Source organism: Phyllobates terribilis, unplaced genomic scaffold, assembly GCF_046119375.1.
Source record: "Phyllobates terribilis strain yellow unplaced genomic scaffold, ASM4611937v1 Scaffold_126__1_contigs__length_5098115, whole genome shotgun sequence".
NCBI classification, from domain to species: domain Eukaryota; kingdom Metazoa; phylum Chordata; class Amphibia; order Anura; family Dendrobatidae; genus Phyllobates; species Phyllobates terribilis.
This window is the reverse complement of record NW_027362886.1, coordinates 1,377,449-1,449,537: the sequence shown is the minus strand read 5'-3', so window position 1 is coordinate 1,449,537 and position 72,089 is coordinate 1,377,449.

Sequence of the window (72,089 nt, the reverse complement as noted above, 5' to 3'; positions counted from 1 at the left end):
ACCCATACACACTCGCACACACTCAAACGCACACACATTTGCACTCACACACTCGCACACACTCACGCGCACACACTCGCACACACACTCGCACACAAACTCACACACACTCGCACACCCTCACTCACACACACTCGCACACAAACTCGCACACACACACACTCACTCATACACACTCACACACACTTACTCGCACACACTCACACACACTCGCACACACTCTCACCCATTCACTCGAGCACACTCGCACACACTCGAACACACACACTTACATGCACACACTCGTGCACACTCGCGCACACTCGCACGCTCACACTCGCACACATTTGGACACACTCGCACTCACACACTCGCACACACTCGTACACAGTCGCACACACTCGCACGCACACACTCGCACACACTCACACACACTTGCACACACTCGCACACACACTCATACACACTCGCACACACTCGCACACACACACATGCACACACACTCGCAGATACACTCACACACACTCACACACGTTCGCACACACTCACATGCACACAGTCACACACACTCGCACACACTCGCACCCACTCACTCGTGCACACTCACGCACATTCGGGCACATTTGCACACACTCGCACACACTCGTACACTCTCGCACACACACTCGCACACACACTCACACACACTCACACACACTCGCACACAATCGCACGCACACACTCGCACGCACACACTCGTACGCACACACTTGCACACACACTCGCACAGACACACTCGCACACATTCGCACACACTCACTCGCACACAAACTCGCACACACGCACACACTCACACACACTCGCTCATGCACACTCGCACACACTCGCACCCACTCACTCGTGCACACTCCCGCACACTCAGGCACATTTGCACACACTTGCACACACACGCACACTCTCGCACACACACTCGCACACAGACTCGCACACACTCAGTCACACTTGCACACACTCGAACGCACACACTCGCACGCACTCGCACACACACTCACACACACTCGCACACACTCACACACATTCGCACACACTCACTCGCACACAAACTCACACACACGCACACACTCACACATACACACTCGCACACACTCGCACACACTCACTCGAGCACACTCGCACACACTCGCACGCACACACTCGCACACACTCACACGAACACACTCATGCACACTCGCACACACTTGTACGCACTCGCACACACACTTGCACACACTCGAACACACACACTCGCACACAATCGCACACACACTCGCACATACACTCATACACACTCGCACACACGCGCACACACTCGCACACAAAGTCGCACACACTCACACGCACACTCGCAAACACTCGCACACACTCACACACACACTCACTTACTCACACGCACACACTCGCACACACTCGCGCACACTAGCAAACACTCACAAGCACACACTCGCACAGACTCACACACACACTCACTCACACGCTCACACTCGCACACACTCACACACACTCTCACACACTCGCACACACTCACACACATTTGCACACACTCGCACTCACTCACACGCAAAAACCCAAACACACTCGCACGCACAAACTCGCACACACACTCGCACACACTCACTCGCACACACTCGCACACACTCACACACACACTCGCACACACTCACACACACTTGCACACACACTCGCACACACTCGCACACACTCGTACACACTCACTCACACTCACACACACACTCGCACACAATTGAACACACTCGCACACACACTCGCACACACACTCACACACACTCGCACACACTCGCACACACTCGCACACACTCACACACACTTTCACACACTCGCACACACACTCGCACACACTCGCACACACTCGCACACACACATGCACACACACTCGCACACACTCACACACACTCACACACACTCGCACACACTCGCACACACTCACATGCACACACTCACACACACTCGCACCCACTAACTCGTGCACACTCGCGCACACTCGGGCACATTTGCACACACTCGCACACACTCACACACTCTCGCACACACACTCGCACGCACACACTCGCACACACACTCGCACACACACTCGCACAGACACACTCGCACACACTCGCACACATTCGCACACACTCACTCGCACACAAACTCGCACACACTCACACGCACACACTCGCACATACACTCGCACACACTTGCACGCACTCACTCGTGCACACTCGCGCACACTCGGGCACATTTGCACACTCTCGCACACTCTCGCACACACACTTGCACACACACTCGCAAACACTCACTCACACTTGCACACACTCGCACGCACTCGCTGGCACACACTCGCACGCACATACTCACACACACACTCACACACACACTCACACACACTCGCACAAATTCGCACACACTCACTCGCACACAAACTCGCACACACGCACACACTCACACACACTCACTCATACACACTCGCACACACTCGCACGCACACACTCACACGCACACACTCATGCACACTCGCACACACACTCGCACATACACTCATACACACTCGCACATACACTCATACACACTCGCACACACGCGCACACACTGGCACACACAGTCGCACACATTCACACACAAACTCACAAACACTCGCACACACTCACACACACACTCACTTACTCACACGCACACACTAGCGCACACTCGCACACACTCACACACTCACGCACAACAGCAAACACTCGCAAGCACACACTCGCACAGATTTACACACACATTCACTCACACTTGCACACTCGTGCACAGTCACACACACTCGCACACACTCGCACACGCTTGTACACACTCGCACTCACTCGCACGCACACACCCGCACACACTCACACACACTCGCACACACTCACACACACACTCGTACACACTTTCACACACACTCGCACACACTCACACACTAAAACACTCACTCGTACACAATCGCACACACACACTCGCACACACTCGCACACACTCAATCACACTCACTCGCACACACTCACACACACTCACACACACACTCGCAAGCACACACTTGCACACATGCACACACTCGTACGCACTCGTACACCCACTCGCACACATTTGCACACACTCAAACACACACACTCGCACCCACACTCGCACACACTCGCACACACACTCGCACATACACTCATACACACTCGCACACACACGTGCACACACAGTCGCACACACTCACACACACACTCGCACACACACACTTGCACACACTCACACACACTCACACACTCGCACACACACACACTCGAACACACTCGCACACACTCGCACTTACAGTCCTACACACTCACACACACAATCGCACACACTCACACACACTCCTACACACACTCGCACACACTCACACACACTCGCACACACACTCGCACATACACTCATACACATTCGCACACACTCGCACACACTCGCACACACTTGCACACACACACTCGCACACAATCACACACACTTTCACACACTCGCACACACACTCATACACAATCGCACACACTCGCACACACACATGCACACACTCACACACACTCACACACACTCGCACACACTCACATGCCCACACTCACACACACTCGCACCCACTCACTCGTGCACACTCGCGCACACTCGGGCACATTTGCACACACTCGCACACACTCGCACACTCTCGCGCACACACTCGCACGCACACACTTGCACACACTCACAAACACACTTGCACACACTTGCACACACTCACACACACACTCACACGCACACACTCGCGCACACTCGCACAAACTCACACACTCGCGCACACTAGCACACACTCACTCGCACACACTCGCACTCACTCACTCGAGCACACTCGCACACAATCGCAAGCACACACTCGCACACATGCACACACTCGTACGCACTCGTACACCCACTCGCACACATTTGCACACACTCAAACACACACACTCGCACCCACACTCGCACACACTCGCACACACACTCGCACATACACTCATACACACTCGCACACACACGTGCACACACAGTCGCACACACTCACACACACACTTGCACACACACACTTGCACACACTCACACACACTCACACACTCGCACACACACACACTCGAACACACTCGCACACACTCGCACATACAGTCCTACACACTCACACACACAATCGCACACACTCACACACACTCCTACACACACTCGCACACACTCACACACACTCGCACACACACTCGCACATACACTCATACACATTCGCACACACTCGCACACACTCGCACACACTTGCACACACACACTCGCACACAATCACACACACTTTCACACACTCGCACACACACTCATACACAATCGCACACACTCGCACACACACATGCACACACTCACACACACTCACACACACTCGCACACACTCACATGCCCACACTCACACACACTCGCACCCACTCACTCGTGCACACTCGCGCACACTCGGGCACATTTGCACACACTCGCACACACTCGCACACTCTCGCGCACACACTCGCACGCACACACTCGCACACACACTCGCACACACACTCGAACAGACACACTCGCACACATTCGCACACACTCACTCGCACACAAACTCGTACACACGCACACACTCACACGCACACACTCGCACATACACTCGCACACACTCGCACACACTCGCACACACACTCGCAAACACACACTCGCACACACTCACTCATACGCACTCACACACACACTCGCACACAATTGCACACACTCGAACACACTCGTACTCACACACTCACACAAACACTCACACACACAGTCCTACACACTCACACACACACTCGGAAACACTCGCACGCACTTACACACACACTTACTCACGCACACTCGCACACACTCACACACTCGCGCACACTAGCACACACTCGCACGCCCACACTCGCACACTCTCGCACACATTTGCGCGTGCTCGCACGCATTCACACACACACGCACACACTTGCACAAACTCACACACACTCATACACAATCGCACACACACTCGCATACACACACCCGCATTCACTCGCACGCACTCGCACGAACACACGCACACACTTGCACAAACTCACACACACTCGCACACACTCGTACACAATTGCACACACACTCACACACACACACTCGCACACACTCGCACACTCTCGCACACACTCGCACACACTCGCACACACACACTCGCACACACTGGCACACACTCGCACATACACTCATACACACTCGCACACACTCACACGCACACACATTCGCACTCACACACTCGCGCGCACACACTCGAACACACACATTCGCACGCACACACTCGCACACACACTCGCACACAAACTCGCACACACTCGCACACACTCACTCGCACACAAACTCGCACACACACTCACACACACTCACTCATACACACACATTTACTCGCACACACTCACACACACTCGCACACACTCGCACACACTCGCACACACTCGCACACACTTGCACACACACACTCACACACACTCACACACACTTTCACACACTCGCACACACACTCGCACACACTCGCACACACTCAAACGCACACACATTCGCACTCACACACTCACGCGCACACACTCGAACACACACACTCGCATGCACAAACTCGCACACACACTCGCACACAAACTCGCACACACTCGCACACCCTCACTCGCATACACTCGCACACAAACTCGAACACACACACACTCACTCATACACAATTACACATACTTACTCGCACACACTCACACACACTCGCACACACTCTCACCCGTTCACTCGAGCATACTCGCACACACTCGCACGCACACACTTACATGCACACACTCGTGCACACTCGCACACACTCGCACGCTCACACTCGCACACATTTGGACACACTCGCACTCACACACTCGTACACAGTCGCACACACTCGCACGCACACACTCGCACACACTCACACACACTTGCACACACTCGCACACACACTCATACACACTCGCACACACTCGTACACACACACATGCACACACACTCGCACACACAATCACAGACATTCACACACGTTCGCACACACTCATATGCACACACTCACACACACTCGCACACACTCGCACACACACTCGCACACACACTCACACACACTCACACACACTCGCACACAATCGCACACACTCGCACGCACACACTCGCACGCACACACTTGCACACACACTCGCACAGACACACTCGCACACATTCGCACACACTCACTCGCACACAAACTCGCACACACGCACACAATCACACACACTCGCTCATGCACACTCGCACACACTCGCACCCACTCACTCGTGCACACTCCCGCACACTCAGGCACATTTGCACACACTCGCACACACTCGCACACACTCGCACACACAATCGCACACACAATCGCACACATTCACTCACACTTGCACAAACTCGAACGCACACACTCGCACGCACTCGCACACACACTCACACACACTCGCACACACTCACACGCACACACATTAGCACTCACACACTCGCACACACTCGCGCGCACACACTCAAACACACACACTCGCACGCACACACTCGCACACACACTCGCACACACACTCGCACACAAACTCGCACACTCTCACACACACTCACTCGCACACACTCGCACACACGCTCGCACACACACTCGCACACACTCACTCACACTTGCACACACTCGAACACACACACTCGCACGCACTCGCACACACACTCACACACACTCGCACACACTCACACGCACACACATTCGCACTCACACACTCGCACACACTCGCGCGCACACACTCGAACACACACTCGCACGCACACACTCACACACACACTCGCACACAAACTCGCACACACTCACACATACTCACTCGCACACACTCGCACACAAACTCGCACACACACTCACACACACTCACTCATACACACACACTTACTTGCACACACTCACACACACTCGCACACACTCGCACCCATTCACTCGAGCACACTCGCACACACTCGCACGCACACACTTACACGCACACACTCGTGCACACTTGTGCACACTCGCACGCACACACTCGCACACACTCGCACACTCTCGCACATACTCGCACACACTGGCACACACTCGCACATACACTCATACACACTCGCACACACTCAAACGCACACACATTCGCACTCACACACTCGCGCGCACACACTCGAACACACACACTCGCACGCACACACTCGCACACACACTCGCACACAAACTCGCACACACTCGCACACACTCGCACACACTCGCACACAAACTCGCACACACACACACTCACTCATACACACTTACACATACTTACTCGCACACACTCGCACACACACTCACCCGTTCACTCGAGCACACTCGCACAGACTCGCACGCACACACTTACATGCACACACTCGTGCACACTCGCGCACACTCACACGCACACACTCGCACACATTCGGACACACTCGCACTCACACACTCGCACACACTCGCACACAGTCGCACACACTCGCATGCACACACTCACACACACTCACACACTTGCACACACTCGCACACACACTCATACACACTCGCACACACTCGCACACACACAAATGCACACACACTCGCACACACACTCACACACACTCACACACGTTCGCACACACTCACATGCACACACTCACACACACTCGCACACACTCGCACCCACTCACTCGTGCACACTCACACACACTCGGGCACATTTGCACACACTCGCACACACTCGCACACTCTTGCACACACACTCGCACACACACTCACACACACTCGCACACAAACGCACGCACACACTCGCACGCACACACTCGCACGCACACACTTGCACACACACTCGCACAGACACACTCGCACACATTCGCACACACTCACTCGCACACAAACTCGCACACACGCACACAATCACACACACTCGCTCATGCACACTCGCACACACTCGCACCCACTCACTCGTGCACACTCCTGCACACTCAGGCACATTTGCACACACTCGCACACACTCGCACACACTCGCACACACACTCGCACACACACTCGCACACACTCACTCACACTTGCACACACTCGAATGCACACACTCGCACGCACTCGCACACACACTCACACACACTCGCACACACTCACACACATTCGCACACACTCACTCGCACACAAACTCGCACACACGCACACACTCGCTCATACACACTCACACACACTTGCACGCACACACTCGCACACACTCACACGCACACACTCATGCACACTCGCACACACTTGTACGCACTCGCACACACACTTGCACACACTTGCACACACTCGGACACACACACTCGCACACACATGCGCACACACTTGCACACACTCGAACACACACACTCGCACACACACGCGCACACACTCGCACACACACTCGCACACACTCACACACACACTCACTTACTCACACAAAAACACTCACACAAACTCACACACACTCGCACAGACTCACACACACACTCACTCACACGCACACACTCGCACACACTCACAAACACTCGCACACACTCGCACACGCTCACACACATTTGCACACACTCGCACTCACTCACACACAAAAACCCAAACACACTCGCACACACTCGCACACACACTCGCACACACTCACTCGCACACACTTGCACACACTCGCACACACTCACACACACACTCATACACACTCGCACATACAGTCCTACACACTCACACACACAATCGCACACACTCGCACACACTCACACACACACTCGCACACACACTCGCACACATACTCGCACACACTCGTACACACTCACTCACACTCGCACACACACTCGCACACACACTTGCACACACTCGCACACACTCGCACACACTCGCACACACTCGCACACACACTCGCACATACACTCATACACACTCGCACACACACGTGCACACACAGTCGCACACACTCACACACACACTCGCACACACACACTTGCACACACTCACACACACTCACACACTCGCACACACACACACTCAGGCACATTTGCACACACTCGCAAACACTCGCACACTCTCGCACACACACTCCTACACACACTCGCACACACTCACACACACTCGCACACACTCGCACATACACTCATACACATTCGCACACACTCGCACACACTCGCACACACTTGCACACACACACTCGCACACAATCACACACACTTTCACACACTCGCACACACACTCATACACAATCGCACACACTCGCACACACACATGCACACACTCACACACACTCGCACACACTCACATGCCCACACTCACACACACTCGCACCCACTCACTCGTGCACACTCGCGCACACTCGGGCACATTTGCACACACTCGCACACACTCGCACACTCTCGCGCACACACTCGCACGCACACACTCGCACACACACTCGCACACACACTCGAACAGACACACTCGCACACATTCGCACACACTCACTCGCACACAAACTCGTACACACGCACACACTCACACGCACACACTCGCACATACACTCGCACACACTCGCACACACTCGCACACACTCGCACACACACTCGCAAACACACACTCGCACACACTCACTCATACGCACTCACACACACACTCGCACACAATTGCACACACTCGAACACACTCGTACTCACACACTCACACAAACACTCGCACACACAGTCCTACACACTCACACACACACTCGGAAACACTCGCACGCACTTACACACACACTTACTCACGCACACTCGCACACACTCACACACTCGCGCACACTAGCACACACTCGCACGCCCACACTCGCACACTCTCGCACACATTTGCGCGTGCTCGCACGCATTCACACACACACGCACACACTTGCACAAACTCACACACACTCATACACAATCGCACACACACTCGCATACACACACCCGCATTCACTCGCACGCACTCGCACGAACACACGCACACACTTGCACAAACTCACACACACTCGCACACACTCGTACACAATTGCACACACACTCACACACACACACTCGCACACACTCGCACACTCTCGCACACACTCGCACACACTCGCACACACACACTCGCACACACTGGCACACACTCGCACATACACTCATACACACTCGCACACACTCACACGCACACACATTCGCACTCACACACTCGCGCGCACACACTCGAACACACACATTCGCACGCACACACTCGCACACACACTCGCACACAAACTCGCACACACTCGCACACACTCACTCGCACACAAACTCGCACACACACTCACACACACTCACTCATACACACACACTTACTCGCACACACTCACACACACTCGCACACACTCGCACACACTCGCACACACTTGCACACACACACTCACACACACTCACACACACTTTCACACACTCGCACACACACTCGCACACACTCGCACACACTCAAACGCACACACATTCGCACTCACACACTCACGCGCACACACTCGAACACACACACTCGCATGCACAAACTCGCACACACACTCGCACACAAACTCGCACACACTCGCACACCCTCACTCGCACACACTCGCACACAAACTCGCACACACACACTCACTCATACACAATTACACATACTTACTCGCACACACTCACACACACTCGCACACACTCTCACCCGTTCACTCGAGCATACTCGCACACACTCGCACGCACACACTTACATGCACACACTCGTGCACACTCGCGCACACTCGCACGCTCACACTCGCACACATTTGGACACACTCGCACTCACACACTCGTACACAGTCGCACACACTCGCACGCACACACTCGCACACACTCACACACACTTGCACACACTCGCACACACACTCATACACACTCGCACACACTCGTACACACACACATGCACACACACTCGCACACACAATCACAGACATTCACACACGTTCGCACACACTCATATGCACACACTCACACACACTCGCACACACTCGCACACACACTCGCACACACACTCACACACACTCACACACACTCGCACACAATCGCACACACTCGCACGCACACACTCGCACGCACACACTTGCACACACACTCGCACAGACACACTCGCACACATTCGCACACACTCACTCGCACACAAACTCGCACACACGCACACAATCACACACACTCGCTCATGCACACTCGCACACACTCGCACCCACTCACTCGTGCACACTCCCGCACACTCAGGCACATTTGCACACACTCGCACACACTCGCACACACTCGCACACACAATCGCACACACAATCGCACACACTCACTCACACTTGCACAAACTCGAACGCACACACTCGCACACACACTCACACACACTCGCACACACTCACACGCACACACATTAGCACTCACACACTCGCACACACTCGCGCGCACACACTCGAACACACACACTCGCACGCACACACTCGCACACACACTCGCACACACACTCGCACACAAACTCGCACACTCTCACACACACTCACTCGCACACACTCGCACACACGCTCGCACACACACTCGCACACACTCACTCACACTTGCACACACTCGAACACACACACTCGCACGCACTCGCACACACACTCACACACACTCGCACACACTCACACGCACACACATTCGCACTCACACACTCGCACACACTCGCGCGCACACACTCGAACACACACTCGCACGCACACACTCACACACACACTCGCACACAAACTCGCACACACTCACACATACTCACTCGCACACACTCGCACACAAACTCGCACACACACTCACACACACTCACTCATACACACACACTTACTCGCACACACTCACACACACTCGCACACACTCGCACACACACTCGCAAACACACACTCGCACAAACTCACTCATACGCACTCACACACACACTCGCACACAATTGCACACACTCGAACACACTCGTACTCACACACTCACACAAACACTCGCACACACAGTCCTACACACTCACACACACACTCGGAAACACTCGCACGCACTTACACACACACTTACTCACGCACACTCGCACACACTCACACACTCGCGCACACTAGCACACACTCGCACGCCCACACTCGCACACTCTCGCACACATTTGCGCGTGCTCGCACGCATTCACACACACACGCACACACTTGCACAAACTCACACACACTCATACACAATCGCACACACACTCGCATACATACACCCGCATTCACTCGCACGCACTCGCACGAACACACGCACACACTTGCACAAACTCACACACACTCGCACACACTCGTACACAATTGCACACACACTCACACACACACACTCGCACACACTCGCACACTCTCGCACACACTCGCACACACTCGCACACACACACTCGCACACACTGGCACACACTCGCACATACACTCATACACACTCGCACACACTCACACGCACACACATTCGCACTCACACACTCGCGCGCACACACTCGAACACACACATTCGCACGCACACACTCGCACACACACTCGCACACAAACTCACACACACTCGCACACACTCACTCGCACACAAACTCACACACACACTCACACACACTCACTCATACACACACACTTACTCGCACACACTCACACACACTCGCACACACTCGCACACACTCGCACACACTCGCACACACTTGCACACACACACTCACACACACTCACACACACTTTCACACACTCGCACACACACTCGCACACACTCGCACACACTCAAACGCACACACATTCGCACTCACACACTCACGCGCACACACTCGAACACACACACTCGCATGCACAAACTCGCACACACACTCGCACACAAACTCGCACACACTCGCACACCCTCACTCGCACACACTCGCACACAAACTCGCACACACACACACTCACTCATACACAATTACACATACTTACTCGCACACACTCACACACACTCGCACACACTCTCACCCGTTCACTCGAGCATACTCGCACACACTCGCACGCACACACTTACATGCACACACTCGTGCACACTCGCGCACACTCGCACGCTCACACTCGCACACATTTGGACACACTCGCACTCACACACTCGTACACACTCGCACACACTCGTACACACACACATGCACACACACTCGCACACACAATCACAGACATTCACACACGTTCGCACACACTCATATGCACACACTCACACACACTCGCACACACTCGCACACACACTCGCACACACACTCACACACACTCACACACACTCGCACACAATCGCACACACTCGCACGCACACACTCGCACGCACACACTTGCACACACACTCGCACAGACACACTCGCACACATTCGCACACACTCACTCGCACACAAACTCGCACACACGCACACAATCACACACACTCGCTCATGCACACTCGCACACACTCGCACCCACTCACTCGTGCACACTCCCGCACACTCAGGCACATTTGCACACACTCGCACACACTCGCACACACTCGCACACACAATCGCACACACAATCGCACACACTCACTCACACTTGCACAAACTCGAACGCACACACTCGCACGCACTCGCACACACACTCACACACACTCGCACACACTCACACGCACACACATTAGCACTCACACACTCGCACACACTCGCGCGCACACACTCGAACACACACACTCGCACGCACACACTCGCACACAAACTCGCACACTCTCACACACACTCACTCGCACACACTCGCACACACGCTCGCACACACACTCGCACACACTCACTCACACTTGCACACACTCGAACACACACACTCGCACGCACTCGCACACACACTCACACACACTCGCACACACTCACACGCACACACATTCGCACTCACACACTCGCACACACTCGCGCGCACACACTCGAACACACACTCGCACGCACACACTCACACACACACTCGCACACAAACTCGCACACACTCACACATACTCACTCACACACACTCGCACACAAACTCGCACACACACTCACACACACTCACTCATACACACACACTTACTCGCACACACTCACACACACTCGCACACACTCGCACCCATTCACTCGAGCACACTCGCACACACTCGCACGCACACACTTACACGCACACACTCGTGCACACTTGTGCACAATCGCACGCACACACTCACACACACTCGCACACTCTCGCACATACTCGCACACACTTGCACACACTCGCACACACACACTCGCACACACTGGCACACACTCGCACATACACTCATACACACTCGCACACACTCAAACGCACACACATTCGCACTCACACACTCGCGCGCACACACTCGAACACACACACTCGCACGCACACACTCGCACACACACTCGCACACAAACTCGCACACACTCGCACACCCTCACTCGCACACACTCGCACACAAACTCGCACACACACACACTCACTCATACACACTTACACATACTTACTCGCACACACTCGCACACACACTCACCCGTTCACTCGAGCACACTCGCACAGACTCGCACGCACACACTTACATGCACACACTCGTGCACACTCGCGCACACTCGCACGCACACACTCGCACACATTCGGACACACTCGCACTCACACACTCGCACACACTCGCACACAGTCGCACACACTCGCATGCACACACTCACACACACTCACACACTTGCACACACTCGCACACACACTCATACACACTCGCACACACTCGCACACACACAAATGCACACACACTCGCACACACACTCACACACACTCACACACGTTCGCACACACTCACATGCACACACTCACACACACTCGCACACACTCGCACCCACTCACTCGTGCACACTCACACACACACTCGGGCACATTTGCACACACTCGCACACACTCGCACACTCTTGCACACACACTCGCACACACACTCACACACACTCGCACACAAACGCACGCACACACTCGCACGCACACACTCGCACGCACACACTTGCACACACACTCGCACAGACACACTCGCACACATTCGCACACACTCACTCGCACACAAACTCGCACACACGCACACAATCACACACACTCACTCATGCACACTCGCACACACTCGCACCCACTCACTCGTGCACACTCCCGCACACTCAGGCACATTTGCACACACTCGCACACACTCGCACACACTCGCACACACACTCGCACACACACTCGCACACACTCACTCACACTTGCACACACTCGAATGCACACACTCGCACGCACTCGCACACACACTCACACACACTCGCACACACTCACACACATTCGCACACACTCACTCGCACACAAACTCGCACACACGCACACACTCGCTCATACACACTCACACACACTCGCACGCACACACTCGCACACACTCACACGCACACACTCATGCACACTCGCACACACTTGTACGCACTCGCACACACACTTGCACACACTTGCACACACTCGAACACACACACTCGCACACACACGCGCACACACTTGCACACACTCGAACACACACACTCGCACACACACGCGCACACACTCGCACACACACTCGCACACACTCACACACACACTCACTTACTCACACAAAAACACTCGCACAAACTCACACACACTCGCACAGACTCACACACACACTCACTCACACGCACACATTCGCACACACTCACAAACACTCGCACACACTCGCACACGCTCACACACATTTGCACACACTCGCACTCACTCACACACAAAAACCCAAACACACTCGCACACACTCGCACACACACTCGCACACACACTCGCACACACTTGCACACACTCGCACACACTCACACACACACTCATACACACTGGCACATACAGTCCTACACACTCACACACACAATCGCACACACTCGCACACACTCACACACACACTCGCACACACACTCGCACACATACTCGCACACACTCGCACACACTCGTACACACTCACTCACACTCGCACACACACTCGCACACACACTTGCACACACTCGCACACACTCGCACACACACACTCGCACACACTCACACACACTTTCACACACTCGCACACACACTCGCACACACACTCGCACACACTCGCACACACACATGCACACACACTCGCACACACACGCACACACTCGCACAAACTCACTCACACTCGCACACACTCATACACAATCGCACACACACTCGCATACACACACTCGCACACACTCGCACTCACTCGCACGCACTCGCACGCACACATGCACACACTTGCACAAACTCACACACACTCGCACACACTCATACACAATTGCACACACACTCGTACACACACACTTGCACACACACACTCGCACACACACTCGCACACTCTCGCACACACTCATACTCAATCGCACACACACTCGCACACACACACGCACACACTTGCACAAACTCACACACACTCGCACACACTCATACATAATTGCACACACACTCGCACACACACACTCGCACACACACACTCGCACACACACTCGCACACTCTCGCACACACTTGCACACACTCACACACACACTCGCACACACTCACACACACACATTCGCACACACAATCACACACTCGCACACACTCGCGCGCACACACACACTCGCACACACTCACACGCACACACTCGTGCACACTCACACACACTCGTACGGACTCGCACACACACTCGCACACACGCGAACACACACACTCGCACACACACTCGCACACACTCGCACACACACTCGCACATACACTCATACACACTCGCACACACTCGCACGCACACACTCGCACACACTCGTACACACACTCGCACACACACACTGGAACACACTCGCACACATTCACACACTCACTCATATGGACTCGTACTCGCACACACACAATTGCACACCCTCAAACACACTCGCACTCACACACTCGCACACACACACGCACACACTTGCACAAACTCACACACACTCGCACACACTCATACATAATTGCACACACACTCGCACACACACACTCGCACACACACACTCGCACACACACTCGCACACTCTCGCACACACTTGCACACACTCACACACACACTCGCACACACTCACACACACACATTCGCACACACAATCACACACTCGCACACACTCGCGCGCACACACACACTCACACACACTCACACGCACACACTCGTGCACACTCACACACACTCGTACGGACTCGCACACACACTCGCACACACGCGAACACACACACTCGCACACACACTCGCACACACTCGCACACACACTCGCACATACACTCATACACACTCGCACACACTCGCACGCACACACTCGCACACACTCGTACACACACTCGCACACACACACTGGAACACACTCGCACACATTCACACACTCACTCATATGGACTCGCACTTGCACACACACACTTGCACACAATTGCACACCCTCAAACACACTCGCACACACATGCTCGCACACACACTCGCAAACACTCGCACACACAGTCCTACTCACTCACACACACACTCGGAAACACTCGCACACAATCACACACACACATACTCAGGCACACTCGCACACACTCAAACACTCATGCGCACTAGCACACACTCGCACACATACACACGCAAACTCGCACAAACTCACACACACTCGCACACACTCATACACAATCGCACACACACTCGCATACACACACTCGCACACACTCGCACACACTCGCACTCACTCACACGCACACACTGGCACACACTCGCACACACTTGCACACACTCACCCACTCGCACACACTCGCACGCAGTCGCACACACTCGCACGCACACACTCGTACACACTTGCACACACACACTCGCACACACTCACACACACTTTCACACACTTGCACACACACTCGCACACACTCGCACACACTCGCACACACATGCACACACACTCGCACACACTCGCACACACTCGCACACACTCACACACACTCGCACACACACACACTCACACACACTTGCACACACTCACATGCACACACTCACACACACTCGCACCCACTCACTCGTGCACACTCGCGCACACTCGGTCACATTTGCACACACTCGCCCAAACTCGCACACTCTCGCACACACACTCGCACGCACACACTCGCACACACACTCGCACACACACTCGCACAGACACACTCGCACACACTCGTACACATTCGCACACACTCACTCGCACACAAACTCGCACACACGCCCACACTCACACGCACACACTCACACATACACTCGCACACACTCGCACGCACTCAATCGTGCACACTCGCGCACACTCGGGCACATTTGCACACACTCGCACACTCTCGCACACACACTTGTACACACACTCACAAACACTCACTCATACTTGCACACACTCGCACGCACTCGCACGCACAAAATCGCACGCACATACTCACACACACACACTCACACACACACTCACACACACTCGCACAATTCGCACACACTCACTCGCACACAAACTCGCACACACGCACACACTCACACACACTCACTCATACACACTCGCACACACACACTCACACGCACACACTCATGCACACTCGCACACACGCTCGCACATACACTCATACACACTCGCACACACGCGCACACACTCGCACACACAGTCACACACATTCACACACAAACTCACAAACACTCGCACACACTCACACACACACTCACTTACTCACACGCACACACTTGCGCACACTCGCACACACTCACACACTCACGCACACTAGCAAACACTCGCAAGCACACACTCGCACAGACTCACACACACATTCACTCACACTTGCACACTCGTGCACAGTCACACTCGCAAGCACACACTCGCACAGACTCACACACACATTCACTCACACTTGCACACTCGTGCACAGTCACACACACTCGCACACACTCGCACACACTCACACACGCTTGCACACACTCGCACTCACTCGCACGCACACACCCGCACACACTCACACACACTCGCACACACTCACACACACACTCGCACGCACTTTCACACACACTCGCACACACTCACACACTCACTCACACACAATCGCACATACACACTCGCACACACTCGCACACACTCAATCACAATCACTCGCACACACTCAAACACACTCTCGCACACACTTGCACACACACACTCACACACACTGGCACACACTCGCACATACACCCATACACACTCGCACACACTCAAACGCACACACATTTGCACTCACACACTCGCACACACTCACGCGCACACACTCGCACACACACTCGCACACAAACTCACACACACTCGCACACCCTCACTCGCACACACTCGCACACAAACTCGCACACACACACACTCACTCATACACACTCACACACACTTACTCGCACACACCAACACACACTCGCACACACTCTCACCCATTCACTCGAGCACACTCGCACACACTCGAACGCACACACTTACACGCACACACTCGTGCACACTCGCGCACACTCGCACGCACACACTCGCACACATTCGGACACACTCGCACTCACACACTCGCACACACTCGCACACAGTCGCACACACTCGCATGCACACACTCACACACACTCACACACTTGCACACACTCGCACACACACTCATACACACTCGCACACACTCGCACACACACAAATGCACACACACTCGCACACACACTCACACACACTCACACACGTTCGCACACACTCACATGCACACACTCACACACACTCGCACACACTCGCACCCACTCACTCGTGCACACTCACACACACACTCGGGCACATTTGCACACACTCGCACACACTCGCACACTCTTGCACACACACTCGCACACACACTCACACACACTCGCACACAAACGCACGCACACACTCGCACGCACACACTCGCACGCACACACTTGCACACACACTCGCACAGACACACTCGCACACATTCGCACACACTCACTCGCACACAAACTCGCACACACGCACACAATCACACACACTCACTCATGCACACTCGCACACACTCGCACCCACTCACTCGTGCACACTCCCGCACACTCAGGCACATTTGCACACACTCGCACACACTCGCACACACTCGCACACACACTCGCACACACACTCGCACACACTCACTCACACTTGCACACACTCGAATGCACACACTCGCACGCACTCGCACACACACTCACACACACTCGCACACACTCACACACATTCGCACACACTCACTCGCACACAAACTCGCACACACGCACACACTCGCTCATACACACTCACACACACTCGCACGCACACACTCGCACACACTCACACGCACACACTCATGCACACTCGCACACACTTGTACGCACTCGCACACACACTTGCACACACTTGCACACACTCGAACACACACACTCGCACACACACGCGCACACACTTGCACACACTCGAACACACACACTCGCACACACACGCGCACACACTCGCACACACACTCGCACACACTCACACACACACTCACTTACTCACACAAAAACACTCGCACAAACTCACACACACTCGCACAGACTCACACACACACTCACTCACACGCACACACTCGCACACACTCACAAACACTCGCACACACTCGCACACGCTCACACACATTTGCACACACTCGCACTCACTCACACACAAAAACCCAAACACACTCGCACACACTCGCACACACACTCGCACACACACTCGCACACACTTGCACACACTCGCACACACTCACACACACACTCATACACACTCGCACATACAGTCCTACACACTCACACACACAATCGCACACACTCGCACACACTCACACACACACTCGCACACACACTCGCACACATACTCGCACACACTCGCACACACTCGTACACACTCACTCACACTCGCACACACACTCGCACACACACTCGCACACACTCGCACACACTCGCACACACACACTCGCACACACTCACACACACTTTCACACACTCGCACACACACTCGCACACACACTCGCACACACTCGCACACACACATGCACACACACTCGCACACACACGCACACACTCGCACAAACTCACTCACACTCGCACACACTCATACACAATCGCACACACACTCGCATACACACACTCGCACACACTCGCACTCACTCGCACGCACTCGCACGCACACATGCACACACTTGCACAAACTCACACACACTCGCACACACTCATACACAATTGCACACACACTCGTACACACACACTTGCACACACACACTCGCACACACACTCGCACACTCTCGCACACACTCATACTCAATCGCACACACACTCGCACACACACACGCACACACTTGCACAAACTCACACACACTCGCACACACTCATACATAATTGCACACACACTCGCACACACACACTCGCACACACACACTCGCACACACACTCGCACACTCTCGCACACACTTGCACACACTCACACACACACTCGCACACACTCACACACACACATTCGCACACACAATCACACACTCGCACACACTCGCGCGCACACACACACTCGCACACACTCACACGCACACACTCGTGCACACTCACACACACTCGTACGGACTCGCACACACACTCGCACACACGCGAACACACACACTCGCACACACACTCGCACACACTCGCACACACACTCGCACATACACTCATACACACTCGCACACACTCGCACGCACACACTCGCACACACTCGTACACACACTCGCACACACACACTGGAACACACTCGCACACATTCACACACTCACTCATATGGACTCGTACTCGCACACACACAATTGCACACCCTCAAACACACTCGCACTCACACACTCGCACACACACACGCACACACTTGCACAAACTCACACACACTCGCACACACTCATACATAATTGCACACACACTCGCACACACACACTCGCACACACACACTCGCACACACACTCGCACACTCTCGCACACACTTGCACACACTCACACACACACTCGCACACACTCACACACACACATTCGCACACACAATCACACACTCGCACACACTCGCGCGCACACACACACTCACACACACTCACACGCACACACTCGTGCACACTCACACACACTCGTACGGACTCGCACACACACTCGCACACACGCGAACACACACACTCGCACACACACTCGCACACACTCGCACACACACTCGCACATACACTCATACACACTCGCACACACTCGCACGCACACACTCGCACACACTCGTACACACACTCGCACACACACACTGGAACACACTCGCACACATTCACACACTCACTCATATGGACTCGCACTTGCACACACACACTTGCACTCAATTGCACACCCTCAAACACACTCGCACACACATGCTCGCACACACACTCGCAAACACTCGCACACACAGTCCTACTCACTCACACACACACTCGGAAACACTCGCACACAATCACACACACACATACTCAGGCACACTCGCACACACTCAAACACTCATGCGCACTAGCACACACTCGCACACATACACACGCAAACTCGCACAAACTCACACACACTCGCACACACTCATACACAATCGCACACACACTCGCATACACACACTCGCACACACTCGCACACACTCGCACTCACTCACACGCACACACTGGCACACACTCGCACACACTTGCACACACTCACCCACTCGCACACACTCGCACGCAGTCGCACACACTCGCACGCACACACTCGTACACACTTGCACACACACACTCGCACACACTCACACACACTTTCACACACTTGCACACACACTCGCACACACTCGCACACACTCGCACACACATGCACACACACTCGCACACACTCGCACACACTCGCACACACTCACACACACTCGCACACACACACACTCACACACACTTGCACACACTCACATGCACACACTCACACACACTCGCACCCACTCACTCGTGCACACTCGCGCACACTCGGTCACATTTGCACACACTCGCCCAAACTCGCACACTCTCGCACACACACTCGCACGCACACACTCGCACACACACTCGCACACACACTCGCACAGACACACTCGCACACACTCGTACACATTCGCACACACTCACTCGCACACAAACTCGCACACACGCCCACACTCACACGCACACACTCACACATACACTCGCACACACTCGCACGCACTCAATCGTGCACACTCGCGCACACTCGGGCACATTTGCACACACTCGCACACTCTCGCACACACACTTGTACACACACTCGCAAACACTCACTCATACTTGCACACACTCGCACGCACTCGCACGCACAAAATCGCACGCACATACTCACACACACACACTCACACACACACTCACACACACTCGCACAATTCGCACACACTCACTCGCACACAAACTCGCACACACGCACACACTCACACACACTCACTCATACACACTCGCACACACACACTCACACGCACACACTCATGCACACTCGCACACACGCTCGCACATACACTCATACACACTCGCACACACGCGCACACACTCGCACACACAGTCACACACATTCACACACAAACTCACAAACACTCGCACACACTCACACACACACTCACTTACTCACACGCACACACTTGCGCACACTCGCACACACTCACACACTCACGCACACTAGCAAACACTCGCAAGCACACACTCGCACAGACTCACACACACATTCACTCACACTTGCACACTCGTGCACAGTCACACTCGCAAGCACACACTCGCACAGACTCACACACACATTCACTCACACTTGCACACTCGTGCACAGTCACACACACTCGCACACACTCGCACACACTCACACACGCTTGCACACACTCGCACTCACTCGCACGCACACACTCGCACACACTCACACACACACTCGCACGCACTTTCACACACACTCGCACACACTCACACACTCACTCACACACAATCGCACATACACACTCGCACACACTCGCACACACTCAATCACAATCACTGGCACACACTCAAACACACTCTCGCACACACTTGCACACACACACTCACACACACTGGCACACACTCGCACATACACCCATACACACTCGCACACACTCAAACGCACACACATTTGCACTCACACACTCGCACACACTCACGCGCACACACTCGCACACACACTCGCACACAAACTCACACACACTCGCACACCCTCACTCGCACACACTCGCACACAAACTCGCACACACACACACTCACTCATACACACTCACACACACTTACTCGCACACACCAACACACACTCGCACACACTCTCACCCATTCACTCGAGCACACTCGCACACACTCGAACGCACACACTTACACGCACACACTCGTGCACACTTGTGCACAATCGCACGCACACACTCGCACACACTCGCACACTCTCGCACATACTCGCACACACTTGCACACACTCGCACACACACACTCGCACACACTGGCACACACTCGCACATACACTCATACACACTCGCACACACTCAAACGCACACACATTCGCACTCACACACTCGCGCGCACACACTCGAACACACACACTCGCACGCACACACTCGCACACACACTCGCACACAAACTCGCACACACTCGCACACCCTCACTCGCACACACTCGCACACAAACTCGCACACACACACACTCACTCATACACACTTACACATACTTACTCGCACACACTCGCACACACACTCACCCGTTCACTCGAGCACACTCGCACAGACTCGCACGCACACACTTACATGCACACACTCGTGCACACTCGCGCACACTCGCACGCACACACTCGCACACATTCGGACACACTCGCACTCACACACTCGCACACACTCGCACACAGTCGCACACACTCGCATGCACACACTCACACACACTCACACACTTGCACACACTCGCACACACACTCATACACACTCGCACACACTCGCACACACACAAATGCACACACACTCGCACACACACTCACACACACTCACACACGTTCGCACACACTCACATGCACACACTCACACACACTCGCACACACTCGCACCCACTCACTCGTGCACACTCACACACACTCGGGCACATTTGCACACACTCGCACACACTCGCACACTCTTGCACACACACTCGCACACACACTCACACACACTCGCACACAAACGCACGCACACACTCGCACGCACACACTCGCACGCACACACTTGCACACACACTCGCACAGACACACTCGCACACATTCGCACACACTCACTCGCACACAAACTCGCACACACGCACACAATCACACACACTCACTCATGCACACTCGCACACACTCGCACCCACTCACTCGTGCACACTCCCGCACACTCAGGCACATTTGCACACACTCGCACACACTTGCACACACTCGCACACACACTCGCACACACACTCGCACACACTCACTCACACTTGCACACACTCGAATGCACACACTCTCACGCACTCGCACACACACTCACACACACTCGCACACACTCACACACATTCGCACACACTCACTCGCACACAAACTCGCACACACGCACACACTCGCTCATACACACTCACACACACTCGCACGCACACACTCGCACACACTCACACGCACACACTCATACACACTCGCACACACGCGCACACACTCGCACACACAGTCACACACATTCACACACAAACTCACAAACACTCGCACACACTCACACACACACTCACTTACTCACACGCACACACTTGCGCACACTCGCACACACTCACACACTCACGCACACTAGCAAACACTCGCAAGCACACACTCGCACAGACTCACACACACATTCACTCACACTTGCACACTCGTGCACAGTCACACTCGCAAGCACACACTCGCACAGACTCACACACACATTCACTCACACTTGCACACTCGTGCACAGTCACACACACTCGCACACACTCGCACACACTCACACACGCTTGCACACACTCGCACTCACTCGCACGCACACACCCGCACACACTCACACACACTCGCACACACTCACACACACACTCGCACGCACTTTCACACACACTCGCACACACTCACACACTCACTCACACACAATCGCACATACACACTCGCACACACTCGCACACACTCAATCACAATCACTGGCACACACTCAAACACACTCTCGCACACACTTGCACACACACACTCACACACACTGGCACACACTCGCACATACACCCATACACACTCGCACACACTCAAACGCACACACATTTGCACTCACACACTCGCACACACTCACGCGCACACACTCGCACACACACTCGCACACAAACTCACACACACTCGCACACCCTCACTCGCACACACTCGCACACAAACTCGCACACACACACACTCACTCATACACACTCACACACACTTACTCGCACACACCAACACACACTCGCACACACTCTCACCCATTCACTCGAGCACACTCGCACACACTCGAACGCACACACTTACACGCACACACTCGTGCACACTTGTGCACAATCGCACGCACACACTCGCACACACTCGCACACTCTCGCACATACTCGCACACACTTGCACACACTCGCACACACACACTCGCACACACTGGCACACACTCGCACATACACTCATACACACTCGCACACACTCAAACGCACACACATTCGCACTCACACACTCGCGCGCACACACTCGAACACACACACTCGCACGCACACACTCGCACACACACTCGCACACAAACTCGCACACACTCGCACACCCTCACTCGCACACACTCGCACACAAACTCGCACACACACACACTCACTCATACACACTTACACATACTTACTCGCACACACTCGCACACACACTCACCCGTTCACTCGAGCACACTCGCACAGACTCGCACGCACACACTTACATGCACACACTCGTGCACACTCGCGCACACTCGCACGCACACACTCGCACACATTCGGACACACTCGCACTCACACACTCGCACACACTCGCACACAGTCGCACACACTCGCATGCACACACTCACACACACTCACACACTTGCACACACTCGCACACACACTCATACACACTCGCACACACTCGCACACACACAAATGCACACACACTCGCACACACACTCACACACACTCACACACGTTCGCACACACTCACATGCACACACTCACACACACTCGCACACACTCGCACCCACTCACTCGTGCACACTCACACACACTCGGGCACATTTGCACACACTCGCACACACTCGCACACTCTTGCACACACACTCGCACACACACTCACACACACTCGCACACAAACGCACGCACACACTCGCACGCACACACTCGCACGCACACACTTGCACACACACTCGCACAGACACACTCGCACACATTCGCACACACTCACTCGCACACAAACTCGCACACACGCACACAATCACACACACTCACTCATGCACACTCGCACACACTCGCACCCACTCACTCGTGCACACTCCCGCACACTCAGGCACATTTGCACACACTCGCACACACTTGCACACACTCGCACACACACTCGCACACACACTCGCACACACTCACTCACACTTGCACACACTCGAATGCACACACTCGCACGCACTCGCACACACACTCACACACACTCGCACACACTCACACACATTCGCACACACTCACTCGCACACAAACTCGCACACACGCACACACTCGCTCATACACACTCACACACACTCGCACGCACACACTCGCACACACTCACACGCACACACTCATGCACACTCGCACACACTTGTACGCACTCGCACACACACTTGCACACACTTGCACACACTCGAACACACACACTCGCACACACACGCGCACACACTTGCACACACTCGAACACACACACTCGCACACACACGCGCACACACTCGCACACACACTCGCACACACTCACACACACACTCACTTACTCACACAAAAACACTCGCACAAACTCACACACACTCGCACAGACTCACACACACACTCACTCACACGCACACACTCGCACACACTCACAAACACTCGCACACACTCGCACACGCTCACACACATTTGCACACACTCGCACTCACTCACACACAAAAACCCAAACACACTCGCACACACTCGCACACACACTCGCACACACTCACTCGCACACACTTGCACACACTCGCACACACTCACACACACACTCATACACACTCGCACATACAGTCCTACACACTCACACACACAATCGCACACACTCGCACACACTCACACACACACTCGCACACACACTCGCACACATACTCGCACACACTCGCACACACTCGTACACACTCACTCACACTCGCACACACACTCGCACACACACTTGCACACACTCGCACACACTCGCACACACTCGCACACACACACTCGCACACACTCACACACACTTTCACACACTCGCACACACACTCGCACACACACTCGCACACACTCGCACACACACATGCACACACACTCGCACACACACGCACACACTCGCACAAACTCACTCACACTCGCACACACTCATACACAATCGCACACACACTCGCATACACACACTCGCACACACTCGCACTCACTCGCACGCACTCGCACGCACACACGCACACACTTGCACAAACTCACACACACTCGCACACACTCATACACAATTGCACACACACTCGTACACACACACTTGCACACACACACTCACACACACTCACACACACTTTCTCACACTCGCACACACACTCGCACACACTCGCACACACTCACACACACACATGCACACACACTCGCACACACACGCACACACTCACACAAACTCACTCACACTCGCACACACTCATACTCAATCGCACACACACTCGCACACACACACGCACACACTTGCACAAACTCACACACACTCGCACACACTCATACATAATTGCACACACACTCGCACACACACACTCGCACACACACACTCGCACACACACTCGCACACTCTCGCACACACTTGCACACACTCACACACACACTCGCACACACTCACACACACACATTCGCACACACAATCACACACTCGCACACACTCGCGCGCACACACACACTCACACACACTCACACGCACACACTCGTGCACACTCACACACACTCGTACGGACTCGCACACACACTCGCACACACGCGAACACACACACTCGCACACACACTCGCACACACTCGCACACACACTCGCACATACACTCATACACACTCGCACACACTCGCACGCACACACTCGCACACACTCGTACACACACTCGCACACACACACTGGAACACACTCGCACACATTCACACACTCACTCATATGGACTCGCACTTGCACACACACACTTGCACACAATTGCACACCCTCAAACACACTCGCACACACATGCTCGCACACACACTCGCAAACACTCGCACACACAGTCCTACTCACTCACACACACACTCGGAAACACTCGCACACAATCACACACACACATACTCAGGCACACTCGCACACACTCAAACACTCATGCGCACTAGCACACACTCGCACACATACACACGCAAACTCGCACAAACTCACACACACTCGCACACACTCATACACAATCGCACACACACTCGCATACACACACTCGCACACACTCGCACTCACTCACACGCACACACTGGCACACACTCGCACACACTTGCACACACTCACCCACTCGCACACACTCGCACGCAGTCGCACACACTCGCACGCACACACTCGTACACACTTGCACACACACACTCGCACACACTCACACACACTTTCACACACTCGCACACACACTCGCACACACTCGCACACACTCGCACACACATGCACACACACTCGCACACACTCGCACACACTCGCACACACTCACACACACTCGCACACACACACACACTCACACACACTTGCACACACTCACATGCACACACTCACACACACTCGCACCCACTCACTCGTGCACACTCGCGCACACTCGGTCACATTTGCACACACTCGCCCAAACTCGCACACTCTCGCACACACACTCGCACGCACACACTCGCACACACACTCGCACACACACTCGCACAGACACACTCGCACACACTCGTACACATTCGCAAACACTCACTCGCACACAAACTCGCACACACGCCCACACTCACACGCACACACTCGCACATACACTCGCACACACTCGCACGCACTCAATCGTGCACACTCGCGCACACTCGGGCACATTTGCACACACTCGCACACTCTCGCACACACACTTGTACACACACTCGCAAACACTCACTCATACTTGCACACACTCGCACGCACTCGCACGCACAAAATCGCACGCACATACTCACACACACACACTCACACACACACTCACACACACTCGCACAAATTCGCACACACTCACTCGCACACAAACTCGCACACACGCACACACTCACACACACTCACTCATACACACTCGCACACACACACTCACACGCACACACTCATGCACACTCGCACACACGCTCGCACATACACTCATACACACTCGCACACACGCGCACACACTCGCACACACAGTCACACACATTCACACACAAACTCACAAACACTCGCACACACTCACACACACACTCACTTACTCACACGCACACACTCGCGCACACTCGCACACACTCACACACTCACGCACACTAGCAAACACTCGCAAGCACACACTCGCACAGACTCACACACACATTCACTCACACTTGCACACTCGTGCACAGTCACACTCGCAAGCACACACTCGCACAGACTCACACACACATTCACTCACACTTGCACACTCGTGCACAGTCACACACACTCGCACACACTCACACACGCTTGCACACACTCGCACTCACTCGCACGCACACACCCGCACACACTCACACACACTCGCACACACTCACACACACACTTGCACGCACTTTCACACACACTCGCACACACTCACACACTCACTCACACACAATCGCACATACACACTCGCACACACTCGCACACACTCAATCACAATCACTCGCACACACTCAAACACACTCTCGCACACACTTGCACACACACACTCACACACACTGGCACACACTCGCACATACACCCATACACTCGCACACACTCAAACGCACACACATTTGCACTCACACACTCGCACACACTCACGCGCGCACACTCGCACACACACTCGCACACAAACTCACACACACTCGCACACCCTCACTCGCACACACTCGCACACAAACTCGCACACACACACACTCACTCATACACACTCACACACACTTACTCGCACACACCAACACACACTCGCACACACTCTCACCCATTCACTCGAGCACACTCGCACACACTCGAACGCACACACTTACATGCACACACTCGTGCACACTCGCGCACACTCGCACGCTCACACTCGCACACATTTGGACACACTCGCACTCACACACTCGCACACACTCGTACACAGTCGCACACACTCGCACGCACACACTCGCACACACTCACACAAACTTGCACACACTCGCACACACACTCATACACACTCGCACACACTCGCACACACTCACATGCACACACACTCGCAGACACACTCACACACGTTCGCACACACTCACATGCACACAGTCACACACACTCGCACACACTCGCACCCACTCACTCGTGCACACTCACGCACATTCGGGCACATTTGCACACACTCGCACACACTCGTACACTCTCGCACACACACTCGCACACACACTCACACACACTCACACACACTCGCACACAATCGCACGCACACACTCGCACGCACACACTCGTACGCACACACTTGCACACACACTCGCACAGACACACTCGCACACATTCGCACACACTCACTCGCACACAAACTCGCACACACGCACACACTCACACACACTCGCTCATGCACACTCGCACACACTCGCACCCACTCACTCGTGCACACTTCCGCACACTCAGGCACATTTGCACACACTTGCACACACACGCACACTCTCGCACACACACTCGCACACACACTCGCACACACTCAGTCACACTTGCACACACTCGAACGCACACACTCGCACGCACTCGCACACACACTCACACACACTCGCACACACTCACACACATTCGCACACACTCACTCGCACACAAACTCACACACACGCACACACTCACACATACACACTCGCACACACTCGCACACACTCACTCGAGCACACACGCACACACTCGCACGCACACACTCGCACACACTCACACGAACACACTCATGCACACTCGCACACACTTGTACGCACTCGCACACACACTTGCACACACTCAAACACACACAGTCGCACACTATCGCACACACACTCGCACATACACTCATACACACTCACACACACTCGCACACAAAGTCGCACACACTCACACGCACACTCGCAAACACTCGCACACACTCACACACACACTCACTTACTCACACGCACACACTCGCACACACTCGCACACACTAGCAAACACTCGCAAGCACACACTCGCACAGACTCACACACACACTCACTCACACGCACACACTCGCACACACTCACACACACTCTCACACACTCGCACACGCTCACACACATTTGCACACACTCGCACTCACTCACACGCAAAAACCCAAACACACTCGCACGCACAAACTCGCACACACACTCGCACACACTCACTCGCACACACTTGCACACACTCGCACACACTCACACACACACTCATACACACTCGCACATACAGTCCTACACACTCACACACACAATCGCACACACTCGCACACACTCACACACACACTCGCACACACTCACACACACTCGCACACACACTCGCACACACTCGCACACACTCGTACACAATCACTCACACTCACACACACACTCGCACACAATTGAACACACTCGCACACACACTCGCACACACACTCACACACACTCGCACACACTCGCACACACTCGCACACACTCACACACACTTTCACACACTCGCACACACACTCGCACACACTCGCACACACTCGCACACACACATGCACACACACTCGCACACACTCACACACACTCACACACACTCACACACACTCGCACACACTCGCACACACTCACATGCACACACTCACACACACTCGCACCCACTCACTCGTGCACACTCGTGCACACTCGGGCACATTTGCACACACTCGCACACACTCGCACACTCTCGCAAACACACTCGCACGCACACACTCGCACACACACTCGCACACACACTCGCACAGACACACTCGCACACACTCGCACACATTCGCACACACTCACTCGCACACAAACTCGCACACACTCACACGCACACACTCGCACATACACTCGCACACACTTGCACGCACTCACTCGTGCACACTTGCGCACACTCGGGCACATTTGCACACTCTCGCACACTCTCGCACACACACTTGCACACACACTCGCAAACACTCACTCACACTTGCACACACTCGCACGCACTCGCTGGCACACACTCGCACGCACATACTCACACACACACTCACACACACACTCACACACACTCGCACAAATTCGCACACACTCACTCGCACACAAACTCGCACACACGCACACACTCACACACACTCACTCATACACACTCGCACACACTCGCACGCACACACTCACACGCACACACTCATGCACACTCGCACACACACTCGCACATACACTCATACACACTCGCACATACACTCATACACACTCGCACACACGCGCACACACTCGCACACACAGTCGCACACATTCACACACAAACTCACAAACACTCGCACACACTCACACACACACTCACTTACTCACACGCACACACTAGCGCACACTCGCACACACTCACACACTCACGCACACTAGCAAACACTCGCAAGCACACACTCGCACAGATTTACACACACATTCACTCACACTTGCACACTCGTGCACAGTCACACACACTCGCACACACTCGCACACACTTGTACACACTCGCACTCACTCGCACGCACACACCCGCACACACTCACACACACTCGCACACACTCACACACACACTCGTACGCACTTTCACACACACTCGCACACACTCACACACATACTCGTACACAATCGCACACACACACTCGCACACACTCGCACACACTCAATCACACTCACTCGCACACACTCACACACACTCGCACACACACTCACACACACTCACACACACTCGCACACACTCGCACACACTTGCACACACACACTCGCACACACTCACACACACTTTCACACACTCGCACACACACTCGCACACACTCGCACACACTCGCACACACACATGCACACACACTCGCACGCACACACTCGCACACACACTCGCAAACACACACTCGCACACACTCACTCATACGCACTCACACACACACTCGCACACAATTGCACACACTCGAACACACTCATACTCACACACTCGCACACACACTCGCACACACAGTCCTACACACTGACACACACACTTGGAAACACTCGCACACACTTACACACACACTTACTCACGCACACTCGTACACACTCACACACTCGCGCACACTAGCACACACTCGCACGCCCACACTCGCACACTCTCGCACACATTTGCGCGTACTCGCACACACTCGCACACACACGCACACACTTGCACAAACTCACACACACTCATACACAATCACACACACACTCGCATACACACACCCGCACTCACTCGCACGCACTCGCACGAACACACGCACACACTGGCACAAACTCACACACACTCACACACACTCATACACAAATGCACACTCACTCGCACACACACACTCGCACACACTCTCACACTCTCGCACATACTCGCATACACTTGCACACACTCGCACACACACACTCGCACACACTGGCACACACACTCATACACACTCGCACACACTCAAACGCACACACATTCGCAATCACACACTCGCACACACTCGCGCGCACACACTCGAACACACACACTCGCACGCGCACACTCGCACACACACTCTCACACAAACTCGCACACACTCGCACACCCTCACTCGCACACACTCACACACAAACTCGCACACACACACACTCACTCATACACACTTACACACACTTACTCGCACACACTCACACACACTCGCACTCACTCTTATCCATTCACTCGAGCACACTCGCACACACTCGCACGCACACACTTACATGCACACACTCGTGCACACTCGCACGCACACACTCACACACATTCGGACACACTCGCACTCATACACTCGCACACACTCGCACACAGTCGCACACACTCGCACGCACACACTCGCACACACTCACACACACTTGCACACACTCGCACACACACTCATACACAGTCGCACACACTCGCACACACTCACATGCACACACTCACACACACTCGCACACACTCGCACCCACTCACTCGTGCACACTCACGCACACTCGGGCACATTTGCACACACTCGCACACACTCGCACACTCTCGCACACACACTCGCACACACACTCACACACACTCACACACACTCGCACACAATCGCACGCACACACTTGCACAAACACTCGCACAGACACACTCGCACACATTCGCACACACTCACTCGCACACAAACTCGCACACACGCACACACTCACACACACTCGCTCATGCACACTCGCACACACTCGCACCCACTCACTCGTGCACACTCCCGCACACTCAGGCACATTTGCACACACTCACACACACTCACACACTCGCGCACACTAGCAAACACTCACAAGCACACACTCGCACACACTCACACACACTCGCACACACTCGCACACGCTCACACACATTTGCACACACTCGCACTCACTCACACGCAAAAACCCAAACACACTCGCACGCACACACTCGCACACACACTCGCACACACTCACTCGCACACACTCACACACACTCGCACACACACTCGCACACACTCGCACACACTCGTACACACTCACTCACACTCACACACACACTCGCACACAATTGAACACACTCGCACACACACTCGCACACACACTCACACACACTCACACACACTCGCACACACTCGCACACACTTGCACACACACACTCGCACACACTCACACACACTTTCACACACTCGCACACACACTCGCACACACTCGCACACACTCGCACACACACATGCACACACACTCGCACACACACGCACACACTCGCACAAACTCACTCACACTCGTACACACTCATACACAATCGCACACACACTCGCATACACACACTCGCACATACAGTCCTACACACTCACACACACAATCGCACACACTCGCACACACTCACACACACAGTCGCACACACTCACACACACTCGCACACACACTCGCACACACTCGCACACACTCGTACACACTCACTCACACTCACACACACACTCGCACACAATTGAACACACTCGCACACACACTCGCACACACACTCACACACACTCACACACACTCGCACACACTCGCACTCACTTGCACACACACACTCGCACACACTCACACACACTTTCACACACTCGCACACACACTCGCACACACTCGCACACACTCGCACACACACATGCACACACACTCGCACACACACGCACACACTCGCACAAACTCACTCACACTCGTACACACTCATACACAATCGCACACACACTCGCATACACACACTCGCACACACTCGCACTCACTCGCACGCACTCGCACGCACACACGCACACACTTGCACAAACTCACACACACTCGCACACACTCATACACAATTGCACACACACACTCGCACACACACACTCGCACACACACACTCGCACACTCTCGCTCACACACTCTCGCACACACTTGCACACACTCACACACACACACTTGCACACACTGGCACACACTCGCACATACACTCATACACACTCGCACACACTCACACGCACACACTCGTGCACACTCACACACACTCACACACACACTCGCACACACTTGCACACACGCGAACACACACACTCGCACACACACTCGCACACACTCGCACACACACTCGCACATACACTCATACACACTCGCACACACTCGCACGCACACACTCGCACACACTCGTACACACACTCGCACACACACACTGGAACACACTCACACACATTCACACACTCACTCATATGGACTCGCACTCGCACACACACACTTGCACACAATTGCACACCCTCAAACACACTCGCACACACATGCTCGCACACACACTCGCAAACACTCACACACACAGTCCTACTCACTCACACACACACTCGGAAACACTCGCACACAATCACACACACACTTACTCAGGCACACTCGCACACACTCAAACACTCGTGCACACTAGCACACACTCGCACACACACACACAAACTCGCACAAACTCACACACACTCGCACACACTCATACACAATCGCACACACACTCGCATACACACACTCGCACACACTCGCACACACTCGCACTCACTCACACGCACTCGCACGCACACACGCACAGACTTGCACAAACTCACACACACTCGCACACACTCATACCCAATTGCACACACACTCGCACACACACACTCGCACACACACACTCGCACACTCTCGCACACACTCGCACACACTCACTCGCACACACTTGCACACACTCGCACACACACACTCGCACACAATTGCACACACTCGAACACACTCATACTCACACACTCGCACACACACTCGCACACACAGTCCTACACACTCACGCACACACTTGGAAACACTCGCACGCACTTACACACACACTTACTCACGCACACTCGTACACACTCACACACTCGCACACACTAGCACACACTCGCACGCCCACACTCGCACACTCTCGCACACATTTGCGCGTACTCGCACACACTCGCACACACACGCACACACTTGCACAAACTCACTCACACTCGTACACACTCATACACAATCGCACACACACTCGCATACACACACTCGCACACACTCGCACGAACACACGCACACACTTGCACAAACTCACACACACTCACACACACTCATACACAAATGCACACACACTCGCACACACACACTCGCACACACTCTCACACTCTCGCACATACTCGCATACACTTGCACACACTCGCACACACACACTTGCACACACTGGCACACACACTCATACACACTCGCACACACTCAAACGCACACTCATTCGCAATCACACACTCGCACACACTCGCGCACACACACTCGAACACACACACTCGCACACACACTCTCACACAAACTCGCACAGACTCGCACACCCTCACTCGCACACACTCACACACAAACTCGCACACACACACACTCACTCATACACACTTACACACACTTACTCGCACACACTCACACACACTCGCACACACTCTCACCCATTCACTCGAGCACACTCGCACACACTCGCACGCACACACTTACATGCACACACTCGTGCACACTCGCGCACACTCGCACGCACACACTCGCACACATTCTGACACACTCGCACTCATACACTCGCACACACTCGCACACAGTCGCAAACACTCGCACGCACACACTCGCACACACTCACACACACTTGCACACACTCACACACTCATACACACTCGCACACACACACATGCACATACACTCGCATACACACTCACACACACTCACACACGTTCGCACACACTCACATGCACACACTCACACACACTCGCACACACTCGCACCCACTCACTCGTGCACACTCACGCACACTCGGGCACATTTGCACACACTCGCACACACTCGCACACTCTCGCACACACACTCGCACACACACTCACACACACTCACACACACTCGCAAACACTCACACGCACACACTTGCACAAACACTCGCACAGACACACTCGCACACATTCGCACACACTCACTCGCACACAAATCTGCACACACGCACACACTCACACACACTCGCTCATAAACACTCGCACACACTCGCAACCACTCACTCGTGCACACTCCCGCACACTCAGGCACATTTGCACACACTCACACACACTCACACACTCGCACACACTAGCAAACACTCACAAGCACACACTCGCACACACTCACACACACTCGCACACACTCGCACACGCTCACACACATTTGCACACACTCGCACTCACTCACACGCAAAAACCCAAACACACTCGCACGCACACACTCGCACACACACTCGCACACACTCACTCGCACACACTTGCACACACTCGCACACACTCACACACACACTCATACACACTCGCACATACAGTCCTACACACTCACACACACAATCGCACACACTCGCACACACTCACACACACACTCGCACACACTCGCACACACACTCGAACACACTCGCACACACTCGTACACACTCACTCACACTCACACACACACTCGCACACAATTGAACACACTCGCACACACACTCACACACACACTCACACACACTCACACACACTCGCACACACTCGCACACACTTGCACACACACACTCGCACACACTCACACACACTTTCACACACTCGCACACACACTCGCACACACTCGCACACACTCGCACACACACATGCACACACACTCGCACACACACGCACACACTCGCACAAACTCACTCACACTCGTACACACTCATACACAATCGCACACACACTCGCATACACACACTCGCACACACTCGCACTTACTCGCACGCACTCGCACGCACACACGCACACACTTGCACAAACTCACACACACTCGCACACACTCATACACAATTGCACACACACTCGCACACACACACTCGCACACACACACTCGCACACACACACTCACACACTCTCGCACACACTTGCACACACTCACACACACACACTTGCACACACTGGCACACACTCGCACATACACTCATACACACTCGCACACACTCACACACACACACTCACACACTCGCGCGCACACACACACTCGCACACACTCACACGCACACACTCGTGCACACTCACACACACTCGCACACACACTCGCACACACTTGCACACAAGCGAACACACACACTCACACACACATGCTCGCACACACACTCGCAAACACTCACACACACAGTCCTACTCACTCACACACACACTCGGAAACACTCGCACACAATCAAACACACACTTACTCAGGCACACTCGCACACACTCAAACACACGTGCACACTAGCACACACTCGCACACACACACACACAAAATTGCACAAACTCACACACACTCGCACACACTCATACACAATCGCACACACACTCGCATACACACACTCGCACACACTCGCACACACTCGCACTCACTCACACGCACTCGCACGCACACACGCACACACTTGCACAAACTCACACACACTCGCACACACTCATACCCAATTGCACACACACTCGCACACACACACTCGCACACTCTCGCACACACTCGCACACACTCACTCGCACACACTTGCACACACTCGCACACACACACTGGCACACACTGGCACACACGCGCACATACACTCATACACACTCGCACACACTCACACGCACACACATTCGCACACACACTCACACACTCGCACACACTCGTGTGCACACACAGACTCTCACGCACACACTCGCACACACTCGCACGCACTCGCACGCACACACTCGCGCATACACTCGCACACACACTCGCACACACACTCACACACACTCGCACACACTCACTCATACACACACTCACACACAATCACACACACTTGCACACACTCGCACACACACACTCATACACACTCGCACACACACACTTGCACACACTCACTCATACACACACTCACACACACTCACACACACTTGCACACACTCGCACACACACACTCATACACACTCGCACACACACACTTGCACACACTCGCACACACTCATACACACTCGCACAAACACACTCAAACACACTTGCACACACACACTCGCACACACTCGCACACACTCACTCATACACAATCACACACACTCGCACACACACACTCGCATGCACACACTTGCACACACTCACACATGCTCACACACTCGCACACACACTCGAACACAGTCGCACACACTCGCATATACAGTCCTACACACTCACACACACAATCGCACACACTCCTACACACACTCGCACACACTCACACACACTCGCACACACTCGCACACACACTCGCACACACAGTCCAACACACTCACACTCGCACACACTTATGCACAATCGCACACACACACTCGCACACACTCGAACACACTCACTCACACTCACTCGCACACACTCGCACACACACACTCACTTACACGCACACACTCACGCACACTCGCACACATTCACTAATACACAATCGCACACACACACTCGCACACACTCACACACACAAACTCGCACACACTCGCACACACTCGCACGCACACACTCGCACACACACACTCGCACACACTCACACACTCACACACACTCGCACACACTCGCACACACTCACTCATGCACACACTCACACACACTCACACACACGCGCACACACTTGCACACACACACTCATACACACTCGCACACACACTCGAACACACTTGCACACACTCACACACACACACTCACACACACACACTTGCACACACTCACACACACTCACACACACTCGCACACACTCACACACTCTCGCACATACTCGCACACACTTGCACACACTCGCACACACACACTCGCACACACTGGCACACACTCGCACATACACTCATACACACTCGCACACACTCACACACTCTCGCACATACTCGCACACACTTGCACACACTCGAACACACACACTCGCACGCACACACTCGCACACACACTCGCACACAAACTCGCACACACTCCCACACCCTCACTCGCACACACTCGCACACAAACTCGCACACACACACTCACTCATACACACTTACACATACTTACTCGCACACACTCACACACACTCGCACACACTCTCACCCGTTCACTCGAGCACTCTCGCACACACTCGCACGCACACATTTACATGCACACACTCGTGCACACTCGCGCACACTCGCACGCACACACTCGCACACATTCGGACACACTCGCACTCACACACTCACACACACTCGCACACAGTCGCACACACTCGCACGCACACACTCGCACACACTCACACACACTTGCACACACTCGCACACACACTCATACACACTCGCACACACTCGCACACACACATGCACACACACTCGCACACACACTCACACACACTCACACACGTTCGCACACACTCACATGCACACACTCACACACACTCGCACACACTCGCACACACTCACTCGTGCACACTCACGCACACTCGGGCACATTTGCACACACTCACACACACTCGCACACTCTCGCACACACACTCGCACACACACTCACACACACTCACACACACTCGCACACAATCGCACACAATCGCACGCACACACTCGCACGCACACACTCGCACGCACACACTTGCACACACACTCGCACAGACACACTAGCACACATTCGCACACACTCACTCGCACACAAACTCGCACACACGCACACAATCACACACACTCGCTCATGCACACTCGCACACACTCGCACCGACTCACTCGTGCACACTCCCGCAAACTCAGGCACATTTGCACACACTCGCACACACTCGCACACACTCGCACACACACTCGCACACACACTCGCACACACTCACTCACACTTGCACACACTCGAACGCACACACTCGCACGCACTCGCACACACACTCACACACACTCGCACACACTCACACGCACACACATTCGCACTCACACACTCGCAAACACTCACGCACACACACTCGAACACACACACTCGCACGCACACACTCGCACACACACTCGCACACAAACTCGCACACACTCGCACACACTCACTCATACACACACACTTACTCGCACACACTCACACACACTCGCACACACTCGCACCCATTCACTCGAGCACACTCGCACACACTCGCACGCACACACTTACACGCACACACTCGTTCACACTCGTGCACACTCGCACGCACACACTCGCACACACTCGCACACTCTCGCACATACTCGCACACACTTGCACACACTCGCACACACACACTCGCACACACTGGCACACACTCGCACATACACTCTTACACACTCGCACACACTCACACGCACACACATTCGCACACACACTCACACACTCGCACACACTCGTGTGTACACACAGACTCGCAAGCACACACTCGCACACACTCGCACGCACTCGCACGCACACATTCGCGCATACACTCGCACACACACTCGCACACACACTCACACACACTCGCACACACTCACTCATACACAAACTCACTCACAATCACACACACTTGCACACACTCGCACACATACACTCATACACACTCGCACACACACACTTGCACACACTCGCACACACTCATACACACTCGCACAAACACACTCAAACACACTTGCACACACTCACACACACACTCGCACACACTCGCACACACTCACTCATACACAATCACACACACTCGCACACACACACTCGCACGCACACACTTGCACACACTCACACATGCTCACACACTCGCACACACACTCGAACACAGTCGCACACACTCGCATATACAGTCCTACACACTCACACACACAATCGCACACACTCCTACACACACTCGCACACACTCACACACACTCGCACACACTCGCACACACACTCGCACACACAGTACTACACACTCACACTCGCACACACTCACTCATACACAATCACACACACTCGCACACACACACTCGCACGCACACACTTGCACACACTCACACATGCTCACACACTCGAACACACACTCGAACACAGTCGCACACACTCGCATATACAGTCCTACACACGCACAAACACAATCGCACACACTCCTACACACACTCGCACACACTCACACACACTCGCACACACTCGCACACACACTCGCACACACAGTCCTACACACTCACACTCGCACACACTTATGCACAATCGCACACACACACTCGCACACACTCGCACACACTCACTCACTCTCACTCGCACACACTCGCACACACACACTCACTCACACGCACACACTCACGCACACTCGCACACATTCACTAATACACAATCGCACACACACACTCGCACACACTCACACACACAAACTCGCACACACTCGCACACACTCACACGCACACACTCGCACACACACAATCGCACACACTCACACACTCACACACACTCACACACACTCGCAAACACTCACTCATGCACACACTCACACACACTCACACACACGCGCACACACTTGCACACACACACTCATACACACTCGCACACACACTCGAACACACTTGCACACACTCACACACACACACTCGCACACACACACTTGCACACACTCACACACACACTAGCACACACTCACACACACTTGCACATACAGTCCTACACACTCACACACACAATCGCACACACTCCTACACACACTCCTACACACTCACTCGCACACACATTCGCACACACACTCACACACTCGCACACACTCGCACGCACACACTCGCACGCACACACTTGCACGCACACACTCACACACACTCACACACTCGCACACACTCGCACACACAGTACTACACACTCACACTCGCACACACTCACTCATACACAATCACACACACTCGCACGCACACACTTGCACACACTCACACATGCTCACACACTCGAACACACACTTGAACACAGTCGCACACACTCGCATATACAGTCCTACACACTCACACACACAATCGCACACACTCCTACACACACTCGCACACACTCACACACACTCGCACACACTCGCACACACACTCGCACACACAGTCCTACACACTCACACTCGCACACACTTATGCACAATCGCACACACACACTCGCACACACTCACTCACTCTCACTCGCACACACTCGCACACACACACTCTCTCACACGCACACACTCACGCACACTCGCACACATTCACTAATACACAATCGCACACACACACTCGCACACACTCACACACACAAACTCGCACACACTCGCACACACTCGCACGCACACACTCGCACACACACACTCGCACACACTCACACACTCACACACACTCACAAACACTCGTACACACTCACTCATGCACACACTCACACACACTCACACACACGCGCACACACTTGCACACACACACTCATACACACTCGCACACACACTCGAACACACTTGCACACACTCACACACACACTCGCACACACACACTTGCACACACTCACACACACACTAGCACACATTCACACACACTTGCACATACAGTCCTACACACTCACACACACACACTCGCACACACACACTTGCACACACTCACACACACACTAGCACACACTCACACACACTTGCACATACAGTCCTACACACTCACACACACAATCGCACACACTCCTACACACACTCCTACACACTCACTCGCACACACATTCGCACACACACTCACACACTCGCACACACTCGCACGCACGCACACACTCGCACGCACACACTCACACACACTCACACACTCGCACACACTCGCACACAAACTCGCACACACGCACACACTCACACACACTCACTAATACACTCTCACACACACTCACTCGCACACACTCACACACACTCGCACACACTCGCACCCATTCACTCGAGCACACTCGCACACACACACTTACACGCACACACTCGTGCACACTCGCACGCACACACTCGCACACTCTCGCACATACTCGCACACACTTGCACACACTCGCACACACACACTCGCACACACTTGCACACACTCGCACACACACACTCGCACACACTGGCACACACTCGCACATACACTCATACACACTCGCACACACTCAAACGCACACACATTCGCACTCACACACTCGCGCGCACACACTCGAACACACACACTCGCACACACACACTCGCACACACACTCGCACACAAACTCGCACACACTCGCACACCCTCACTCGCACACACTCGCACACAAACTCGCACACACACACTCACTCATACACACTTACACATACTTACTCGCACACACTCACACACACTCGCACACACTCTCACCCGTTCACTCGAGCACACTCGCACACACTCGCACGCACACACTTACATGCACACACTCGTGCACACTCGCGCACACTCGCACGCACACACTCGCACACATTGGGACACACTCGCACTCACACACTCGCACACACTCGCACACAGTCGCACACACTCGCACGCACACACTCGCACACACTCACACACTTGCACACACTCGGACACACACTCATACACACTCGCACACACTCGCACACACACACATGCACACACACTCGCACACACACTCACACACACTCACACACGTTCGCACACACTCACATGCACACACTCACACACACTCGCACACACTCGCACCCACTCACTCGTGCACACTCACACACACTCAGGCACATTTGCACACACTCGCACACACTCGCACACTCTCACACACACTCGCACACACACTCACACACACTCACACACACTCGCACACAAACGCACGCACACACTCGCACGCACACACTTGCACACACACTCGCACAGACACACTCGCACACATTCGCACACACTCACTCGCACACAAACTCGCACACACGCACACAATCACACACACTCGCTCATGCACACTCGCACACACTCGCACCCACTCACTCGTGCACACTCCCGCACACTCAGGCACATTTGCACACACTCGCACACACTCGCACACACTCGCACACACACTCGCACACACACTCGCACACACTCACTCACACTTGCACACACTCGAACGCACACACTCGCACGCACTCGCACACACATTCACACACTCGCACACACTCACACACATTCGCACACACTCACTCGCACACAAACTCGCACACACGCACACACTCGCTCATACACACTCGCACACACACTCGCACACACACTCACACACACTCGCACACACTCACTCATACACAAACTCACACACAATCACACACACTTGCACACACTCGCACACATACACTCATACACACTCGCACACACACACTTGCACACACTCGCACACACTCATACACACTCGCACAAACACACTCAAACACACTTGCACACACTCACACACACACTCGCACACACTCGCACACACTCACTCATACACAATCACACACACTCGCACACACACACTCGCACGCACACACTTGCACACACTCACACATGCTCACACACTCGCACACACACTCGAACACAGTCGCACACACTCGCATATACAGTCCTACACACTCACACACACGATCGCACACACTCCTACACACACTCGCACACACTCACACACACTCGCACACACTCGCACACACACTCGCACACACAGTACTACACACTCACACTCGCACACACTCACTCATACACAATCACACACACTCGCACACACACACTCGCACGCACACACTTGCACACACTCACACATGCTCACACACTCGAACACACACTCGAACACAGTCGCACACACTCGCATATACAGTCCTACACACTCACACACACAATCGCACACACTCCTACACACACTCGCACACACTCACACACACTCGCACACACTCGCACACACACTCGCACACACAGTCCTACACACTCACACTCGCACACACTTATGCACAATCGCACACACACACTCGCACACACTCACTCACTCTCACTCGCACACACTCGCACACACACACTCACTCACACGCACACACTCACGCACACTCGCACACATTCACTAATACACAATCGCACACACACACTCGCACACACTCACACACACAAACTCGCACACACTCGCACACACTCGCACGCACACACTCGCACACACACACTCGCACACACTCACACACTCACACACACTCACACACACTCACTCATGCACACACTCACACACACTCACACACACGCGCACACACTTGCACACACACACTCATACACACTCGCACACACACTCGAACACACTTGCACACACTCACACACACACACTCGCACGCACACACTTGCACACACTCACACACACACTAGCACACACTCACACACACTTGCACATACAGTCCTACACACTCACACACACACACTCGCACACAAACACTTGCACACACTCACACACACACTAGCACACACTCACACACACTTGCACATACAGTCCTACACACTCACACACACAATCGCACACACTCCTACACACACTCCTACACACTCACTCGCACACACACTCACACACTCGCACACACTCGCACGCACACACTCGCACGCACACACTCACACACACTCACACACTCGCACACACTCGCACACAAACTCGCACACACGCACACACTCACACACACTCACTAATACACTCTCACACACACTCACTCGCACACACTCACACACACTCGCACACACTCGCACCCATTCACTCGAGCACACTCGCACACACACACTTACACGCACACACTCGTGCACACTCGCACGCACACACTCGCACACTCTCGCACATACTCGCACACACTTGCACACACTCGCACACACACACTCGCACACACTTGCACACACTCGCACACACACACTCGCACACACTGGCACACACTCGCACATACACTCATACACACTCGCACACACTCAAACGCACACACATTCGCACTCACACACTCGCGCGCACACACTCGAACACACACACTCGCACACACACACTCGCACACACACTCGCACACAAACTCGCACACACTCGCACACCCTCACTCGCACACACTCGCACACAAACTCGCACACACACACTCACACTCGCACACACTCTCACCCGTTCACTCGAGCACACTCGCACACACTCGCACGCACACACTTACATGCACACACTCGTGCACACTCGCGCACACTCGCACGCACACACTCGCACACATTGGGACACACTCGCACTCACACACTCGCACACACTCGCACACAGTCGCACACACTCGCACGCACACACTCGCACACACTCACACACTTGCACACACTCGGACACAGTCGCACACACTCGCACGCACACACTCACACACACTCACACACTTGAACACACTCGCACACACACTCATACACACTCGCACACACTCGCACACACACACATGCACACACACTCGCACACACACTCACACACACTCACACACGTTCGCACACACTCACATGCACACACTCACACACACTCGCACACACTCGCACCCACTCACTCGTGCACACTCACACACACTCGGGCACATTTGCACACACTCGCACACACTCGCACACTCGCACACACACTCACACACACTCACACACACTCGCACACAAATGCACGCACACACTCGCACGCACACACTTGCACACACACTCGCACAGACACACTCGCACACATTCGCACACACTCACTCGCACACAAACTCGCACACACGCACACAATCACACACACTTGCTCATGCACACTCGCACACACTCGCACCCACTCACTCGTGCACACTCCCGCACACTCAGGCACATTTGCACACACTCGCACACACTCGCACACACTCGCACACACACTCGCACACACACTCGCACACACTCACTCACACTTGCACACACTCGAACGCACACACTCGCACGCACTCGCACACACATTCACACACTCGCACACACTCACACACATTCGCACACACTCACTCGCACACAAACTCGCACACACGCACACACTCGTTCATACACACTCGCACACATTCGCACTCACACACTCGCGCGCACACACTCGAACACACACACTCGCACGCACACACTCACACACACACTCGCACACAAACTTGCACACACTCGCACAACCTCACTCGCACACACTCGCACACAAACTCGCACACACACACTCACTCATACACACTTACACATACTTACTCGCACACACTCACACACACTCGCACACACTCTCACCCGTTCACTCGAGCACACTCGCACACACTCGCACACACTTACATGCACACACTCGTGCACACTCGCGCACACTCGCACGCACACACTCGCACACATTCGGACACACTCGCACTCACACACTCGCACACACTCGCACACACTCACATGCACACACTCGCACACACTCGCACACACACTCATACACACTCGCACACACTCACACACACACACATGCACACACACTTGCACACACACTCACACACACTCACACACGTTCGCACACACTCACATGCACACACTCACACACACTCGCACACACTCGCACCCACTCACTCGTGCACACTCACGCACACTCGGGCACATTTGCACACACTCGCACACACTCGCACACTCTGGCACACACACTCGCACACACACTCACACACACTCACACACACTCGCACACAATTGCACACAATCGCATGCACACACTCGCACGCACACACTCGCACGCACACACTTGCACACACACTCGCACAGACACACTTGCACACATTCGCACACACTCATTCGCACACAAACTCGCACACACGCACACAATCACACACACTCGCTCATGCACACTCGCACACACTCGCACCCACTCACTCGTGCACACTCCCGCACAGTCAGGCACATTTGCACACACTCGCACACAATCGCACACACTCGCACACACACTCGCACACACACTCGCACACACTCACTCACACTTGCACACACTCGAACGCACACACTCGCACGCACTCGCACACACACTCACACACACTCGCACACACTCACACGCACACACATTCGCACTCACACACTCGCAAACACTCGCGCACACACACTCGAACACACACACTCGCACGCACACACTCGCACACACACTCGCACACACACTCGCACACACTCACTCACACTTGCACACACTCGAACGCACACACTCGCACGCACTCGCACACACACTCACACACACTCGCACACACTCACACGCACACACATTCACACTCACACACTCGCACACACTCGCGTGCACACACTCGAACACACACACTCGCACGCACACACTCGCACACACACTCGCACACAAACTCGCACACACTCACACATACTCACTCGCACACACTCGCACACAAACTCGCACACACACTCACACACACTCACTCATACACACACACTTACTCGCACACACTCACACACACTCGCACACACTCGCACCCATTCACTCGAGCACACTCGCACACACTCGCACGCACACACTCGCACACACTCGCACACTCTCGCATATACTCGCACATACTTGCACACACTCGCACACACACACTCGCACACACTGGCAAACACTCGCACATACACTCATACACACTCGCACACACGCAAACGCACACACATTCGCACTCACACACTCGCGCACACACTCGAACACACACACTCGCACGCACACACTCGCACACACACTCGCACACAAACTCGCACACACTCGCACACCCTCACTCGCACACACTCGCACACAAACTCGCACACACACACACTCACTCATACACACTTACACATACTTACTCGCACACACTCACACACACTCGCACACACACTCACCCGTTCACTCGAGCACACTCGCACACACTCGCACGCACACACTTACATGCACACACTCGTGCACACTCGCGCACACTCGCACGCACACACTCGCACACATTCGGACACACTCGCACTCACACACTCGCACACACTCGCACACAGTCGCACACACTCGCACGCACACACTCACACACACTCACTCACTTGCACACACTCGCACACACACTCATACACACTCGCACACACTCGCACACACACATGCACACACACTCGCACATACACTCACACACACTCACACACGTTCGCACACACTCACATGCACACACTCACACACACTCACACACACTCGCACCCACTCACTCGTGCACACTCACACACACTCGGGCACATTTGCACACACTCGCACACACTCGCACACTCTTGCACACACACTCGCACTCACACTCACACACACTCGCACACAAACGCACGCACACACTCGCACGCACACACTCGCACGCACACACTTGCACACACACTCGCACAGACACACTCGCACACATTCGCACACACTCACTCGCACACAAACTCGCACACACGCACACAATCACACACACTCATTCATGCACACTCGCACACACTCGCACCCACTCACTCGTGCACACTCCCGCACACTCAGGCACATTTGCACACACTCGCACACACTCGCACACACTCGCACACACACTCGCACACACACTCGCACACACTCACTCACACTTGCACACTCTCGAATGCACACACTCGCACGCACTCGCACACACACTCACACACACTCGCACACACTCACACACATTCGCACACACTCACTCGCACACAAACTCGCACACACGCACACACTAGCTCATACACACTCGCACACACTCGCACGCACACACTCGCACACACTCACACGCACACACTCATGCACACTCGCACACACTTGTACGCACTCGCACACACACTTGCACACACTTGCACACACTCGAACACACACACTCGCACACACACGCGCACACACTTGCACACACTCGAACACACACACTCGCACACACACGCGCACACACTCGCACACACACTCGCACACACTCACACACACACTCACTTACTCACACAAAAACACTCGCACAAACTCACACACACTCGCACAGACTCACACACACACTCACTCACACGCACACACTCGCACACACTCACAAACACTCGCACACACTCGCACACGCTCACACACATTTGCACACACTCGCACTCACTCACACACAAAAACCCAAACACACTCGCACACACTCGCACACACACTCGCACACACTCACTCGCACACACTTGCACACACTCGCACACACTCACACACACTCATACACACTCGCACATACAGTCCTACACACTCACACACACAATCGCACACACTCGCACACACTCACACACACACTCGCACACACACTCGCACACATACTCGCAAACACTCGCACTCACTCGTACACACTCACTCACACTCGCACACACACTCGCACACACACTCGCACACACTCGCACACACTTGCACACACACACTCACACACACTCACACACACTTTCTCACACTCGCACACACACTCGCACACACTCGCACACACTCACACACACACATGCACACACACTCGCACACACACGCACACACTCACACAAACTCACTCACACTCGCACACACTCATACTCAATCGCACACACACTCGCATACACACACTCGCACACACTCGCACTCACTCGCACGCACTCGCACGCACACACGCACACACTTGCACAAACTCACACACACTCGCACACACTCATACATAATTGCACACACACTCGCACACACACACTCGCACACACACACTCGCACACACACTCGCACACTCTCGCACACACTTGCACACACTCACACACACACACTTGCACACACTCGCACATACACTCATACACACTCGCACACACTCACACACACACATTCGCACACACAATCACACACTCGCACACACTCGCGCGCACACACACACTCGCACACACTTACACGCACACACTCGTGCACACTCACACACACTCGTACAGACTCGCACACACTCGCACACACACTCGCACATACACTCATACACACTCGCACACACTCGCACGCACACACTCGCACACACTCGTACACACACTCGCACACACACACTGGAACACACTCGCACACATTCACACACTCACTCATATGGACTCGCACTTGCACACACACACTTGCACACAATTGCACACCCTCAAACACACTCGCACACACATGCTCGCACACACACTCGCAAACACTCGCACACACAGTCCTACTCACTCACACACACACTCGGAAACACTCGCACACAATCACACACACACATACTCAGGCACACTCACACACACTCAAACACTCATGCGCACTAGCACACACTCGCACACATACACACGCAAACTCGCACAAACTCACACACACTCGCACACACTCATACACAATCGCACACACACTCGCATACACACACTCGCACACACTCGCACAAACTCGCACTCACTCACACGCACACACTGGCACACACTCGCACAAACTTGCACACACTCACCCACTTGCACACACTCGCACGCAGTCGCACACACTCGCACGCACACACTCGTACACACTTGCACACACACACTCGCACACACTCACACACACTTTCACACACTCGCACACACACTCGCACACACTCACACACACTCGCACACACTCGCACCCACTCACTCGTGCACACTCGCGCACACTCGGTCACATTTGCACACACTCGCCCACACTCGCACACTCTCGCACACACACTCGCACGCACACACTCGCACACACACTCGCACACACACTCGCACAGACACACTCGCACACACTCATACACATTCGCACACACTCACTCGCACACAAACTCGCACACACACCCACACTCACACGCACACACTCGCACATACACTCGCACACACTCGCACGCACTCAATCGTGCACACTCGCGCACACTCGGGCACATTTGCACACACTCGCACACTCTCGCACACACACTTGTACACACACTCGCAAACGCTCTCTCATACTTGCACACACTCGCACGCACTTGCACGCACACAATCGCACGCACATACTCACACACACACACTCACACACACACTCACACACACTCGCACAAATTCGCACACAAACTCGCACACACGCACACACTCACACACACTCACTCATACACACTCGCACACAATCGCACACACACACTCACACGCACACACTCATGCACACTCGCACACACGCTCGCACATACACTCATACACACTCGCACACACGCGCACACACTCGCACACACAGTCACACACATTCACACACAAACTCACAAACACTCGCACACACTCACACACACACTCACTTACTCACACGCACACACTCGCGCACACTCGCACACACTCACACACTCACGCACACTAGCAAACACTCGCAAGCACACACTCGCACAGACTCACACACACATTCACTCACACTTGCACACTCGTGCACAGTCACACTCGCAAGCACACACTCGCACAGACACACACACATTCACTCACACTTGCACACTCGTGCACAGTCACACACACTCGCACACACTCACACACGCTTGCACACACTCGCACTCACTCGCACGCACACACCCGCACACACTCACACACACTCGCACACACTCACACACACACTCGCACGCACTTTCACACACACTCGCACACACTCACACACTCACTCACACACAATCGCACATACACACTCGCACACACTCGCACACACTCAATCACAATCACTCGCACACACTCAAACACACTCTCGCACACACTTGCACACACACACTCGCACACACTGGCACACACTCGCACATACACCCATACACACTCGCACACACTCAAACGCACACACATTTGCACTCACACACTCGCACACACTCACGCGCACACACTCGCACACAAACTCGCACACACTCGCACACCCTCACTCGCACACACTCGCACACAAACTCGCACACACACACTCACTCATACACACTTACACATACTTACTCGCACACACTCACACACACTCGCACACACTCTCACCCGTTCACTCGAGCACACTCGCACACACTCGCACGCACACACTTACATGCACACACTCGGGCACACTCACGCACACTCGCACGCACACACTCGCACACATTCGGACACACTCGCACTCACACACTCGCACACACTCGCACACAGTCGAACACACTCGCACGCACACACTCGCACACACTCACACACACTTGCACACACTCGCACACACACTCATACACACTCGCACACACTCACACACACACACATGCACACACACTCGCACACACACTCACACACACTCACACACGTTCGCACACACTCACATGCACACACTCACACACACTTGCACACACTCGCACCCACTCACTCGTGCACACTCACGCACACTCGGGCACATTTGCACACACTCGCACACTCTCGCACACACACTCGCACACACACTCACACACACTCACACACACTCGCACACAATCGCACACAATCGCACGCACACACTCGCACGCACACACTCGCACGCACACACTTGCACACACACTCGCACAGACACACTCGCACACATTCGCACACACTCACTCGCACACAAACTCGCACACACGCACACAATCACACACACTCGCTCATGCACACTCGCACACACTCGCACCCACTCACTCGTGCACACTCCCGCACACTCAGGCACATTTGCACACACTCGCACACACTCGCACACACTCGCACACACACTCGCACACACACTCGCACACACTCACTCACACTTGCACACACTCTAACACACACACTCGCACGCACTCGCACACACACTCACACACACTCGCACACACTCACACGCACACACATTCGGACTCACACACTCGCAAACACTCGCGCACACACACTCGAACACACACACTCGCACGCACACACTCGCACACACACTCGCACACAAACTCGCACACACTCGCACACACTCACTCATACACACACACTTACTCGCACACACTCACACACACTCGCACACACTTGCACCCATTCACTCGAGCACACTCGCACACATTCGCACGCACACACTTACACGCACACACTCGTGCACACTCGTGCACACTCGCACGCACACACTCGCACACTCTCGCACATACTCGCACACACTTGCACACACTCACACACACACACTCGCACACACTGGCACACACTCGCACATATACTCATACACACTCGCACACACTCACACGCACACACATTCGCACACACACTCACACACTCGCACACACTCGTGTGCACACACAGACTCGCACGCACACACTCGCAAACAATCGCACGCACTCGCACGCACACATTCGCGCATACACTCGCACACACACTCGCACACACACTCACACACACTCGCACACACTCACTCATATACACACACACACAATCACACACACTTGCACACACTCGCACACACACACTCATACACACTCGCACACACACACTTGCACACACTCGCACACACTCATACACACTCGCACAAACACACTCAAACACACTTGCACACACTCACACACACACTCGCACACACTCGCACACACTCACTCATACACAATCACACACACTCGCACACACACACTCACACGCACACACTTGCACACACTCACACATGCTCACACACTCGCACACACACTCGAACACAGTCGCACACACTCGCATATACAGTCCTACACACTCACACACACAATCGCACACACTCCTACACACACTCGCACACACTCACACACACTCGCACACACAGTACTACACACTCACACTCACACACACTCACTCATACACAATCACACACACTCGCACACACACACTCGCACGCACACACTTGCACACACTCACACATGCTCACACACTCGAACACACACTCGAACACAGTCGCACACACTCGCATATACAGTCCTACACACTCATACACACTCGCACAAACACACTCAAACACACTTGCACACACTCACACACACACTCGCACACACTCGCACACACTCACTCATACACAATCACACACACTCGCACACACACACTCACACGCACACACTTGCACACACTCACACATGCTCACACACTCGCACACACACTCGAACACAGTCGCACACACTCGCATATACAGTCCTACACACTCACACACACAATCGCACACACTCCTACACACACTCGCACACACTCACACACACTCGCACACACAGTACTACACACTCACACTCACACACACTCACTCATACACAATCACACACACTCGCACACACACACTCGCACGCACACACTTGCACACACTCACACATGCTCACACACTCGAACACACACTCGAACACAGTCGCACACACTCGCATATACAGTCCTACACACTCACACACACAATCGCACACACTCCTACACACACTCGCACACACTCACACACACTCGCACACACTCGCACACACACTCGCACACACAGTCCTACACACTCATACTCGCACACACTTATGCACAATCGCACACACACACTCGCACACACTCGCACACACTCACTCACTCGCACACACTCGCACACACACACTGACTCACACGCACACACTCACGCACACTCGCACACATTCACTAATACACAATCGCACACACACACTCGCACACACTCACACACACAAACTCGCACACACTCGCACACACTCGCACGCACACACTCGCACACACACACTCGCACACACTCACACACTCACACACACTCACACACACTCGCACACACTCACTCATGCACACACTCACACACACTCACACACACGCGCGCACACTTGCACACACACACTCATACACACTCGCACACACGCGCACACACTTGCACACACACACTCATACACACTCGCACACACACTCGAACACACTTGCACACACTCACACACACACACTCGCACACACACACTTGCACACACTCACACACACACTAGCACACACTCACACACACTTGCACATACAGTCCTACACACTCACACACACAATCGCACACACTCCTACACACACTCCTACACACTCACTCGCACACACATTCGCACACACACTCACACACTCGCACACACTCGCACGCACACACTCGCACGCACACACTCACACACACTCACACACTCGCACACACTCGCACACACAGTACTACACACTCACACTCGCACACACTCACTCATACACAATCACACACACTCGCACACACACACTCGCATGCACACACTTGCACACACTCACACATGCTCACACACTCGAACACACACTCGAACACAGTCGCACACACTCGCATATACAGTCCTACACACTCACACACACAATCGCACACACTCCTACACACACTCGCACACACTCACACACACTCGCACACACTCGCACACACACTCGCACACACAGTCCTACACACTCACACTCGCACACACTTATGCACAATCGCACACATACACTCGCACACACTCACTCACTCTCACTCGCACGCACACACTCACACACACTCACACACTCGCACACACTCGCACACACAGTCCTACACACTCACACTCGCACACACTTATGCACAATCGCACTCACACACTCGCACACACTCGCACGCACACACTCGCACGCACACACTCACACACACTCATACACTCGCACACACTCGCACACACAGTACTACACACTCACACTCGCACACACTCACTCATACACAATCACACACACTCGCACACACACACTCGCACGCACACACTCGTACACACTCACTCATGCACACACTCACACACACTCACACACACGCGCACACACTTGCACACACACACTCATACACACTCGCACACACACTCGAACACACTTGCACACACTCACACACACACACTCGCACACACACACTTGCACACACTCACACACACACTAGCACACACTCACACACACTTGCACATACAGTCCTACACACTCACACACACAATCGCACACACTCCTACACACACTCCTACACACTCACTCGCACACACATTCGCACACACACTCACACACTTGCACACACTCGCACGCACACACTCGCACGCACACACTCACACACACTCACACACTCGCACACACACGCACACACAAACTCACACACGCACACACTCACACACACTCACTAATACACTCTCACACACACTCACTCGCACACACTCGCACACACTCGCACCCATTCACTCGAGCACACTCTCACACACTCGCACGCACACACTTACACGCACACACTCGTGCACACTCGTGCACACTCGCACGCACACACTCACACACTCTCGCACATACTCGCACACACTTGCACACACTCGCACACACACACTCGCACACACTGGCACACACTCGCACATACACTCATACACACTCGCACACACTCAAACGCACACACATTCGCACTCACACACTCGCGCGCACACACTCGAACACACACACTCGCACGCACACACTCGCACACACACTCGCACACAAACTCGCACACACTCGCACACCCTCACTCGCACACACTCGCACACAAACTCGCACACACACACACTCACTCATACACACTTACACATACTTACTCGCACACACTCACACACACTCGCACACACTCTCACCCGTTCATTTGAGCACACTCGCACACACTCGCACGCACACACTTACATGCACACACTCGTGCACACTCGCGCACACTCGCACGCACACACTCGCACACATTCGGACACACTCGCACTCACACACTCGCACACACTCGCACACAGTCGCACACACTCGCACGCACACACTCGCACACACTCACACTCTTGCACACACTCGGACACACACTCATACACACTCGCACACACTCGCACACACACACATGCACACACACTCGCACACACACTCACACACACTCACACACGTTCGCACACACTCACATGCACACACTCACACACACTTGCACACACTCGCACCCACTCACTCGTGCACACTCACACACACTCGGGCACATTTGCACACACTCGCACACACTCGCACACTCTCGCACACACACTCGCACACACACTCACACACACTCACACACACTCGCACACAAACGCACGCACTCACTCGCACGCACACACTCGCACGCACACACTTGCACACACACTCGCACAGACACACTCGCACACATTCGCACACACTCACTCGCACACAAACTTGCACACATGCACACAATCACACACACTCGCTCATGCACACTCGCACACACTCGCACCCACTCACTCGTGCACACTCCCGCACACTCAGGCACATTTGCACACACCCGCACACACTCGCACACACTCGCACACACACTCGCACACACACTCGCACACACTCACTCACACTTGCACACACTCGAACGCACACACTCGCACGCACTCGCACACACACTCACACACTCGCACACACTCACACACATTTGCACACACTCACTCGCACACAAACTCGCACACAAGCACACACTCGCTCATACACACTCGCACACACTCACACACATTCGCACACACTCACTCGCACACAAATTCGCACACACGCACACACTCGCTCATACACACTCACACACACTCCCACACACTCTCATCAATTCACTCGAGCACACTCGCACACACTCGCACGCACACACTTACATGCACACACTCGTGCACACTCGCGCACACTCGCACGCACACACTCGCACACATTTGGACACACTCGCACTCACACACTCGCACACAGTCACACACACTCGCACGCACACACTCGCACACACTCGCACACACTCGCACACGCTCACACACATTTGCACACACTCGCACTCACTCACACACAAAAACCCAAACACACTCGCACACACTCGCACACACTCACACACACACACTCATGCACACTCGCACACACTTGTACGCACTCGCACACACACTTGCACACACTTGCACACACTCGAACACACACACTCGCACACACACGCGCACACACTCGCACACACTCACAAAGACTCGCACACACTCGCACACGCTCACACACATTTGCACACACTCGCACTCACTCACACACAAAAACCCAAACACACTCGCACACACTCGCACACAAACTCGCACACACTCACTCGCACACACTTGCACACACTCGAACATACACACTCGCACACACACGCGCACACACTCGCACACACTCACAAACACTCGCACACACTCGCACACGCTCACACACATTTGCACACACTCGCACTCACTCACACACAAAAACCCAAACACACTCGCACACACTCGCACACAAACTCGCACACACTCACTCGCACACACTTGCACACACTCGCACACACTCACACACACACTCATACACACTCGCACATACAGTCCTACACACTCACACACACAATCGCACACACTCGCACACACTCACACACACACTCGCACACACACTCGCACACACACTCGCACACACTCGCACACACTCGCACACACTCGTACACACTCACTCACACTCACACACACACTCGCACACAATTGAACACACTCGCACACACACTCGTACACACACTCACACACACTCGCACACACTCGCACACACTCACACACTCACACACACACTCGCACACAATTGAAAACACTCACACACACACTCGCACACACACTCGCACACACTCGAAAACACTCGCACACACTTGCACACACACTCACACACACTTTCACACACTCGCATACACACACTCGCAAACACTCGCACTCACTCGCACGCACTCGCACGCACACACGCACACACTTGCACAAACTCACACACACTCGCACACACTGATACATAATTGCACACACACTCGCACACACACACTCGCACACACACACTCGCACACACACACTCGCACACTCTCGCACACACTTGCACACACTCACACGCACACACTCACACACACTCGCACAGACACACTCGCACACACTCGCACACATTCGCACACACTCACTCGCACACAAACTCGCACACACTCACACGCACACACTCGCACATACACTCGCACACACTCGTGCACACTCGCGCACACTCGGGCACATTTGCACACACTCGCACACTCTCGCACACACACTTGCACACACACTCGCAAACACTCACTCACACTTGCACACACTCGCACACACTCGTTGGCACACACTCGCACGCACATACTCACACACACACTCAAACACACACTCACACACACTCACACAAATTCGCACACACTCACTCGCACACAAACTCGCACACACGCACACACTCACACACACTCACTCATACACACTCGCACACACTCGCACGCACACACTCACACGCACACACTCATGCACACTCGCACACACACTCGCACATACACTCATACACACTCGCACATACACTCATACACACTCGCACACACGCGCACACACTCGCACACACAGTCGCACACATTCACACACAAACTCACAAACACTCGCACACACTCACACACACACTCACTTACTCACACGCACACACTCGCGCACACTCGCACACACTCACACACTCACGCACACTAGCAAACACTCGCAAGCACACACTCGCACAGATTCACACACACATTCACTCACACTTGAACACTCGTGCACAGTCACACACACTCGCACACACTCGCACACGCTTGTACACACTCGCACTCACACACCCGCACACACTCACACACACTCGCACACACTCACACACACACTCTTACGCACTTTCACACACACTCGCACACACTCACTCATACACAATCGCACACACACACTCGCACACACTCGCACACACTCAGTCACACTCACTCGCACACACTCACACACACTCACACACACACTCGCACGCACTCGCACACACTTGCACACACGCACACACACTCATACACACTCGTACACACTCGCACACACACGCACACACACACTCGCACACACTTGCACGCACACACTCGCACGCACACACTTGCACACACTCACAAACACACTTGCACACACTTGCACACACACACACTTACTCACACGCACACACTCGCGCACACTCGCACAAACTCACACACTCGCGCACACTAGCACACACTCACTCGCACACACTCGCACTCACTCACTCGAGCACACTCGCACACACTCGCAAGCACACACTCGCACACATGCACACACTCGTACGCACTCGTACACCCACTCGCACACACTTGCACACACTCAAACACACACACTCGCACCCACACTCGCACACACTCGCACACACACTCGCACATACACTCATACACACTCGAACACACACGTGCACACACAGTCGCACACACTCACACACACTCGCACACACACACTTGCACACACTCACACACACACTCGCACACACAAACTCGCACACACACTTGCACACACTCACACACACTCTCGCACACACACACACTCGAACACACTCGCACACACTCACACATACAGTCCTACACACTCACACACACAATCGCACACACTCACACACACTCCTACACACACTCGCACACACTCACACACACTCGCACACACACTCGCACATACACTCGCACACACAGTCCTACACACTCACACTCGCACACACTTATGCACAATCGCACACACACACTCGCACACACTCACTCACTCTCACTCGCACACACTCGCACACACACTCACTCACAAGCACACACTCACGCACACTCGCACACATTCACTAATACACAATCGCACACACACACTCGCACACACTCACACACACAAACTCGCACACACTCGCACACACTCGCACGCACACACTCGCACACACACACTCGCACACACTCACACACTCACACACACTCACACACACTCGTACACACTCACTCATGCACACACTCACACACACTCACACACACGCGCACACACTTGCACACACACACTCATACACACTCGCACACACACTCAAACACACTTGCACACACTCACACACACACACTCGCACACACACACTTGCACACACTCACACACACACTAGCACACACTCACACACACTTGCACATACAGTCCTACACACTCACACACACAATCGCACACACTCCTACACACACTCCTACACACTCACTCGCACACACATTCGCACACACACTCACACACTTGCACACACTCGCAAGCACACACTCGCACGCACACACTCACACACACTCACACACTCGCACACACACGCACACACAAACTCACACACGCACACACTCACACACACTCACTAATACACTCTCACACACACTCACTCGCACACACTCACACACACTCGCACACACTCGCACCCATTCACTCGAGCACACTCTCACACACTCGCACGCACACACTTACACGCACACACTCGTGCACACTCGTGCACACTCGCACGCACACACTCGCACACTCTCGCACATACTCGCACACACTTGCACACACTCGCACACACACACTCGCACACACTGGCACACACTCGCACATACACTCATACACACTCGCACACACTCAAACGCACACACATTCGCACACACACACTCGCGCGCACACACTCGAACACACACACTCGCACGCACACACTCGCACACACACTCGCACACAAACTCGCACACACTCGCACACCCTCACTCGCACACACTCGCACACAAACTCGCACACACACACACTCACTCATACACACTTACACATACTTACTCGCACACACTCACACACACTCGCACACACTCTCACCCGTTCATTTGAGCACACTCGCACACACTCGCACGCACACACTTACATGCACACACTCGTGCACACTCGCGCACACTCGCACGCACTCGCACACATTCGGACACACTCGCACTCACACACTCGCACACACTCGCACACAGTCGCACACACTCGCACGCACACACTCGCACACACTCACACTCTTGCACACACTCGGACACACACTCATACACACTCGCACACACTCGCACACACACACATGCACACACACTCGCACACACACTCACACACACTCACACACGTTCGCACACACTCACATGCACACACTCACACACACTCGCAAACACTCGCACCCACTCACTCGTGCACACTCACACACACTCGGGCACATTTGCACACACTCACACACACTCGCACACTCTCGCACACACACTCGCACACACACTCACACACACTCACACACACTCGCACACAAACGCACGCACTCACTCGCACGCACACACTCGCACGCACACACTTGCACACACACTCGCACAGACACACTCGCACACATTCGCACACACTCACTCGCACACAAACTCGCACACACGCACACAATCACACACACTCGCTCATGCACACTCGCACACACTCGCACCCACTCACTCGTGCACACTCCCGCACACTCAGGCACATTTGCACACACTCGCACACACTCGCACACACTCGCACACACACTCGCACACACACTCGCACACACTCACTCACACTTGCACACACTCGAACGCACACACTCGCACGCACTCGCACACACACTCACACACTCGCACACACTCACACACATTTGCACACACTCACTCGCACACAAACTCGCACACAAGCACACACTCGCTCATACACACTCGCACACACTCACACACATTCGCACACACTCACTCGCACACAAATTCGCACACACGCACACACTCGCTCATACACACTCACACACACTCGCACACACTCTCACCAATTCACTCGAGCACACTCGCACACACTCGCACGCACACACTTACATGCACACACTCGTGCACACTCGCGCACACTCGCACGCACTCGCACACATTCGGACACACTCGCACTCACACACTCGCACACACTCGCACACAGTCGCACACACTCGCACGCACACACTCGCACACACTCACACTCTTGCACACACTCGGACACACACTCATACACACTCGCACACACTCGCACACACACACATGCACACACACTCGCACACACACTCACACACACTCACACACGTTCGCACACACTCACATGCACACACTCACACACACTCGCAAACACTCGCACCCACTCACTCGTGCACACTCACACACACTCGGGCACATTTGCACACACTCACACACACTCGCACACTCTCGCACACACACTCGCACACACACTCACACACACTCGCACACAAACGCACGCACTCACTCGCACGCACACACTCGCACGCACACACTTGCACACACACTCGCACAGACACACTCGCACACATTCGCACACACTCACTCGCACACAAACTCGCACACACGCACACAATCACACACACTCGCTCATGCACACTCGCACACACTTGCACCCACTCACTCGTGCACACTCCCGCACACTCAGGCACATTTGCACACACTCGCACACACTCGCACACACTCGCACACACACTCGCACACACACTCGCACACACTCACTCACACTTGCACACACTCGAACGCACACACTCGCACGCACTCGCACACACACTCACACACTCGCACACACTCACACACATTTGCACACACTCACTCGCACACAAACTCGCACACAAGCACACACTCGCTCATACACACTCGCACACACTCACACACATTCGCACACACTCACTCGCACACAAATTCGCACACACGCACACACTCGCTCATACACACTCACACACACTCGCACACACTCTCACCAATTCACTCGAGCACACTCGCACACACTCACACGCACACACTTACATGCACACACTCGTGCACACTCGCGCACACTCGCACGCACACACTCGCACACATTTGGACACACTCGCACTCACACACTCGCACACAGTCACACACACTCGCACGCACACACTCGCACACACTCGCACACGCTCACACACATTTGCACACACTCGCACTCACTCACACACAAAAACCCAAACACACTCGCACACACTCGCACACACTCACACACACACACTCATGCACACTCGCACACACTTGTACGCACTCGCACACACACTTGCACACACTTGCACACACTCGAACACACACACTCGCACACACACGCGCACACACTCGCACACACTCACAAACACTCGCACACACTCGCACACGCTCACACACATTTGCACACACTCGCACTCACTCACACACAAAAACCCAAACACACTCGCACACACTCGCACACAAACTCGCACACACTCACACGCACACACTTGCACAAACTTGCACACACTCGAACACACACACTCGCACACACACGCGCACACACTCGCACACACTCACAAACACTCGCACACACTCGCACACGCTCACACACATTTGCACACACTCGCACTCACTCACACACAAAAACCCAAACACACTCGCACACACTCGCACACAAACTCGCACACACTCACTCGCACACACTTGCACACTCTCGCACACACTCACACACACACTCATACACACTCGCACATACAGTCCTACACACTCACACACACAATCGCACACACTCGCACACACTCACACACACACTCGCACACACACTCGCACACACACTCGCACACACTCGCACACACTCGTACACACTCACTCACACTCACACACACACTCGCACACAATTGAAAACACTCACACACACACTCGCACACACACTCGCACACACTCGAAAACACTCGCACACACTTGCACACACACTCACACACACTTTCACACACTCGCACACACACTCGCACACACTCGCACAAACTCACTCACACTCGCACACACTCATACTCAATCGCACACACACTCGCATACACACACTCGCAAACACTCGCACTCACTCGCACGCACTCGCACGCACACACGCACACACTTGCACAAACTCACACACACTCGCACACACTGATACATAATTGCACACACACTCGCACACACACACTCGCACACACACACTCGCACACACACACTAGCACACTCTCGCACACACTTGCACACACTCACACGCACACACTCACACACACTCGCACAGACACACTCGCACACACTCGCACACATTCGCACACACTCACTCGCACACAAACTCGCACACACTCACACGCACACACTCGCACATACACTCGAACACACTCGCACGCACTCACTCGTGCACACTCGCGCACACTCGGGCATATTTGCACACACTCGCACACTCTCGCACACACACTTGCACACACACTCGCAAACACTCACTCACACTTGCACACACTCGCACGCACATACTCACACACACACTCAAACACACACTCACACACACTCACACAAATTTGCACACACTCACTCGCACACAAACTCGCACACACGCACACACTCACACACACTCACTCATACACACTCGCACACACTCGCACGCACACACTCACACGCACACACTCATGCACACTCGCACACACACTCGCACATACACTCATACACACTCGCACATACACTCATACACACTCGCACACACGAGCACACACTCGCACACACAGTCGCACACATTCACACACAAACTCACAAACACTCGCACACACTCACACACACACTCACTTACTCACACGCACACACTCGCGCACACTCGCACACACTCACACACTCACGCACACTAGCAAACACTCGCAAGCACACACTCGCACAGATTCACACACACATTCACTCACACTTGAACACTCGTGCACAGTCACACACACTCGCACACACTCGCACACGCTTGTACACACTCGCACTCACACACCCGCACACACTCACACACACTCGCACACACTCACACACACACTCTTACGCACTTTCACACACACTCGCACACACTCACTCATACACAATCGCACACACACACTCGCACACACTCGCACACACTCAATCACACTCACTCGCACACACTCACACACACTCACACACACACTCGCACGCACTCGCACACACTTGCACACACGCACACACACTCATACACACTCGTACACACTCGCACACACACGCACACACACACTCGCACACACTTGCACGCACACACTCGCACGCACACACTTGCACACACTCACAAACACACTTGCACACACTTGCACACACACACACTTACTCACACGCACACACTCGCGCACACTCGCACAAACTCACACACTCGCGCACACTAGCACACACTCACTCGCACACACTCGCACTCACTCACTCGAGCACACTCGCACACACTCGCAAGCACACACTCGCACACATGCACACACTCGTACGCACTCGTACACCCACTCGCACACACTTGCACACACTCAAACACACACACTCGCACCCACACTCGCACACACTCGCACACACACTCGCACATACACTCATACACACTCGAACACACACGTGCACACACAGTCGCACACACTCACACACACTCGCACACACACACTTGCACACACTCACACACACACTCGCACACACAAACTCGCACACACACTTGCACACACTCACACACACTCTCGCACACACACACACTCGAACACACTCGCACACACTCACACATACAGTCCTACACACTCACACACACAATCGCACACACTCACACACACTCCTACACACACTCGCACACACTCACACACACTCGAACACACACTCGCACATACACTCGCACACACAGTCCTACACACTCACACTCGCACACACTTATGCACAATCGCACACACACTCGCACACACTCACTCACTCTCACTCGCACACACTCGCACACACACTCACTCACAAGCACACACTCACGCACACTCGCACACATTCACTAATACACAATCGCACACACACACTCGCACACACTCACACACACAAACTCGCACACACTCGCACACACTCGCACGCACACACTCGCACACACACACTCGCACACACTCACACACTCACACACACTCACACACACTCGTACACACTCACTCATGCACACACTCACACACACTCACACACACGCGCACACACTTGCACACACACACTCATACACACTCGCACACACACTCAAACACACTTGCACACACTCACACACACACACTCGCACACACACACTTGCACACACTCACACACACACTAGCACACACTCACACACACTTGCACATACAGTCCTACACACTCACACACACAATCGCACACACTCCTACACACACTCCTACACACTCACTCGCACACACATTCGCACACACACTCACACACTTGCACACACTCGCACGCACACACTCGCACGCACACACTCACACACACTCACACACTCGCACACACACGCACACACAAACTCACACACGCACACACTCACACACACTCACTAATACACTCTCACACACACTCACTCGCACACACTCACACACACTCGCACACACTCGCACCCATTCACTCGAGCACACTCTCACACACTCGCACGCACACACTTACACGCACACACTCGTGCACACTCGTGCACACTCGCACGCACACACTCGCACACTCTCGCACATACTCGCACACACTTGCACACACTCGCACACACACACTCGCACACACTGGCACACACTCGCACATACACTCATACACACTCGCACACACTCAAACGCACACACATTCGCACACACACACTCGCGCGCACACACTCGAACACACACACTCGCACGCACACACTCGCACACACACTCGCACACAAACTCGCACACACTCGCACACCCTCACTCGCACACACTCGCACACAAACTCGCACACACACACACTCACTCATACACACTTACACATACTTACTCGCACACACTCACACACACTCGCACACACTCTCACCCGTTCATTTGAGCACACTCGCACACACTCGCACGCACACACTTACATGCACACACTCGTGCACACTCGCGCACACTCGCACGCACTCGCACACATTCGGACACACTCGCACTCACACACTCGCACACACTCGCACACAGTCGCACACACTCGCACGCACACACTCGCACACACTCACACTCTTGCACACACTCGGACACACACTCATACACACTCGCACACACTCGCACACACACACATGCACACACACTCGCACACACACTCACACACACTCACACACGTTCGCACACACTCACATGCACACACTCACACACACTCGCAAACACTCGCACCCACTCACTCGTGCACACTCACACACACTCGGGCACATTTGCACACACTCACACACACTCGCACACTCTCGCACACACACTCGCACACACACTCACACACACTCACACACACTCGCACACAAACGCACGCACTCACTCGCACGCACACACTCGCACGCACACACTTGCACACACACTCGCACAGACACACTCGCACACATTCGCACACACTCACTCGCACACAAACTCGCACACACGCACACAATCACACACACTCGCTCATGCACACTCGCACACACTCGCACCCACTCACTCGTGCACACTCCCGCACACTCAGGCACATTTGCACACACTCGCACACACTCGCACACACTCGCACACACACTCGCACACACACTCGCACACACTCACTCACACTTGCACACACTCGAACGCACACACTCGCACGCACTCGCACACACACTCACACACTCGCACACACTCACACACATTTGCACACACTCACTCGCACACAAACTCGCACACAAGCACACACTCGCTCATACACACTCGCACACACTCACACACATTCGCACACACT